This window comes from Spea bombifrons, chromosome 11 (assembly GCF_027358695.1).
Source record: "Spea bombifrons isolate aSpeBom1 chromosome 11, aSpeBom1.2.pri, whole genome shotgun sequence".
Lineage (NCBI taxonomy): Eukaryota > Metazoa > Chordata > Amphibia > Anura > Pelobatidae > Spea > Spea bombifrons.
Genome location: NC_071097.1, coordinates 7,692,625 through 7,764,713, shown reverse-complemented (window position 1 = coordinate 7,764,713; position 72,089 = coordinate 7,692,625). Strand labels below are relative to the sequence as shown.

The following is a 72,089-nucleotide window of genomic DNA, read 5'->3' as shown; positions in this document are numbered from 1 at the left end:
ATGAAAGTATGGATCCATCCTGCCTGGTATCAATGGTTTGGGCCCCTTAGTACCAACTGAGCATCGTTTAAACACGACAGAGTATTGTTGCTGACCATGTCCATCCCTTTATGATAAACAGTGTACCCATCTACTGATGGCTACTTCCAACAGGATAATGTACCATGTCACAAAGCTCACATCATCTCAACCTGGTTTCTTGAACATGACAATGAATTAACTGTACTCCAATGACATCCACAGTCACCAGATCTCAATTCAATAGAACACCTTTGGGATGTGGTGGAATGAGAGATTCGCATCATGGATATGCAGCTAACAAATTTGCAGCAACTTCATGATGCCATCATGTCCATGTGGACCAAAATCTCTGAGGAATGTTTCCCGCACCTTGTAGAAAGTATGCCACAAAGTTCTGAAGGCAAAAGGGGGTCCAACTCAATACTAGCAAGTAGTACCTAATAATGTGGGCAGTGAGTGTATATACATACACATCTATATATATATATATATTTTTTTTTTTAAATATCCCATTATATGTAGCCATATACAAAATTTTACAAATACCCAACCCACGCCCTACAGCACACCCCATTTACCTAAGATAAATCGATTAAAAAATAGAAATATACAAAAAATATATACTTTACTTTTTTAGGTGGGAGGTATGGGGTAGTTTGAATTGGGGCAGCTAAACTTACTTAGGAGATATTACTGAACATAGAATAATATGTTTTCTGAGTTCACTTATTTTCTGGGCAATAAAATAGTGGTATTTTAACACTTCCCATGAACTAGTACCACTGCCAACATTTGTCGTGGTATTATTTTTTTGTATAATTAAGTTATTACCCAAACTTTGACAAAGGCAAGTAGTAGAATTAAGGCATGGAAAGGGTTAAAATACCACTATTTGAAATATCCTGGGGTGTCTACTTTAGTCAGTCCCGGCCCTCTGTCAGCTACTGGGGAGAGAGGACAATATCCTAAGCTCCCTGAATTGGGATCTGCCGCTGGACAGGGTGGAGAGTGATGATGCCTGCAACTCCTTCCTGGTGCTCCGGGTGCCGCATCTCCCTGGTTCCCAGCAGCTGTTGCAGGTGCGGGGAGCTCTACCCTGTTGTCAGCTCTTCAGCTGGGGGTTGGGGATCTGGGCGGACTGCCCAGCATTCTAAGGACCCAGGTGTGGAGACAGCAGTCTCATTCACCTCTCCTGGGTTAACACCGTCAGATAAAAAATCAAATAAATCCACAGAATCCATGGACACAGGGGCATACTGTTGAACACAGTTGAACAGTTGTTTATATGCATTCTCCAGTTCCTACTCCTGTGTAATTAAAAAAGTCTAAATCACCTCTCAGTCCTAGTGCATCTGGGAGGTCCAGCTCCCTAAAATCTCGGATGTCCTCAATCGGCCACCCCGCTGTACTGCCGAAGTCCGGATCCTCCTGAAGACTATCCCATAATAATCCCGGGCCACCAAAGTCATAGCCCTCTGGGGAACATTCTTTTGAAGTCTTCCAATATGCTTGTTCTGCAGGACACTGCAGAGCCCTATAGTGATTTTCCAGCTCTACCTCCTGTTGGACCAGCTTGTCCAATTCCGATACACATTGCTCCTGGGGTTGCTGCACCATGAATGACATCCTTAGTTTCCGCTGGTCTCTAATCTTTTGTTCAGAGCTTGGAGGACACCGACCCCAGCATATAACAGCCTCCTGGAGTGCCACCTGCCATAGTGAACCTCAATCTGTTGCCTGAGTTTCTGGTATTGTTCCGTAGGCAGAGCAGTGGTGTAGCGGGAGAGGATGACCCGCAGTAGCCCCTGGAACTCTGATACCACATCCATGTCCTCAAGGCGACCAAAGTCTGCCTTCCTGTAGATCAATCCCGGTAGAAAGGAAGTGTCCTTCAGACTAGGAAGAAATCCCACCACTGCCACCAATGTCACGGAGCTGGATAGTCCGACCGACTACCTCCACTGACTTGTGCACCCTTAGCCTGGGACAACACACTCTTTCTCCGGTTTCCCAGGCACTACCAAGACTGTAGTGTAGAGTATAACCAAAACTGCTTTGTGTGCCCACTTTGTAGGAGGTGAGCGTAGGTTCTCACCCTATTGAGAGTGTGCCTTGACGTGGCGGGTGAGCTTAATTATGCTTTGGCCAATTCATATAACCAAAACCTCTCATTTATATTATGTTTATATATTTGTTGCCAACTTTATTAGGGTAAGAAGCGCAGACAGTTTTTGTTTTTTGTATACATTGTACAGCCAATACACTGTTTTTGCAGCATGCTTACACCTGTTTGGTAGACCTCGTATTATACATTTGTATTATTTGAGCCTGTGACTAGCTTAGCGCACCGACATTTTTTCTTTTCCCTGTTTGCACATATTTGAGGTTGTTGGCTCCTCATCAGTCTGGTTGCAGCTTGCTGTCCAGGGGTTAATGGGGAGGAGGTTTAATTGCACCTCCCCCAACACATTAATAAGGTTTTGGTAGCAGTATAAACTGCTTTGTGTGTCCACTACGTAGGAGGTGAGCGTAGGTTCTCACCCTATTGAGAGTGTGCCTTGACGTGGCGGGTGAGCTTAATTATGCTTTGGCCAATTCATATAACCAAAACCTCTCATTTATATTATGTTTATATATTTGTTGCCAACTTTATTAGGGTAAGAAGCGCAGACAGTTTTTGTTTTTTGTATAACCAAAACGAAGACTGATTTATTTTTCACACACACAGGGCTGGATATAGCCAGCAAAGCACACAGTTAGTTACATCCTGCAGGTAGATAATCAGTCAACATCCTGAGATACAATAGTTCAGACCAACATAATGGGATCACAAGAGATCACATCAACATAATGGCAGCAAGACAATCAGTTTTAAAAATACATATACAAATTAACCCTTGTATGCCCACGAGGCACATGCTGCTATCATCACACTTCTCCCCCAATTATAGAGGATAGATTGTGATGGTCTCTTCAGAGACCTCACAATGTGTGACCAGCAATATATAAGAGGGGACCCAAATTTAGTTAAACATCCTCTTGGAGGGACAACATGCGGCCCGCAGGCCAAACGCGGCCCACCGGACTTTGAGGTGTGGTCTGCGTGAGCGGGGCTGGACTGGCCCCCGGGAGATTTGCCTAGTGGCAAAGTCTGTCTTGGTGTGTGTGTTTAGGTGTCTGTATGGCAGAGCATGTCCTGGTGTGTGTGTGTGTATGGGTGTGACAGAGCCTGTCCTGGTGTGTGTGTTTGGGTGTCGGCGTGGCAGAGCCTGTCCTGGTGTGTGTGTGTGTTTGGGTGTCAGTGTGGCAGAGCCTGTCCTGATGTGTGTGTGTGTGTGTGTGTTTGGTGTTTCAGTGTGGCAGAGCCTGTCCTGATGTGTGTATGTGGGAAAATAAAGCAATTCATGGTCTCTCTTTAGTTGAAACCCAATTTAAACTGGTCACCACTGCCGACTTGTGCTCCCTTAGCCTAGAACAACACACTCTTTCCCCGGTTTCCCAGTCAATAGCCGAGACTCAGTGTAGGGTATAACCGAAACTGAGACTGATTTATTTTTCACACACAGGGCTGGATATAGCCAGCAAAGCACACATTAACATAAAACCGGCCCCTTAAGCTGCCTTCCAGAGACAACAGGCTCAGTAAAGGGATGAACAATACAATAGGGGTCCCAACCTCCACTATCTATTACCGGCCAAAATCAGTTCCAAGGTTTGGCCAGGGTAAATGTCTGTAGTGGTGGAACTGGGGGGAAGGGGGGGCAACATAGTGCACCATGAGGTGTGGGGGGGGGTCTGATATTAAAGTAAAACAATGGCGGTCACTACCTGGTTGCAGATCCTGGCTGTGTGCCAGGGATAATCCCCTCAGCAAGTGATTAGATGATATCCTGCTGGGGGTAACCACAGAAGTCTTTACAAAGTCAGGGCCCATAGTCAATAGGGAGGAGGCTAGCTGTTAGGCCTCTCTGGTGGCCCCAGTGATGGAGGGTTCCATCACAGGGCTGATTCCCTGTCCCTCTTCCTCGGTTACATATTCCTGCTTTACATGGGGATACTGAGCCACCGCTATACGGGAGTTGGGGTACATAGCATTAGCAGTGCATCCACCTGACTGGGCATCCTGGGACCTTCCATTCAGGTGGAGGACCTCACCAGAAGATATGCCATTTTGGCAGACATTCACACAAGAATATCTTAGAGCAAAATGGCGGAGCTTCCAATAATGTCCTCTCCACCAATCCTCCAATCAGGATGAGAGAATGTGACCTCAAGCTCCATGGTATAGGGCTAAAGTTTATATAGTTTACACTAATTTCCCATGAAAATTCAGAGTGTTTTTGCTATGTTTTTGTCAATGTGGGGGGGTGGCCTTGTTTTTGGAGAGTCATATGAATTGATAATCTTTTTATTAAGTTTGCAGTTTGTACGAATCCAAATGCAGAAGCCTTATAGAAATGATTCTTCTGAATTAATCCAGTCATTAGAATGCATACAAACTTTACCTTAACATGACACTCAGCTATCATGTGCATGGGCTTTTAGTAAAAATAGTTTGCCTCAAAGATAACAGCAAAAATACAATGTTTCTTCTGCAAAAGCCCACAGCCATCTGTTGAGCATATCCTGGTTTCCATGTGTTTTGAAGCGAAAGTAGGTTGACTCAAGATTCTGTTTGAGGCTGGTAGTGCCAATTTATACCGATGATGTTTCTGCTGGCTCAAGTGGTCTTTCAAGCATGCATGTTCATCGAAGAGGAGGTGAGCGCACAAGCAGAAATACACATAACAGAGGAGGAGTTGGTATCCGAATGCAGAGAGCAAGCAAATGTGGATTCCCCAGGTGTTTTTGAAGATCTTCCTGAATTGGAATATATCATACCAGAAGACATGTCGGAGTCTGTTATTAGTGATCCATCAGGAGTACCTTTTAGTCTGTCCTGCATGTTGCATAGCATAACTAAGCATGAGTCTTCAAAAAGCCATAGTGATGCCGTTAGTGCTTATTATTCTATGAAAAAAGAATAGAAGCATTGGCACATTAATAAATCAGACTCATGCCTCCAAAAGAAAGAAGGAGAATCATATATTTAATATTGTGAAACTGCTTGGAAAACAGGGTTTGCCATTTCATGCCCATGGCGCTAATGAATCACTGTACAATTTAAATGACCGTGAAATGAACTATGGCAACTTTCTGGAAAATGTCCTACTTCTTTCGCAGTATGATGTTCCTCTTAAAAACCATCTGCAAAAATGTGTTAAGGATGGTGAAAAAAGAAAACAGCGATTGAAAGATAGAAAAACATCAGGAAAACAGACAACAGGGCGTGGATCTCTTGTTACATTTTTGTCCAATAATACAATAAGAAAAGTATTTACAGCAATAGTTTGATGCATGGAGAGAAATGATTCCGTATTCAGGTTGACTCCACACAAGATGTTGGAATTTTATATCAAGCAACAGTGGTTGTAAGATATGTAAAAGATCAAGCCATTAAAGAATGGTTCTTGGTGATTCTCAGAGTGCTGTCAAATATTGGAGGCCACAATGTTTTTGGTCTCTTAAATCGCTTGGCAACTTTTATTGGATACTTCCACAAGATAATGAATATCTGGAAAGATCAACTGGATAAAAGACATGGACAGGAAAAACTTCTGATGTTTCAAAAACTTGGAGAAACAAGATGGTGGACAAAAAGGCCCTCAACTGGGTTTTTGGTGAAAACTTTCTCTTGAAAGTTTTATGTGTAATTTCCCAGAGCAACTGAGGCCTTTTTGAAAATCTTTGTCAGTTTAGGACTATCTTAACAGCAAACATATTTTTGCAGGTTTTTGATGTTGTAGGCCCAGTGGCCTTGACTTCATAGTATCATGGAGAGTGGTTGAAAGTTAAAAAAATTATTTCAGCAGTGTAAAACAAAAGGCTGAACACTTTGCAACAAAAACAAATGAGTTGAGGAAAGTGATGTTCTCAGCTCCTTGGAAGTCGGGACTATCCTTCCAGCTTGAAAAGTGGCACGAAAAAAGTGCTTGGCTGGAGAATCTTCACATGATGAGAAGTGCAATGCTTTCGATCTACTGTGTTCAGAACAATTCTAGACCAAATCATACAAAACGTGACAGAGAGATTTTCAGAAAATAAGCAATTGATCATGGATTCCCACTTCTTGGATCCTCACACTTTTGAGAAAATTAGGAGAGATACCAAAGTGCTAGATGGAGGGACACCGGAGAGAATTTCTCAGTTGGCAAACGTAAATAAATGCTCTCTCAAAACCGAATTAATACGTTTTGCCAACTTATTTCCAAATCTTACAGAATGTCTTTCTGAAGATGAGGCAAAGAAAGTGGAAATAATTCTTGATGATGATGATGAGGAGGACTGTATTTCACCTACTGACAAACTGATTGATGTGCAACAGGAATCAAAGTGCAGTTCTTGTAAGCAGTGCTTTCTTTGTTGTCACAGGTTGTTGGTATAATACAATCTTTATTCCGCAGCATATGAAAATCTTTCTACTGCCTATGAGTGCCTGTTGACCCTTTCAACAATGTGTCATGTGAGAGAGCATTCAGAAAGCTTAAACTCGTCAAAACCATTGGGACAAGAACTGCTTGATGCCGTAATGCTCATGTCAGTGGAGAGAGATCTTCTGGAACAGGTCCAGTTTCAGGATGTACTGGAAATTGTCCGTGAAAGTTTTCCCTTGATGAAGTCTTTGCTGACCGTTTGATCAGATATTTTAAGAGTTTTATACAGGAGTTAAATTGGAACCAATATTCTTTATCCATATCTCTAAATGTAAACAAATAGAATGTTTCACATTTCGTTTAAATGCATGTTGTACATACATTTGTTAAAGCCATAGGTTTTGCTTTTATTTTAACCATACTTTGTTGCTATTAAATTAATTATGTTAAACCACATTTGAATCATATTTGTCTTGCTTTATTACATCAATATGCATTAGAAAAGATGTGCATGTATGGTGGGCTGATTCTATGGTGCAATCGGCCACTTGACTTGCCCCCCAGGCCTTAGGCTGCCAGACATGGCCCCTGATGCCGATCCCCATGTTGCTAAATGACCTGACATCAAGGCATTACAGCAAGACTGTTTAAATGAAGAAAGTGACTGTAGACCACTTTCTAAGCTTGTTTAATATCATGACATGCCAGGCACGTCATTGGTCATTCACTGACCATTTTTGCGTGACGTGTGTGGCCCATCATAAGTTGTTAAGGGGTTAAATGTAGAGATGAAATGTGTTATCTTTGCAGATGACCTGGTTCTGTTTCTTAGGGATCCACAAAACTCCCCACCACCTCTACTTGATGTCTTACAGCGATATCAAGTAATCTCATAAGATAAACTTATTACTATAAAAGTCAGAAGTGTTGCTGTTGAATGCCTCTTTGGCATTTGGGGAATGTCTCCATTTTGTCAGCCATGATAATTACACACTTGGGTATCAAAAGACCTATCAATACTTTTTACCCTTAATTATATACCCAGAGAATTCAAATAGTTAAACATCATTTTCAAATTTGGACTCATCTCACTCTATCCTACATAGGGGGGATAAATGTAATTAAAATGATCGCCTTCCCGCAGCTCCTCTATAAGATCCAAATGCTGCCACTTCTGATCCCTCCCACCATTATTAATTCATTTACTAAAGAGATGTCCAGGTTCATATGGAAGGGAGGAAAACCTAGAATAAGTTTAATCAGATTCATGCTTCTGAAGTATAAGGGATGTGTCAAGTTGCCTAATGTGAAATGGTACAGCATAGCAAGCTTGGTAAGGGTGTTGGGAGACCCAAACCTCAATATACACAGATTGGGTAAGGGACCAGCAATGTGTGTCCTAACTTTACTTTCCTTTTACATGCCACAAAGAAGGAAATACTAGACCATTGACAAAATCCACCGATATGCAGTACTGTTTAATCTTGGCAGAAGCCGACGGCATATCACAAATTTCAAAAGCACACATTGCCTTTTTAGGAACAACCCCCATTTCTAGCAGGGAGAGGTAGATCCTAGATTTAATTTGTGGGAGGAATTAGGAGTACGCTTGGTGGGTCACTTGGTACATCCGATTACCGATGGTGTGAAATCCTTCCAAACATTACAGGAGTTCTATCACCTTCCTAATTTGGCCTTTGGCTACATTTGGCCTTACTTTCACACACAAAATTGCCTAAAGTACTTTCAGTAGGCGATGGCAAACTGTCCCTTTTGCCTATTTCCACGATATTTTGTATACACTTCTCCACAGATGCTATATTACCCCATAATTAGGTTATGGGGTGGCTGTTGTTCATTTGGAGTGTTATTGAGAATTAAGACACTCAGTGTCATAAGGATTATTGGAGAGAGGGAAGTGATTTCACAATTCAGATCCCATCATACTGATATGAACTGCTTTTCCTATGTTATAGAAATTAATAAAATGTGTTCCAAAAAAATAAAATGATTATTGTAAAAAAAGTTTAAAAAATCTGGATAATCCTTCTCTCGTCTATGGCTGTTATAGATCGATCAGGAGTGTCTTATTGGCATTGCGGCATTTTGAATTGCTTCAGAGTCCTAGAAGTACCTTTGGCTTCCAAGTCCGAGCCATTGAAGATTTTTTTAATAATTTTATTTTAAATTATTTTTTTCCTACTCGTTCATTGCTGGTGCTTGATGGGAGCACAATATTGATTCATACTTGTCCCTACAAGCATCTGAGGACACAATCACGTCAGCTTAAATGCAAAATATTTCGCTTTTAATAAACATTTTAACATTTGCCTGAAATTCAGAGTAAAGAAGCATATGCTGCTATGGAGTTAGAAAAATTTCTGATCCAATTAGTGAATATATTAATTAGAATGTATTTTTTGCAGAACTGGATTGGAAAATTGTTATATTTACACAAGATTAGCACTTGTTATTTTTAAATATGTTTTTGTTTTAATAGAGAATGAGAACATCCTATAAATATTTACTGCCAGCATGATGAAGAAACACACCAAAGCACTTTAGTCACACAGAACAAAAACATTCTATAATGTAGGCTTGCATTTTAAAATATTTTTAAGACTATGAAACTTTCACAATGACAAAGACAGGGAAGCTAGTTAAGTTGACAAATTGTAGGTGACATGCTGGTGGCCTGTGGGTACAAAGGATGGTTAAAAGTCAGCCCGTATTTGCTTTTTGCTTATGACAGGAAAAACAGTTTGCATGCCTTCCTTCACATGACACTTTCAATAAAATGTCATCCGACTGATGGTCATTTTTTAGTTACCGTCTGCTTCAGTCATGGAGCCTCAGCCAAGGACCTGATGAACTGCACCTAAAACCTTTGATAATACAATATTGTATGTGACGGAACCCTCCATCACTGGGGCCACTGGAGAGGCCTGACTGCCAGCCTCCTCCTGATTGACTAAGGGCCCTGACTTTGTAAAGGCTTCTGTGTCACCCCCAGCAGTATATCATCCCACCACTGGTTGAGGGGATTATCTCTAGCAGACAGCCAGGATCTGCAACCAGGGAGTGACCGGCATTGTTTTAGTTTAATGTTGTATAAGTCACCCTGACCCAACGTGCCCCCCGCCCCGTGCCACTACTACGGACATTTACCCAGGCCATCCCTGGAACTGATTTTGGCCAGTGATAGATAGTGGAGGTTGGGACCCCTATTGTATTGTTAATCCCGTTATTGACTCTGTTGTCTCTGGGATGCAGATTAAGGGGGTGGTTTGTGTTCCAATATCTTGTTTTACGTTAATATGTGTTTTGCTGGCTACTATATCCAGCCCTGTGTGTCTAAAATAAATCAGTCTTTGTTTTGGCTATACCCTACACTGAGTCTTGGCTAGAAACCGGGAAAACTGTGTTGTTTCAGTCTAAAGGAGCACAAGTCAGTGGAGGTAGTCGGTCGGACTTTCCAGCTCTGTGACAAGTGGTGGGATTGCTTCCTAGTCTGAGGGGCACTTCCTTTCCACCCGGATCTAGCTCCAGGAAAGAGAATGGAAGGAAGCTACGCAGAGCTGATCCAGAGGAATTGTACCCGCCTGAAGCTCTGGAGGGACTGTAAACGTGTTTGTGAGTATCAGGTGTATAATTGTGGAAAGGCAAAAATGGCACAAGCAGGGTGTTAGAGCCATGGGGACCAAGATGGCACAGGCAGGGTGTTTATGGGACAAAGATGGCACAGGCCGGGCTGTTTGGGGACAAAGTTGACTCGTGCTGGGCTGTTTGAGGCAAATCCTATGTGTATAATTTGGGTTGGCTTTGGGGTGTGCAGCCTGTGATCTATGCCTGTAATTTAGGGGTTTTATCTATACCTTTTAATGCCCAGTTTTTATGTGAATTCCAATTTATCTATATCTGCAAAGCTAGGTTTTTGTGTTATTCTGTCAGGGTCTAATATTTATATATATATATATATATATATATACATATCTATATCGGCGGCAGGGGCTAATATTAATATATATGGGCAGCAGGGTCTAATCATATTTCAATTTTAAGAGATAAATACTTATTATGTAGTTAAAAATGCATGTCTAATGATTATATGTGATGGGGCCATCACATAAATCAATAATAAAGGGAGGGGCTTGCTGGGGACATTAATACAAATAGTGCTGGCTGGAGGCGATCATACAAGGGTCTGGGGGCACCACATTAATCTATACTAAAAAGGTGCTGGCTGCGGCATCAATATACAAGGGACAAAAACACTAAGGGGGCTATCAACAACAATGCAGTGTGGAAAACCTATACTGGTGTAGATGTCTGTGTCGTAGATTGTGTCCTGCTGTTTGTGTGTTTTTGGTTATCAGTATAGCAGAGCCTGTCCTGGTGTGTGTGTATGGGTGTCGGTATGGCAGAGCCCGTCCTGGTGTGTGTGTCTGGGTGTCAGTGTGGCAGAGCATGTCCTGGTGTGTGTATGGGTGTCAGTGTGGCAGAGCCTGTCCTGGTGTGTGTGTCTGGGTGTTGGTGTGGCAGAGCCTGTCCTGGTGTGTGTGTCTGGGTGTCGGTGTTGTAGAGCCTGTCCTGGTGTGTGTGTGTGTGTGTCTGGGTGTCAGTGTGGCAGAGCATGTCCTGGTGTGTGTGTATGGGTGCTGGTGTGACAGAGCCTGTCCTGGTGTGTGTGTTTGGGTGTCGGTGTGGCAGAGCCTGTCCTGGTGTGTGTGTGTCTGGGTGTCGGTGTTGCAGAGCCTGTCCTGGTGTGTGTGTCTGGGTGGCAGTGTGGCAGAGCATGTCCTGGTGTGTATATGGGTGCTGGTGTGACAGAGCCTGTCCTGGTGTGTTTGTTTGGGTGTCGGTGTGGCAGAGCCTGTCCTGGTGTGTGTGTATGGGTGTCGGTATGGCAGAGCCTGTCCTGGTGTGTGTGTCTGGGTGTAAGTGTGGCAGAGCATGTCCTGGTGTGTGTGGGTGTGACAGGGCCTGTCTTGGTGTGTGTGTGTCTGGGTGTCAGTGGTGCATAGCCTGTCCTGGTGTGTGTCTGGGTGTCAGTGTGGCAGAGCCTGTCCTAGTGTGTGTTTGTGGGTGTCGGTGTGGCAGAGTCTGTCCTGGGGTGTGTGTTTGAGTGTCGGTTTGGCAGAGTCTGCCCTGGGGTGTGTGTTTAAGTGACGGTGTGGCAGAGCCTGTCCTGGGGTGTGTGTGTGTGTGTGGGTGTCGGTGTCGCAGAGCCTGTCCTGGTGTGTGTGTCTGGGTGTCAGTGTGGCAAAGCCTGTCCTTGTGTGTGTGTCTGGGTGTCGGTGTGGAAAAACCTGTCCTGGTGTGTGTGTTTGGTTATCTGTTTCCTGGCACTTAATTTTACAGTAGGAACTATTTCATTTTTACTTATACAGAGATAAAACGCCCTCCTGAATTTGTAGTGACTTCAGGAGACAAAACATTCAAGGCCCTGAAATCATTTAGTGGAAAAGATAAGGTATTGTGATAATTACTCTATAATATTTATTTCAAGGATTAGTCGCACTTAATTGTGGCTTCAGGCTTCCCATGTTGAATGACCAAGTATTATGTATATGTATATATGTTTTTTCAGTAATATGATTAAATGGTGGAAATTAGAATTGCTCCCCCAGTTTTGCCTGTGGTATCTTATGTGCCCCCCCATTATATTGTTTCTAGAGTCGCCACTGGCGGTAAGACTTCCAGGAGCGAAGGAGATCCCAAACGTGCCTGAGCTGTGGGCTGACCTGGATTATTTGGTCACACAAGAATGGGAACTGGAACAGGCATATCAAGAGTTGTTCGACCATGTTCAACAGTATGCCCCAGTAACCATGGAGTTCATGGATTTTATGGAGTGGTTATCTGAGGATGTTGACCCAGGGACTGCGGTCTCCGGAAAGCTGGCCAGTTGACCTAGATCCCCAATCCCCAGCAGAAGCGCTGGCATCAGGGCAGAGTACTTGTCAGGTTCCACCCTACTCAGTCTGGAGTATTCACTACTTATTGACGCTCATGTTGTTTTACAACCACTAGTGGCCACCCTTCTCACTCTGGTGCACCCTGGCCTTATTTATCGTATTCAGCTGAATCTTGTTACCTGGATTGAGCCCTGGCTATATAAGCCTGCTCTGCCCTTCAGTCAGGGACTTTGCATTGAAGTTTTAGGACTGTTTTGCTCTTGCCCTGTACCTGATCCTGACTTGTTCCTGGCTCCCAAGTCGAGTGCCATGCCAGTGGGCTTCCTGCTGTGTGTCCAGTTCCCTGCCAAGAGACTTACCACCTGTACTTGTTTTTCCTGCCAACTTCTTCAATACAGACCATATCATAGTATTCTGCCTGTGGTTTGTTTCTTTGCACCTGTCTGTAACATCCCTCTTGTCATAATGCATCGTGGGGTACAGACAGAACCCCTTGTATCCCCCTGCATCTGGGCTCCTACCCGACCTGTTTACCCGGTTTGTGACAGTGCTGCTGGTCTCTGCCCACCCCTTGTTCCTGAGTCTGACCATGACGCTCCCACAGTGCCCACTCAGACCACCCCAGCTGAAATACTGGCAACAGGAGAGAGGCAGGATGGCCCCTCTCCACCAGCACTGGGGGGCCCTGCAAACCCCATAAAAGAGCTTTCCCCAGGTCAGAGCGCAACTGGCCTCTGGTGGAGGGACGATACAAAATCAGCAATGGGGGACATGTATCCCATACAGGTGAATGTGACTGTGGTCGCCACCTGTGGTCCCCAGAAATACTGGGCAGCTGGCTCAGATCCCCAACCCTGGATTGAAGGGGCCCCCGCCACCCTCCAGAGAGAAGGTGCAGTTGGCAATTCTCCAAGGAAATCCTTGTATAAGCTGACTAAGCTTTAAGATTGGTGAGGGCCATAAAAATGCATAATACAGATGAGCTGTTGGACTGCACACCATTTCAAGTGCCAGGTGTGTAACCCTTTGAAAGGCAGCACATTTGAAACAAAAGAAAACGTTTAATTATGTCAAGTATCAAAATAATTTCATAATTCCAAATAGGGGAGTAGACTGAGGGAACAGTCTGGAAGGTGGCCTGTAAAAAAAATAAACCTTATAAAATATATATAAAAAAATGTTAAAGCTAATAGGATATTCTTAGTGAATTTTGTATCAATCTTCAGTCTTTAAACACAAACACCCTGGTCTGAAAATATATATACAGAGCCTGAATAATCTGAGCTTTCATGAGCAACGGTCATTAACACAGCTTTACATAATGCCAATACATTTGAAAATGTTCTAATTATTATTAAAAAAAAAATTACACCAAATGTTTACAAGTAGCCATCAAAAGAGACAGAGTTCTAACTTGGTACAAAATCTGTTTATTTCTAAATATCAGAAAAAAACAATGTAAAATATTTACGTCATATAAGGGCTGCTTAACAGCCTAATTACAAATCAGGAAGGTGTTAACTGTTAGTTTAACCTTGTGCAGTAAACTGCGCTAACATGCGGTATAAATGTTGACACCAAAATCTGAGGTTTCGTGTTAAGTATAATAACTAAAGATGCTGATCTAGAAAAAAAAGCATTTTTACAAGCAAAAAAATAACATAAGGCTGTATAACATGATGGGGGCTGCATCCTCAACTAAATTTCAGGTGCCCAAAGCAGGATACCTTTCTGGGGGTATGGTTTGATAAGGGTGGGGGTTAAGGACAATCCAAATACCACCTTGTAATGCATTGAAGCAGACCGTTGGATATGATCTCATATTGTGGCACTCAGCTTCCATGCGTCACAAGGTGGCACATGGGAGCTACATTTGTGGTTTGTGCTGCATGGTGGACTGGTTGGGTGACAAACACTGATCTTCGCAAATTGCCTGTGATTCCTACTGCTTGTGAAATTAGAACAATGGGGCAGGACGGTACCTTAAAATCAGGACTGTCCCACATAAACGGGATGGTTAAGGTATTGGGCTGGGGTGATCCAGTATAATTATATATATATATATATATATATATATATATATATATACCAATTACATAAGTTGTGGTGGGTAAAGGTGATGGAAAACCCTTCCACTTAAAATTAAGAGGGTAGAAGCATTATTAAAACACCCGTCTACAGACACCAGACATACCAGAAGGCTTGTTTTTCCCTCAGGAATATATATATATATATATATATATATATATATTCTCTTACAATGTTACTAATGTACAAGGTACTAAATATAGTCACTTACAATATATCTTCTTTTAACATAAACGTGTATTTTCGTTAACTTTTTTAATGGTAGCCGCCCCCAGTTTATGTCATAGCTACTATGCTGGGGCATTTTGTTATTCTTATCTCACACACTCATAGGCACACCTACTACTGGCACTTTTCTACCTCCTAATGCTTGTTAGACCTACTTGTATCACGCCCATTTTTACAGATGCCTTACTATTTGTGAAAGCCCACCTGTTTATTCCCTATGCCATTTCGGCCCCATATATGTTTTCATGTGTTACACCCCATTCTTGTGTTTTTCCCAAGGATTAAGGCTCACGGACCCTGTATACCTCTAATGTTGGTCAGATTCCACTTTCCCCCTGCTTGGCGCCTGACCGGGACCTAGTCGCGGATTCATGGAACTGTACGGCGGGTAGGAACCACGTCGATGACCGCTGACAATTGGATCTGCGTTGCTACGGATACCTGATCGCCCACCGCATCGCTTTTCTGAGGTTACATTAAGCTCGTGGTGGGCAATACTCAGTGGTAGTTACAAGGAGGGAGCTCACTGACGAACCCTGATTATATTACCAATCTTTAGGACTGGGGTTTACCCAGCCACAGCTATGGAACTACTGCACAGACTCTTCCCGGGAACGTTTCCGACACTCTCGCTCAAGGTCCCGATGTCGGATCATGACGTTTTTGGACCTTATCATCCTCGGACCCTGACCTCACCATTGGTACCCCAGGATTGACGCTGCTCCCTCAGGATCACCCCGAAATACTGACTCTGTCAGGTAGGCATTGCTGACCAAATTTTAATTTTATGAAGGTGCTGGGCTGTCTGGTGTCTGAGATTATACTCCTAATCCTATAATGTCTTGTGTATACATATTTGTGCTGTCTTCAATAAATGGGGTTCTGTTTGTACCCTTTACTAAGTCTCTGCAAGTGCTTGAGAAATTGACTTTTCAGAGGCAAGCAAGATCTCTACAGTCTGCATTTTTAGTCGAGCAATTCAGTTCTTGTTAAATATGTATTTATGGTTTATGTTATGTGGCAACAATTTTTAGTTTTCTATAAAATAATTTGTAAGGAATTGGGAATGTCTTTGAAAGTGTGAATTTGTCACTGATTCTGAGTTTTCTGTTGTGCATTAGATTAGACATGTTTTATGATCTGGAACAGCAATTTTGCTATTCTGAGCACCCTATTGAATTATAGTATAGAATCCACAATCACAGCTTAAGGTTTAGTCATGGAGCTGCATTGCAAACCATACATTTTAAACCACTGTTAATACAATTTAGACAGTTTAGACAGTTCATAGAATAGGGCCCTTTTTCTTGGCTTTAAAGAGTACCTAGTAATAAAAACATTTCATGCTTCGCTGGTAACATTACTCTTAGTATAGCATTTTCCCATATAGAGGTTTCATGTTATTGAAGTGTGAAATTCAGCACATATTATATATTAAACTTACTGCCCAGCAGTACCACATGCAACTTTTTATACTTTGTACAGAGCTTGAGCTGTTTCACGTACATAATGCTGCCTTGTCTGCAAAACTATACTGCAGGCGTTGCCATCCAAAAGCACCAATAATAAACCATAAGCACCAAACAATAGTACCCTGTGGGCAAACTACCAGAGGTTAATGATTTTTCCCCCTGAGAATACAGAGGACAATAGGTTCAAATAGTAAAACAGTATATTGGTGAGTGACATGCATTGAAGACAGGTTGCAACCTGAGCACAAATGGGGTAGATTTTGCTGTCCAGCAACAAATTCTATTTGTTTAAAATACCAAAACCATAACAGAATAAATAGACAGGGCTAATTTAACCCCTTCAATGCCAGAACTGCTTGTATTATTCAGCAAAATATATAGAATAACCCATGCAGGACTCTCTGGTAGGGAGAAAACGCATTAATGGCACCTGCATAGTCACAGTTAACAGCTGGGCTGGCTGCATAGCACATTTACTGCAGTTGTCTGGGTTGTCAAGTCCTAGATTTTATTGCTATTTTCATTATTTTTGTATATGTCATAAAGCGTTATCCTATGTGGAAAAGTTGGCTCTTGGCAAAGTGCAAAAGCAAATATTCCAAACTCTGATGGATAAGTACTACATAAACGTATGTATTAGGTGCAATGCAAGTTTCTCTTTTGGAGGTTATGCTGTGAGAACCCACATTCAGTCAGCATTTTTTACTCATTCATCATCCCAAAGACACTTGTGATCAGTGGCCAAACAGCTGCTCTAGCGGGCCACTGTTAGTATTGTATATTGAATCCCCTAGGTTGGACTCAATTAATGGGCTGGGGTGGAGGGCGAGAGGGTGGAGGCCCTGGTGGGACCCGTGCAGGTGGAGGGCCTGGTGGAGGTTGCCGCTGCATGGGCTTCTTTGGAATGTTCTTAACTGGAATGCTCGTTGCTGGTGGAGTGTAGATGGTTGAGGTACCGTCTGCCTTAAGCCGTGTGAAGTTAATGCATCGTCCCTGTAAAACAACATAAGATTAGTGAAATCTCCCCTTTAGTACATATAATTGTTGGAGTTGTGTTACTAAGTTTCTGTTACTAAGAAATAAGTAGATCTAATAAATATGTAAATATCAGCATCCTATTAACAAATTGCATGATCGCAAAATCAGGTACATTTACAACATAGTGTTATACAGTGAATATGTACTTGTATAGGTAAAAGACGAGATGGCTCTTAAGACGTGTGTAAAGTGAATCTCAGAATAGAACCCAGAGTTTGTCCAATAAAATATACATTGGTTTTCTATTTTAAGTAACTACAAGGGACGTTCGAAAAGTTTCAGCACTTTTTTTTCACTTTATTTCAAAACAAATTATGATGCAGTTTTCCCAACGTCATACCACCTTTTTCACAGAAGACGGTCAACATCAACTTTCCTGCTGACGGTTGGGTCTTGAATTTCATTGTTACAGGACATGATGGATGCTTTCACTGCATTCTGTCGCTTGCTTTCGCGCTTGTAATGGTGAACCAAAAAGATTTACCCAACCACCCGTGTTTGGCAGCAAAGTGAACAATCAAGCCGTGAACACTACTGCCATTTTTCTACATTTTATAATTTTTCTTTAAAATAAAAGAACAATTACTATATAAACACTATTAAGCTAGTTGTCTGTGTCCAGGGTGTCCACCGTCACTTGTAAAATAAACTACCCTGTACGCTGTCACTAAGGCCTTCCCCCACGGTCCCACAGACGCTACAGTCGTATAGGGCGTCTGACACTACGGACCTGTTCGCTATACCAACTAGAATAATGAAAAGCTTTGAGAAGTAAAGATTTTGTGTGAGAGTCTAGTTGATTTACATAGGGGAGCCATGCTGTAAAGCACTTTTAAGTCTTAGGCTCCTAATTTAACCCCTTCAGTCCCCTATAGAAATACCGGTACGTGCATAAAACGCATCTAAAGAAACGCATATGGACGCACCGGTATGTCTATAGGGGACTGAAGGGGTCAGCATGGCTTCCCTATGTAAATCAACTAGACTGTCAGCAGAAGTCAGCATCTGCTGCCCGATCTCATGTAACAGCTTCCGGCGCAAACGGCAGAAAACTGTTACATTTTTAAATGCCCGATCGTCACTGCTGACGTCACCCAGAAGGCCATCGGAGTACAGGATATCCTCTGCGGGGTCTGTCCAGACCCTGCTGGAATATCCGATCGCTCCAATGAGGCACAGATCACAGGCATTGTGATCTCTATGCAAGTCTGTGGGGACTTGCATAGAGATCACAGTGTGATATGTGCAGGGGGATCACAGGGAGGAGAGTGAGAAGCCATGTTTCTCAGTCTCCTCACATGCTGAAAGACAAATCAGCAAAAAAAAATGTTAGTGATTTTAAAAATAAAAAAAAATCACTAAAATAATACAATAAATAATAAAAAAAACAATAACGTGAGCTAAGTGATGTCATTGTGACCTCATTGAGGACCTCTAACCAAACTGCACTGCATTTAAAAAAAAATACAAAAAAAAAAATAAAAAAAAAATATAAAAAAGATAATAATAATAAAAAAAAACCCCTGATCATCCCTTTGTCCTAACACAACATCTAAAAAGTATAACCCTCCTGCCCCCTTCACAACCCCTAAACCCGTTAAGCTATAGGTATAAAAAATACTACACTATGGGGTACTATTTGTAAGGCATGGGATATGGCATATCTCCGTAATCAGGAGATGCAGCTAAACAATTTTGGCTGGGTTTTCTGCAGTAACACATACCCTGTTTAAAATCATCTAAGCAACACATAAGTGTTGGCGAAAAAAAGTGCAGGAAATAATTTCTGCGGCCACCTTTGACAGTGATTGGTGGCCAAATAGCTGCATGAAGAGTGCCCATTTACCCCTGATACAATAGTCTGGGTTGTCTGGTTTACAGAAATATATACTTTTGTGGGTATTTTTGGTTTATTTGCAATCTCATCATACCTAATGTAAAAATTCTACCAATAATGTACACCTTATAGTATGTTCCCTATATGTGCTGGAAAAGTATGGAAATTCTATATAAATTAGGTATTTCTGAAATCAGGACACCTGAATCGATAAACTTGGAGGGGATTTTCCATCACTTTACCTAATTTTGTGAGCATTCAGAGGGAAAATATATAAAAAACCCCCCACAAAGAACAGGTTAGTGTAAAGTAAGGTAATTGATGGGGGTGTATCCACTGGCGTGGAATGGTCTGTCGGCAACCGCCAATAGGATCTGCCATAACTTTGAATACCCATTTTAATTGTCGTGCCTCTCTCCTGTTGCCAAAACTTCGGCTGGGGTGGTCTTAGCGGGCACTGCAGGACTGTCACAGTCAGACTCGGGAACAAAGGCGAGGGGTGGTCAGAGAACAGCGGCACTCTGCCCTGATGCCAGCACTTCTGCCGGGGATGTAATGTGGCACTGTGCTAGTGGAGACTGCAGTCCCATCAATTACCACTGTGTGGCCACAGAGAGAAGTGGGCAGAGACCAGCGACACTCTGCCCTGATGCCAGCGCTTCTGCTGGTGCTGTAATATCCTCTGGCTCTGGGGCAGTCCGCCAAATACGGTCTAGCAGCTGTCGGTATGCCCTTTCCAGCTGCCACTCTTTCATGACCAGATAGTCCAGATCAGGTCCCAGCTCTGGGACTTTTTCCAGACCAAGCATAGCCTCTCTGTATTTCCTCCAGATCAGAGTCCCCTTCGCTGCCGAATTCAACGAAATCGGTGAGGTTCTCCCACAATTCAGGGCCATCAAAATCATAGCCCTCTGGAGAACATTCTGTCACAGTCCCCAAATATGCTTGCTCTGCGTGCTACTGCAGAGCCCGATATCGGTTGTCCAGCTCTACCTCCTGTTGTACCAGCTTGTCCAATTCGTATACCCATTGCTCCTGGGGTTGCTGTCCCAGGAATGACATCCGTAGTTCCCGCTGGTCTCTAATCCATTGTCTGAGGCTTGGAAGACACTGACCCCGGCATATAACAGCCTCCTGGAGGGCCACCTCCCATAGTGACCCTGAAATCTGTTGCCTCAGTTCCTGATATTGTTCTGTAGGCAGAGCAGTGGTGTAGCAGGAGAAGATGACCCCCAGCAGCCCCTGGAATTCTGATATCACATCCATGTCCCCATCTAGGTGACTGAAGTCTGCCGTCTTGTCAGTCAATCCCGGTAGAAAGGAAGCGTCCCAGCACTTGCCAACAATGTGACCCGTACTCAGACTGAGTATCTCCGCCGAAAAGATCTTCCTTGCCTCTGAAAGCCCAATTGCTCAAGGGATTAACCTTTTGAATGAACACAGTTGAATGAATTTGCGGCTAGGTCCCGGTAAGGCGCCAAGCAGGGGGGTGAAGGTGGAATCCGACCAACATTAGGGGTATACTGGGTCCGTGAACCTTTAATCCTTGTGAGAACCCACAGGGGTGGGGTGTAACACAGGAAAACAGGTATGGAGCCGAAATAACGGCATAAACAGATGGGCTGTCACAAAGGGCATTGGGCCTCATCTTTTTGGAAATGGGGATTACTCAACCTGGAATGAAAAAGGGTCCACTGCCAATCTCATTTTCCATGCTTGTATCGTGGGGCCTAGCAAGGGGTTATCAGCTATGTGCTCAAGGAGATTAGCAAATGCTATGTAAAAGCAGTTCGTTGTCAATAAAAAAAGGAGTAGGGAGCAGCCAGTCGATGGTGTGTCTCATCAAAGCCACTATGCTATAAGTGGGACTGACCGGTTTAGCCTCATCTTCATGCAAGACTTTTGCATCAGCCTTTTGTCATCTATGGGTGGAATCTACAGCGGGTATAACAATGTAGGAAACTCACAGACTTAATCAAAGAAACCCTGCCGAAGTACATTAAGGTTAGTTTTTCCCCTGGATGCCATTCTGAGTGTATCTTACTTAATGTGGGAGATATGTTCTTGAGGGTTTTGACACCTAAGTACAGTAATAGGCTCAAAAGCCCAACAGATTTTGTAAACAGCAAGGGCATGGGAGTGCACCAGATACTTCCCAAGTCCTTAAGTTCCACACATAAGTCAAGGACTCGAACATGGGAGGCCGTCGATACTCAAAGCAGCTGTAATTCTTATGTAACTATGTTTTCCTTTCAAACAAGAGCACAGCAAATCCCTGGCTCTTGCCAACACTTCTGTTGAATAGTCCTGAAAGATCAGTTTTTCAAAGTCCTCGTGGAGTTTAAGAACTGTATCCTCTAAGACTCTGTGGCGCTAATCCAGTTTAGTTATTTTGTTAGCATTGGTGGTTTAATGTTGGAGAGTGTTGTCCACTGATGAATTCAGCTCATTAAATTTAGCCTCAAACACTATTACTGAAAGTGGTTACATGAAGATATGATGTCAATTGTGATTACTCGCAGTTCAGCAGTCAGACCTCCCTCCTCGTATGCCACTGCACCAGAAGTTGTCAAGTGATATTAAAGCATTCGTAGAGCTATTGGAGCAAACACAAAAAAACAACTTACTCACAGTGGCATTCCTCCACAGGCTCCACTAGGATGGCTGCCGCTCGTAGCTCTGCTGTAGGCCCAATCACCTCTGGATGGGATTTAGGGACGCAGTCCCACCTGTTCTCAGCTCTGTGGTGTTGTGTGGGGAGCCGTGCACTCCACCCTGGTATCTAGGGTCTCCACGAAGTTCTGCAGTCCGCAACAAATTTTCACCAAAGTACACCCGGAGGGTGGCTCCTTTGGGCCAGACTTCAAGTAATCTGCTAGAGTGCTGGCATTGATAGAGCAGACACCTTGTCCAACACCTTATACCCCACTGTAGCAGCTCAGGTAAGGGTATTGTCCTCTTGATTGCTATGCAGATGGCCGTGGATTATGGGTGTCATGGAGGAGCACATATGAGTAAAACTTAAAAAAAAAACAAAAAAAAAAACAGAAATCCCCACCTTTTTTTATGATCTATTCATTACCATGAAGTGTTGCTTGTACAAAGCTCCCTCGAGTCCTCAGTGGCGTCGCTACAGGGGGGCAAGGGGGGGCAATTGCCCCCCCTAGGATATTCCATGCCCCCCCTGTTGCCCCCCCGCCGAATTTGGAGCCACCAAGGACAGTCCTCTTGACTGCTAACAACGGCATGGTGCCGTCGCTAGCAGTCCCAGTCGGGTGCTAACGACGGCACCATGCCGTCACTAGCACTATCTTACCTTGATGGAGGTCTGTGGACCTCCATCACCCCCTACCCCGGTGATCTGCCCCTCACACTGAAGGGCATCACCGGGGCCACCCGATCTGCCCGGTGACGTCTCGCGCAATGACGCGATGACGTCACCGCGCAACTTTATTAACAACTGACAATTGTCAGTTAAAGAGGAATGGGGGCATGCTGCTTAGATGCCTGTATCTCAGGCATCTAAGCAGCTACAGACCTCCAACATATACCGTTGGAAAGGTAATTATCTCACCTTTCCAACGGTATATAGCTTGTAAAAGAATTTTAAAAAATTACGTTAAAAAAAATGTAAAAAAAAATGATTTAAACATAAAGTAGTTAAACTTAATAAAAAATAAAAAAGTTTAAGTATTCTAGCTAAATGATCACTGTGGTAGCCAATGTTACCACAGCGATCATGTAGCTATAAAAAGTCACATTCCCTTTTTAAAAATGGCCGATACTAATTTTTAATCCCATGATCCCTTTGATCATGGGGTTAAATTAAGCCAACGGTAGAGGGAGGCAATTTTTGAAATCCTGATGAACTGCAAATATTATTAAAATCAGCCATTTAGCCTGTGCAGTACGTGAGTAACCATATCATCCCTGGAGCACCCTGCATTTTTACTGCAAAACTTATTTTTGCTGTAAAAGTGATTTTTGTTTCTCCCTTTACCATCATTTCTTTGGGATTGTAAGGGGAAAGTATGGTGTGTGCTTCTGTGAGTGAATGTATGGAAAGTATGGTGTGTGCTTCTGCGAGTGAATGGAGATATGAAAGGCATGTGAATGATCAGTAATTAGGGTTGAAGCCTTGACGTGGCATTACTGCTCATGTAGGAAGTTAAATTATGGCACAAAAAAGTACACATTTGCAAGAACTACACCCCTTGGCGCATCAAATGAGGGGCTGTATGTGTTTCTAGTACAAACCTGGAGTGCGCTAGACACAAATGAACATGTCGCCATGGTTAGAAAAAACAAATTTTCTAGCCAAAGCGACATATTCCATCATTATTTGTGCACTCAACTTTTGTCCTAGAAATACATGTAGTCCCTCATTTGAAGCTCCAAGGGACGTAGTTTCTTAAAATGGATGATTTGTCTGAATGAGGGAGAGCATGAGTTAATGTGTTTGTGTGTATCATAGATGTATAATTGTGGAAGGGCAAAGATGGCACTAGCAGGATGTTTGAGCCTTGGGGACTGAGATGGCACAGGCCGGGTGTATATGGGACAAAGATGGCAAATCGTATGTGTGTTATCTGGGTGCTGGCCAGGTTCTATGTGGGCAGTGTGGACGCCAGGGCTGGCTTTGGGGTGTGCAACCTGTGATCTATGCCTGTAATTTAGGGGGTTTTAAATATACCTTTAATCCCGTGTTTTTATGTGAATTCCAATTGATCTGTACCTGCAAAGCTGGGTTTGTGTGTTATTCTGTAGAAGCTGTGTGTCCATACATTATTTATGTATACCTGCAAATACAGGGTTTGTATGTCTTGTTCAGTTGATTAATACCTGCAATGCTGTTTCCATGTATTTGTTTGATCTATACCTGCGATGCTACGTTTCATATATTATTATTGTATACCTGCAAATACAGGATTTGTATGTCTGATTCTGTTTATTTGATATATACCTTCAGTGCTGAGATCACAAGTGAATTTAAATTGATCTATACATTCAAAGCTGGGTTTGTGTGTTGATCTATACCTGCTATCGGCAGCAGGGTCTAATATTTATATATATATATATATTTATATATATATCATCAGCAGGGACTAATATTAATATATATCGGCAACTGGGGCTAATATTAATATATATGGGCAGCAGGGGCTAATATTTATATATCAGCAGCAGGATCTAATATTAGGCCCTGAAATCATTTAGTGCAAAAGTTAAGATATTGTGTTGTTTAAAGGATTTCAAGGATTAGTCATACTAAATTGTGGCTTCAGGCTTCCCATGTTAAATGATCAAGTATTGTATTGTCCAATAACAAAAGTATCATTCCATAGCACATTACTTTTGGCAAAAAAAAAATAAAAAATGATTTAATGGTGGAAATTATTAATGCCCCCCCAGTTTGACTGTGGTATCTTGTGTGCCCCCCCTGTATATTGTTTCTAGAGTCGCCACTGCGAGTCCTAGATATGTACTCACAATTACATGTGGTCTGATATGTTTAATACATTGTGCATTCTGTTTTTGGAGTATCCTCTTACCTTATCTCCTGCCTGAGGTCTCATCAGCGACACCTGGTCATACCCTCTTCGCAGAAGAGCCCACAGTGCATCAAGCTTGCCCTATAATAAGGCAGAATATGAAGGATATGGTTGTACCAATTAAACAAAATCTGGGGAAAACAAGAAAGGAGAATTGTTATTACCTTTATTGGACTATACCACTTTCTCTCTTGTGGTTTCCGATGAGATGGGCATTTCTTGGATTTTGGCTCCCATGGCTCGTATTCCTGGTCTGGTAGCTTTATTATGGCATTTTTAGGTTTTTCCAGCTTTGCACCTTCTTCAGTAGAGCCCTTATCACCCCATCTTACCTAAGAAAAAGTTAGGCATTATTAAGCTCCTACAGATAAAAAGGATCCTGATATACAGTATATCCACGCTAAAACCAATCTGTATAGAACAACATGTGGACCAAGCTGATTTAATTAATCAAAGTCACAGCTCTTATACAAAGCAAGTTAACGGAAGAATAAATATCTATTCCTTCAGTATAGAGTTTTATACAGTGGGGCAAAAAAGTATTTAGTCAGCCACCAATTGCGCAAGTTCTCCCACTTAAAAAGATGAGAGAGGCCTGTAATTTTCACCATAGGTACACTTCAACTATGAGAGATAGAATGGGGGGAAAGAATACAGGAAATCACATTGTAGGGTTTCTAATGAGTTCATTAGTAAATTCCTCGGTAAAAGGAACCTGTTTGAACTTGTTATCAGTATAAAAGACACCTGTCCACAACCTCAAACAGTCACACTCCAAACCCCACTATGGCCAAGACCAAAGAGCTGTCAAAGGACACCAGAAACAAAATTGTAGACCTGCACCAGGCTGGGAAGACTGAATCTGCAATAGGCAAGCAGCTTGGTGGGAAGAAATCAACTGTGGGAGCAATCATTCGAAAATGGAAGACATACAGGACCACTGATAATCTCCCTCGATCTGGGGCTCCACGCATGATCTCACCCCGTGGTGTCAAAATGATCGGTGAGCAAAAATCCCAGAACCACACAGGGGGATCTAGTGAATGACCCGCAGAGAGCTGGGAGTCGCTTTTTAAAACATAACATCCTCAGACCTTTGGCTCTCAATTGGTACCCCAGGATTGATGCCACTCCCTCTGGATCACCCCTGAATAGTGACTTTTTGTCAGGTGGGCATTGCTGGCCATGGTACTGTATAGAGACTCCTGAATAAATTATGGAGTGTGTATAAATATATGTACTGTTTCCAATAAAGTCAGTTCCTGTTTTAAAGTGTTCTGTCTTGGTACTGAGGCAAGTCTCAGTGCTGTCCTTGTCAGGACAGCAAAGAACTGTATTGCTATGCTACAGTGCCACCAAGGTTCCTGAGGATTGAAGTAATGTATTCCTGGTGGCTATGGCAAGAAGTAGGGTTTGGCAGGTGTTCCTGGAGCTACCCGACCTTCTATACCAACAAATAAACTACTATTACTCCCAGGCAGCCACCTAGTGGCCCTGAATATTTTGGATGCCATGGGTGAGGCCATCTTCAGAGCCAATGTCCCCACAGCAATCTCTGCAACCATCACACCCACCAACTCCCAGTACTCCAGCAAAGGATTATGGTGTATTATTACCCTACAGGAGGCTCATACTTGAGCTAGCACTGTGCAGTTAACCACTCTGGAAAGTACAGTTTTTGACTGTGGGTATTATCACAAGATTTCCCTGACACAGGCGCAAAGCGGGGACCATCAGCTCTACCACTATCAGACCGTTTACCTGAATGGCCAGCCGGCGAAGAGGCTCTTTGACTCTGGGGCCACAAACCCTGGTACAACCCTGATGCTTATTCCCTAACCAGACCGGTGGTCACTCTTCATGTGGCAGGTGAAAAGATCTACCAACTACCTATGGCCGATGAGACCTGAGAGTCCCACTGAATATCACCCAGCCCTCTTGCCCACAAAAAAAACGTAACCCCTCTTTCTACTGATTCCAAATGTTCCCGTATATGAAGTATTTCTGATGTACCCATGACATTTGTCAGCAGGTTGGAAAACATGAGGACATGGCCTGTAACCCTCTTCAAGCACTACCCATTGTCATGAAACCTTTTCAGCTGGTTACAGTTGATATTGTAGGACCCTTGGCCAGATGGAGCAGGTCTGGTAAAAGGTACATTATCTCTGCCCCGTATTATCTTCAGACTAACGGGCAAATTCAACAGAACCCTCAAACAGATGTTCTAAGATTTACAAACTCCCACAAAGACTGTGAGAAAGTTTCCTGATTTCTTTTTTTTTTTTTGCATAATGGGAAGTGCCCCATCAGTCGAATGGCTATACACCCTTCAAGCTTTTAAGTGGAGGGTCCATGGTCCCCTGGATAACCTTTACGAATATTGGGAAGGTAAATGTGATCCAGAAGTGTGACAGAACCTTCCGTCACTGGGGCTTTTGGAGGGGACTGATGGCTAGCCTCCTGTCTGCTGACAATGGCCCCTGACATTAGGAAATGGTCCTGTTCTTGGGGAAGTAGGTACAGGGACCCACTTTCTACTGATTTCCCCTATTATATGTTTTACCACATTTCCCACTCAAAGACTCAGAACTGTAAATGCCAGCTGGACATCCTGCAGAAGGCTGATTATCTGGGTTGTGAAGAAATGTATATCAATGTGTTAGGTGCTAGGTGTTAGTACTGCCATTCATTGTCTTTTGTGTACCCTCTACTGCTGTTTATAAAATAACTAAATACACAGCCAGTAGCTGTTAATCCTGTTAGCCCCTGTTCTATGTCCTAGCCATTGTTTATTTCAATTCAATTATATGTCTGTCATCATTCTATGTCTGCCTCCCCAATTAATGTAATTATTTATGTCTCATGTAATTCTGTCCTTCCCCGGATATTGTGTTGCAGGATGTGATCTAATTACTTCCTTCCTGAAATGGTAATTAGATCCTGTGACATTTGTCTTGCCCCTTTCTTACTTCTATATATAGTTCATGTTTTTGGTTCAAATAATGTCAGTTCCCGTTTTACCTCAATACGAGTCCTGTCCTGTTATTGGGGTAAGCCTCTGTGCTGCCCTTGTCAGGGCGGTAAAACACTGTATTGCTATGCTTCTGTATACTACAGTGCCGCAGAGGTTCCCAAAGAGCTATGTTTCCTGCTGTCTTCGATGCTAGTCCTGCCTGACAGTTGAAGTTTCATGTTCGAGGTGGTCATGGGGAGAAGGAAGGATCGTCTGACGGGGGTACCCAGTTGGGGTACAGGTCGTTCCCGTCACAAAAAGTAACCCCTGCTGCTCCTTATGTAGTGGAGCAGAGGAAAGCTAGTGTCACAGACACAGGGCTGCAGATAACTTTAATCCCCATTTAGATTCATTTGTTCCCCGTTTTAGCTTTTATCATTGGTGCCAATATGGTTGCTGCGATCAGAGTCACATATTACCACACTGGGGTCCCTCGTCAGGCATAGGTCAGGGACCTCAGTATGTTGATAGCTTGCATTAAATATTATCCTTTCTGTGAGCTAATCATTTGATGCTCCAGCCATCAAAGGTATTGACAGATTGAAGTAGCCAAAACACTTATGGCATGAAGCAGAGGGGCAGCCACACTGATTATGACTGTAATGGATGGTCCCAACAGTCTGTGTGTTTTTTCTTTACAGAAACAGATGAGCGGTAGACATGTCAGACAGTCAGTGAGACTCGGCTGAGACTGAGGCTCATCTCCCATAAATAGTGTAAGTGTTCTACTAGTGCAGAAAATTGACTGGGTGGGGTGGATTTAGAAGCCATTTCTTGAAATATTGTTCTAACGTTGTGTTTCAGCAATACACTTACAATACCACCTACATTTGTGTATTGCTGCTGTTGTTGGTGGTCCTGCAACAAATAATCTAATCTTGATTTCTTCTTTAGCAATGCAGCTGCTGTAAGTGAAAAGTCAGTTCAGAAGGTGACCCCTTAAAATCATTGCTCTAAATTTAATTTCTTAATTAAAAAAACCCTCTAAATCTCATCCAAAACCAGAGGCCGGAAAATGAAATCTGTTGTTTGAAAACAAACACTGTAAAAGGAAAATGAAAAATGGATCCGAATTGTTTGCCATGCACAAATCTAGTAGTGATTATTGGATTGGATCTGTATAGCTGGAGTTAAACATTTATAATGCTGATGCTTCCTTCAGTAAAATCGTATTTTGGATTCTTCCAACTCCTATTCACCAATACCATAGCATTTGCCTTCATGCTTTAATGCTACATGTATGGTACCATCACAGTATTTATCACCTCCATCCTTTTGATCCCTCCAACTCCTCTTCCCCCGTAATATGAGGCATCCACTGTGGGCCATTTTTTCTTGGGCAGACCATCTTCATCATCTGATTCCTACAAATAAAAAAACAACAAACTCATAAATGAATAGACACGCAATTGTTGTGTTATTAAAATGATATATCCTCACTTAAAGTTTTTATTGGTACAGATAGACATTTATAGGAACTTATCAGGTTAGGCTAGTGAAAGCCCACTCTCATCTGGGGGAAATGGCTCTGTTTGTTATACAAGGAGCATGCCTAGATGCTGATAAGGACAAGCCTAAGCTCAGATGACAGGAAACTGTATTGTAATGGCAAGGAATTGGGCAGAGAGCACGCATGGCTAAATGTTGCTCCTCATGCCCTGGAGAGGATGAAATCCAGAAAGTTCCCAGGTATGCAGATATACCTCTTCATCCTTATAAACAATAATCAAATAGCCCAATCTATGAATGCCATTCCTAGGATAGTGACCCCAGGAGCAATGGATATCTGAATTGGAAATGCTGGTCCAACAAAAGGTAAAGCTGGAGAAATGATATTGGGCTCTGCAGTGGCATGCAGAGCAAGCATACTTTGGGGCTGCAACAGAATGTTCTCCAGAGGGCTTTCACTTTGGCAGCCTCGGATTATTATGGGACAGTCTCCAGTAGGATCCAGACTTCAGCAGTACCATCTTCATCGCTGGCCTCTGTCCTCATCATCCAGGAGACCGGACAACCCATCTCCCCAGCAGCAGTCGGAGCTCCAGGGAGGGGATGCAGGCAGCATCACTCCCCAGCGGCTGAGTGAGTGCCTGGGAGATGGCCCAGCTGGCCCATCTCCCCAGCAGCAGCCGTAGAACCAGGGAGGAGATACAGGGAGGAGATACAGGCAGCATCACTCCCCAGCGGCGGTGTGAGTGCCTGGGAGATGGTGCAGCTGGCTAATCTCCCCAGCAGGAGCACCAGAGAGGGGATTCAGGCGGCTTCACTCCCCAGTGGCTGAGTGAACTCCAGGGTAAAGGGTCAGTCGGCACTTCTCTCCAGGGGAGGGTATGTTCATCGGAAGACTCCAATTGTCGGCAAGCATCGCCATACAGTTCCATGAATTTGTGGCTAGGTACCAGTCAGGTGCATGGAGTGTTTTTGGCCATGCAGAGCCCCCATAGCCAGCTAGTTCATGGGAGTCTGGTTAGGGCAGACCAGATTGGGTTTTCCAAATTCCCTGCTTAAAGGAATACCCCACTTACACAGTTTTTTTTATGTTTAAAGGGCAATAATTCTCCTTTACATTGTACTCTATTTTCTTAATAGAGTTCATCCATGACCCTTGTGATATATTTATTATGATAAACAGATGTTCTGCCCTTCGCTATGTTGTCTGTTGGAAGTCTGGACACCATTGGACCTTTAGAAAGTTGGGCCAATATTTTTTATCAAGTTAGATTTAGGTGTTAATCTTAAAATTAACCACAGACGAAGGTTTCTGCCCAATAGCTATGCTCAGGGCGGAGTGGTATTTTGTGTGCTTAATTGAATAGTAATAGCAGTGGCATTGTAGCATGGTGAGAAAACACGTTATATAAGATGCCATACAGTAACAGGATATGTTCAATAGATTAGAAATATTAGGAAAATAATACTAAGTGACAATACCAAGAGTCAGGAATGCAAAACAGATGTACTATTCAAATGATAATTCTTAGTAATATGTTCCAGATCTTCATCAGTATAATGCATATATTCTTTAGCGTCAGTGACAACTAATTAATCACTCAAACCAGGCAAACGTTTCATTTTCTCCTTTTTTATTCAGCTTTCTTCAGAGTTATGTTCCGGTCTTCCAGCTGAGCATCTTTGATAAAGACTCCCCTTCATACTCCATGGGAAAAATGATGAATGACACCAATTCATGAGGTTTAAGGGAATGTCTGGACACTGAATGAACTAGCTCCAGCTTTATAAATAATATCTGTTGCCGAGACACACAGCATTAACTGCTTCTCCAGTGGATTAAAGCGCAGACTGCTTTGCTTGACTTTTACCATAGGTCTGCATTCAGCTCTTTGGAAAATCTCAAAATAAGGTGTGGCAGGAGTGAAATTTGCTACTGTTACAACTTCGAAAATGTTTCCCTGGGCCCTCATTTCCCCAGTCATCAAGGGTTAAATAAGTCTTTTCTATTAACAGAAACAATTTATATCACTGATTTCTCCAGGGACCAGTGAGGAAGGCATATAGCTTTCCGAGCTTTCAGATATGAAATTAACTGACTGAAACACACATGTAGTTTAATGCATCTCTTTAAAATTTTATGTAGCAAGTATAATGTGTTCCCATTTATAATAGTCATGATTAATTTACGACTTAACCCCTTGAAAAAAGGAGAACCTTTAAGATGTCTTTTTTGATTGTCTGGATATATATTTTTATAAGGGCTTGTGTAGAACTCTTTTTATGCAAGGTATACAAAGTTTATAGGAGTTTCCCTGTTTTGTAGGATGAGATCCTTATATACACCACAATATTTGTAATATCACGCTATTTGTGGAAGGTGTTGTAGGATTCTTTTGTGTTATAATTATCTCACTGGCCTGCATAATAGGGAAGTATAGAAAAAATGCATACATTAAATGCTTATTGTAAAAAAAGAGTATTACTGCACCAGATGTAGAAGATACAGTAAACAGTTTCCAAAATGTATACCACAGCTTTTAGCAGTTCTCAAACAAAAAATTCAAGTAAGGTATTGTCACGGTTACCCCTGAGGCTGAGGACACATGGGGTAGATTTGAGTTTGGGAGGGGGACACTGATTGATTCCTGAGGAGACTCACTGCCTGCATGCCCAGTCCCTCTTATGCCTAAGTCACCCTGTAGTCATTGGGGGGGGGGCACAGGGTGACTGGAAAACCCCATTAGGCCTGCCCTAACCAGACTCCCATGAACCAGCCAGCTATGGGGGCTCTACATGGCCGGAAACGCTCCATACGCCTGACAGGGACCTAGCCACGAATCCATGGAAATGGAATCCATGGAAATGCGTTGCTACACCTGTTGTCCCACTTTTGGGGTTACACTATGCTGGTGGTGGGCAACACTTGGTGGTCGTTGCGGAGAGGAAGTTAATTTGGGGACCCTGTTTTTTTTGTTTTTTTTTTTACTGATCTTAAGGACCGGGGGTTTACCCAGCCACGGCTATGGAACTCTGGCCCGGCTACTGTGGGGAAGTTTCCGACGCTATTGCTCAGTATCACGTCACTTTTTGGACCATAGCATCCTCGTACCCTGAGCTCTCCATTGGTAACCGAGGATTGAAGCCGCTCCCTCTGGATCACCCAGAAAATAGTGATTTTTTTTGTCGGGTGGGCATTGCTGGCCATAGAACTGTATAGAGGCGCTGGACTGTCTGGTAGTTGATGGGATTATGCTCCTGATCCAATTATGTTGTGTGTTAATATCTGTGCCCTCCACAATAAATTCAGTTCCTGTTTTACCTCAGTATGAGTTCTGTCTTGTTATTGGGGTAAAGCACTGTATTGCTATGCTACAGTGTCACCGAGGTTCCCGAGAGGCTGTGTTTGCTGCTGTGTTTGATGCTATTTTCCCCTTATGATCCAAGTCTTCTATTCCTGGTGACCATGGGCAGAAGGAAGTAACGTCTGGCGGGTGTCCCCAGTAGGGATACAGGTAGTTCCCGTCACGGGTATATCATTTACTGTATATATTGTGACAGAAAGGTCGGTGCAGTAGTGGATGGGCGGTATATACGCCCTACTTGGGCTAATTTTGTGTGCCCTTACCTGTAAAATTAAAGCCCCAGGGAAAGAGAAGCACAATAAAAAAAAACACTATAGGAATGTGATTTGTAAATTGTGTAATGGGTCCCTGGGGTGGAGTATCCAGAAGAACAGGGTGGGCTGGTGCTCCAATAGTTTTAAAATCCAGACCAGGATTTACAGGTGACCAATTACAGCTCACCTGGTCTAATCAGGAGGGTTTAAAAAGCCCAGCTTGGTGCTATTCAGTCTCTCTTCTTATTTCCAGCTAAGAGAGATGCTGGACAAAAAGCCTTGCTGGATTTATTTTGTTTGTTTGTTTGGAGTGTTTTGTTGGAAGGCGGGGAAGCCACCCCAACCTAGAGAGGAAACACAATCCTATGTTTAGTTAGTGCTCAGATGAGCAAGGGTTTATTTTTGTTTATATTGTATTTTTGTTTAAGCTGCTGGTTGGAAGAAAATAAACATTTTCGATTTTATCTGGATCTGGAACTGGCATTCATATTACCCTAGAAGACAAGTGATTCTGAAAGATCTCTGACTGATTCCTTGTGCTTTAAAGGACGTTCAGTTACAATATATATATCCTGTGGAATAAATTTTGGAAGAATATTTGCTGTATCTTCTACACTCCTTTAAGAATTGGGAGAAAAGAAGACCAACATATTTGATCTTGAGGAGCGTTCTCATTTCCACAGACATATGTGAGTTCATTACTAAACAATACTAGTATTTGCTGTTTGCAATAACACTCTGTATACCCTTTATCTCTTTCTATGGGCATTCCATGGCTGGGAGGCTAACTACAACATAAATCATCATTTGCGCACTACCAAACATAATCAAAATTTTGACTTTTGGCAATATTACACTATATATTTTCTATTTTTCTTTCCTTATGCACAGACTTAAAATTTGGAATTGTGACTAAATAAAACTGTAAGGTCAACATATTATTTTACATATTTTGAATTTGTGGGTTTTACTGAGTGCACAAATCAGTATTTCATGGTTGTATAAAACCTTTTGCCATGAAAGAGTTAAATGCTTTTACAGTATTAGCATGAAGTACAATGAAGTGATCTGTCTGATTACTTGTCTTTCTATTTGAGTTTTTTTTTTTTTTTTTTTATCTGATTTATAAACATAAATAAGTACACAATACTTACAGACTCTGGAGGAGGAGGAGGTGGGTGCTCCTTGATAACCTGTAGAAATACAATAGTAAACAGTTTACAAATATCAAAACATAGTCGGTGGAGGGATCTCTTTGGAGCCCTTCTTTATTTGAATTTGATTTAAAGAGAGCTTAGTATCTGGAAGTATGTAATTCCGGCACTGAAAGGTAGAATCTGGATTAATGTCGGATATTTTTTGGGTTGGAAAATATCGAATGAGTAGCAGGCAGTAAAATCATGAAAACTGTAGTAAATCACTTACCACAGTGCAGCACAGCGGCCAAAACCACCAGAGCAGAGCCAGGAGGAGAAGCAGGAATAGAACCAGGAGAGAGATGAACAGGATGATACCAGTGCGCTGTGTAATAGAAAAAAAATGTTTATTATTACCCACAGGGGCGTAACAAGAAACCACGGGGCCCTGGTGCGAAAAAAGCCCCTGGGCCTAGGGTGACCACATTTTATTTCTGCCATTCAGGGACACGCTATGAAGCGGATGAGATTACACACACAGGCATATACATCACATACCCACTGATTCACATATACACACCATCACGAACACATAAATAAATTTTATATTATATATATCTCAGATACATAATAATTCACATATACTATTATATATTAATGATTAGGAAGCCTTGGAAACCATGTGGATTTCAGATTTAATAATATACTTATAATATACATTCAATCATTACAGATCTGAGTAGATTCAGAGTCTTAACCCTTCTATTACCAGGCATGAGCAGATTCAGAGAATTAACTCCTCTATTACGAGACATTACATACACAGTCACACAGACAAATGCATATACATACACACAGTCAAACACACATACCTGGTGCTGCCTGCAACTTACATTGAGCTTGGTGTGAAGGAGGGACTCAGCCAATCAAGAGAGTAGAGAAGTCTCTCCTGATTGGCTGAGACCTCCTTCACTTAGACTTCTCATTCCAGGACAATGCGTTGTCCCGGATTAAGGCTGCCCGGGACATGCGGTCACCCTACCCGGGCCCCCAACTTCAACAGCTAGTCTGTGTCATCATTGCCCCCTATATGGCACTCTGCCTCCAGAAATGCCTTATAACCCTATATGCCACTCTGGCATATAGGGGGTTAAAATATGCCTTATAACCCTTATATGCTACTCTGCCTCCAGAAATACTTTATACTCCTATATGCCACTCATGGGACAGAGTGGCATATAGGGGGGGTATAAGGCATTTCTGGAGGCAGAGTGGCATATAGGGGGTTAAAAGGCATTTCTGCACGCAGAGTGGCATAAAGAGGGTATTTGCCTCCAGAAAAGCCTTATACCCTCCATATAACACTAACCCCCGCCCCTCTGACTTACCACTGCTTCCTGATGTCTGGTGGGGGCAGCGGGTGGAGGCCGTTCATGAAATTAAAGGGGCTGGTAAGCACAAACCGCGCCGCCCAATGGCCGTGCCTCAGCACTTCGTCCCACGTCTTAAAAGGGGTGGGACGAAGAGCTGAGGCATGGCCATTGGGCGGCTCGGTGCGTGTACACCGGCCCCTTTAATTTCATTAGACACCGGCGGCCGGAAAAAGCTTTCAACCGCAGCCGCTCAGCGGCTGTTTTGAATGTTGGTTTGCCAGTCAACATTCAAAACAGCCACTGAGCGACTGCGAACGGGATTGAAAGCCTCTTCCGGCCGCCGGTAGCCCGGTGGGCCAGCCCGGCCCTGACCTCACCCTTCCTCTGCCCCTGCAAAGCGGGACGGCGGGACAGAGACCCAAAATCGGGATTGTCCCACCTAAATCAGAACAGTTGGGGGCATGGGGGTGTAAGGCATATCAGGAGAGCAAAGTGGCATATCTGGGGGCACAGCGGCATATCTGGGGGGTAGAGTGGCATATCTATAAGTAAGGTGCATTACGAAGTAAGAGGGAGTGACCTTAAAATGGCTATTGGTTTTCCAAATTTCTGTTTGTATATAATATATTCTGATAGATACCAATAGATACCAAAAAATGTTAAACTACATGTATTCTTGTTCATTAGCTAAAATACTGTTTTACCATTTCACTTGTGTATTTTTTCTTTAAAAATAAAATTTTCTTTAAAATAGCACCAAACTTTAAGGCTGCGGCCTATAAACGAGCCAATACGGTGTGTATATATACCGTATATGCTCGATTATAAGACAAGTTTTTTTCAGAGCCTTATAATCAGACCTCAAATAGGTCTGACTATGAGACGACTAAGATCCAGATCCCCCGCAGCTGCAGGGGACCTGGATCCTCCTGTCCCCCCCCCCCCCCCTGCCGCCCCACTTACCGGTACTTCTGAGTCCCCGGTGTGTAGCTGGGGCAGCGTGTAGATGTCTACGCGATTCGCGTAGACAACTTCCGCTGCAGCAGGAAGGAGGTGGCGCTAGCAGCGGGGGTTGTCTGCATCCATTGCGCAGACCTTCCCCGGCTGTCAGAGATCAGAGTTCCCCGCGCTGTGGCCGGTGACGCATCGGTGCGGGGAACTCCGATCTCTGACAGCCGGGGAAGGTCTGCGCGATGCACGCAGACAACCTCCGCTGCTAGCCACGCCTCCTTCCGGCTGCAGCGTAGTGCGTGGGATCTACACGCTGCCCCGGCTACATGACAGGGAAGTCAGAAGCACCGGTAAGTTTGGGGGGGGGGCGGGGAGTGTTAAATGGGGGGGCATAAGGCATTTCTGGAGGTAGAGTGCTCTGTGAAATGCCCTTTAACCCCCTTAATGTCACTCTGCCTCCAGAAATGCCTTTTTAACCCTCTATACGCCACTCTGCCTCCTGAATGCCTTAAACCTCCCTATATGCCACTCTTCCCCATAATATGCCTTTTAACCCTCTAAATGCCAGAGTGGCATATAGGGGTATAAGGCATTTCTGGAGGCAGAGTGGCACATAGGGGGTCAAAAGGCATAACGTGGGGCACAGTGGCATATAGGGTTAAAAGGCATATCATGGGGCACAGTGGCATTTAGAGGGTTAAAAGTCATATCATGGCGCACAGTGGCATATAGGGGGTATAAGGCATTTCTGGGGCAGATGTGCATAACTGGGGGGCAGGTTGGAAAATAGAAGGAAATAAAACCAAAATATTTTTCTCAATCATAGCTTTTATTAAAAAAAAAATAGTTTAGATGAATTAACATTTACTGGTAAATGGAATACTGGTATATATATATATATATTCATATTCTAATACTCACACAATGGGTACTGGTAATTCCCACAGAGCTGGATATAAATGTGAGACCCATGTTCATGCTGACTTGCAGGTACACCATCCTAGTGAACAGAAAAATAACACTAAGTGTATGTTATCAGTGAACAATACACACTTATACCCCTTTACCTTGATTTGGTGCATAATCAGTTAAACTTCTCTGAAAGTTATCTTTAACTTATTTATTAATGATCTTGAAATAGATATTGGAAGTCGCTTGTCTGTGTTTGCTGATGACACAAAATTAGGTAAGGTTATAAAGTCTGATCAGGATGTAGCGTCTCTTCAGAATGATTTGGATAAACTAGGGGACTGGTCAAATAAGTGGCAGATGAGATTCAATATAGATAAGTGTAAGGTATTGCACTTTGGTACCAAAATAAGTATGCAACTTACACTCTTAATGGCATTGCATTGGGAAAAGCAGAAAATGAGAAGGACTTGGGTATAATTGTAGACCATAGACTTAGCAACAAAGTGCAGTGCTAGTCAGCGGTTGCAAAAACCAGTAAGGTATTGGCTTGCATAAAGAGGACTATTAAATCACAAGATGAAAATAAAATTTTACCTCTTTATAAAGGTGAGGCCTCACCTTGAATATGCAGTGCAATTTGGGCACCAGTTTTAAAGAAGGATGCTATAGAGCTGGAGAAAGTGCAAAGGTGGGCTACAAAGTTAATTAGAGGAATGGAGAATTGCAGTTATTAAGAAAGACTAGAAAAACAAAACTTGTTTTCACTTGAAAAGAGACGTCTAAGAGGGGATCTGATCACATTGTACAAATACATACAAGGTCAGTATTAACAGCTTTCTAGTGATCTATTCACCAAGAGGTCTCTACAAAACACATGGGGTCATCAGGTGAGACTTGAGGAAAGGAGATTTCAGTATCAGCATATGAAAGGTTTCTTCACAGTAAGAACAATAAAATATGGAACTCTCTGTCTAAGGATGTTGTATTATCTAACTCTGTGGATATTTTTAAGAAAGGTCTGGATGCTTTTCTGGTTAAGCATAACATAAAGGGCTACAGCTGCTAAAAGGACAGTCATATTAGAAAGTTGATCCAGGGAGTAATCTGATTGCTACTATGGAATCAAGAAGGAATTATTTTCCCTGTTGTGGCATAATTGGTAATTGTCCCAAGTAGGGTTTTTTTGCCTTCTTTTGAATCAACTTTAGAACTAGTTACGTGTGAAAGGTTGAACTTGATGGACTTAAGTCTTTTTTTCAACCTACTATACTATACTATACTAATGTTACTTAAATCTCTGTATTTACTTAAAAAGACCTGATTGTCCAGATCTGAACCCCACTATACATTGACTTTATAATTATTATATGTGTCATTACTCTTTTCAATAAACAGAGAATTGATTTAGAATGCTGGTTTGGACACCTAAGGAAAAGGACATTTTTCAACACGTACAATGAGCAAACAGTAAGACATGAAATCAGTTTGTTAAACAGCTCAGGATGTTGGTTATAAAGGCCTTTTAGTAAAACTCCTTAGATAAGGATTTCAGCTTAGAACCAGCACTGTTATTTCATTTACACTTACTGTCCAACTTCCTCTATGACAGGAGCAGGGCACAATAGATATGTGTCTTGTATGTCTGAAGGTTTTTCATCTATAAAATATATAAAAACAATTGTCATTCATTTATAGGAGGAATGCAAAAAAATCTGATTCTGTAGCCTTCAAAGACAAAGGCATGTTTACACCAAGAGCATTTTCAAACTGTAATTCTTGTCTGTTATTTATTAATAATGGTCTCCACAGTGTTCTGATCTCAAAATTATCGACTTTTGTACCTAGTGCACCTAGAAGATGCTGTTTTGAAGGCAAAACAGTGGTCACAAGAAATATTGATTTGATTTAGATTTTTTTTCACTCACTTTGCATTTTGTTAAATGACAAAACTATTAACTACCTTAAAGGCATAAATGAGCTTAGAAAGCGACCAGCGATTGCTTCCTTCACTCAGCCAGTATTGCCGACATGCCTTTTCGTATTCTTCTTCGTGTTCGTCTTTGTGTGGAAGAAAATTTTCGGATTCCACAAGTATTTGCCTATTCCTGTGTTCGGATCAGGTGAATATTTTTCGTATTTGTTTTTTCCTTTTGTTTTTTTTCCCCTGAGGGGTTTAATACGGGGTTAACACTGTACACAGCAGCTTTGGCGCCAGGATTTTATAGGTCTCTATTGCTCGCCGGCAGGGGCCTCCTCTACCATTGACCAATGAAGTGCAGCTGCTCGTACGGACCTTTAACTCCTGACGGCAGAACTAGGCCTGGGGAGACCATTGGTCTCCCCAGGTTAAAGGTCCGTTAAAGAGTTAAAGGTCCGTACCGGCGACTATTGGCAGAGAAGCTCCCTGCCGGCAACCAACAGATTCGCCTGTATGGACCTTTAACTCCTGACTGTGAAACTCCGCCTGGGAAGACCTCTGGCAAAGGAGGCCCCTGCAGGCAACCAATAGAGTTGCTCGTACTGACCTTTAACTCCTGTTCCCTCCACAGGCCAAGTTTCAGCACACGGAGTTAATGGTTGGTGCAAGCGACTCTATTGGTCTCCAGCATGGAACTCCTCTGGCATCAATCAGTGAAGGAGTTCCCTGCCGGCAATCAATAGAGTCGCTTGTACAGACCTTTAACTCCTGACAGCGGAACTTGGCCTAGGGAGGTCTCCCTGCTCCAACAGTTAAAGGTCCATAAGAGCGATTCTATTGGTCGCTGGCATGGGCCTCCTCTAGCATCAACCAATTGGAGGCCCCTGCAGGCGGCCCCTGCAGAGGAGGCCCCTGCAGGTGACCAACAGGGTCGCTTGCACGGCCTGTAACTCCTTGCGTGATCCTACGGATTCCTGCTCCCGTTACCCCTGTGATGCTGCGTAGACAAGGTAGGTTAGAAGGGGAAGGGACCAGGGAAATTAGTTAGGAGATATTAACAAAGGCGAACATGAAGTTTCTAAGTGTTGTGTGTCTTCATCTTTGTGTACGTTTTGCCGCTGCCGCCATATTTGTTTCTTCGGTATTTTAACCCTTTCCATGCATGAAATTCTACCACCGGCCTTTGCCAAACTTTGCGGCAGTAATTTATTTTGTGATTTTTATTACAAAAATTGCACATCATTAATTGATTTTACAGCTCCTGGTATATGTTACTGTATATAACACCCTAATATGTGTTCAGCAACATCTCCCGAGTACAATTTGTTGGGTTATTTGAGAGGTAAAATGACACATTTGGTCCTACTGCCCCCATGTCCTAATTGGGTCATCTTTGAGGCCGGCCAATGCAATTTACCCCATCAAATCATATATTTTTGAAAACTAAACACCCCAAAGTATTTCAAATGCCAGTAGTTCGACCCTTTACCACCAGCCTTTGCCAAAGTTTGTGGTAGTAATTTTTGTTGTATTTTTTTCACATAAATTGTACTTCAGGTGTGAATTTATAGCTCAATCTACCCCATGAAACCATATATTTTTGAAAACTAGACACCCCAGGGTAATTCAAATGGCGATATTTTAATGCTTTTCATGTACCAATTTTACCACCAGCCTTTGCCAAAGTTTGTGGTAGTATTTTTTTTTTATCACAAATTGTACTTCAGGTGTGAATTTACAGCTCCTGGTATAAGTCACTGTCAAACACCCCAAAATGTGTTCAGCAACATCTTTTGATTATAGTAATACCACCCATGCATGGGTTTGTCTGGTGTTTGGGGGGGCTAAAAAACCACATTTGGGAAGTGTGCTTTTTTGCCTCCATTTTGGTCAGTCTGTGCCTATGCCTTATCTTTGAACCTGGCCACTCCAATTTACCCCATATAACCATTACATTTTTAAAGGATTAGATGTAGACACTCCTTGGGTATTTGAAATGCTTTTATTTCAAATTATTATTTATTTTATTATAATAATAAACTTTATTTTTTAATTTTTTATTTTTGGACTTTTTTTTTACATTTTGCTGGAACATCACAGCATAATTATTTTTTTAGCTATTTTCATTTTTTCCATATTTTTTTTTAATATTTTACTAATCACATCCTGATTAGAAAGCTGGGATCCATTGACTTGCATGGTTGAATGCAGTACCCTCTTGGAAACTTTCGCAACTTGGTTATTTTTTAAAGGGCGCGCCGCCATCTTGCGAGTGGCAAAATCACTCGCAGTTGCGGTTGTGACCGCTCTCACAGCACGTCCTGGGCCGGGTGTTCGGTGTTGCTGAATGCCTCGCTATCAAGGCATTTTAACAACACAAACTGAATTCTTTTAAAATGGGCGTTGCCCGGGGAGAGGCCAGACATAGCCCTTGATGCCAATCTCGGTGTTGCTGAATGCCTTGACATCGAGTCATTAGAGTAACACCGTTTAAGCGAAGAAAGTGATTGTTGGTTAATGATCGTTTGTGTGACATGTCTGGCCTGTCATTGGACACTAAAGGGTTAAAGAGAATGGGTCCAAGTAAAGATCCCTGAGGTACCTCACTGGTAACAAGACCTTGCTCCGAATATATGCCATTGACTACAACCCTTTGTTTTCAGTCACACAGCCACTGCCTAATCCATTTAGCAATATTGGGATCTAAACTCAGAGACTGCAGTTTATTGATAAGTCTTCTATGTAGGACAGTGTCAAAAGCCTTACTGAAATACATGAAGAGTGAGAGTCATTGCCTCTGCCTTTTCCTACTCGTATCTCCCTACCTGTTATTTCACTGTCAGTGAAGCAGCCAGTGTTTTAGGAGACCTGTTGTTGCATACTCCAAAAGAGCTAGATGGGCCAAGTAGAACAAGTAGATCTGTGGTGCACAAATGTGTGATATATAACAAACTTAAATATTAAGTTATTTAAATGGAGAAAACTAAACCTTTTTACGTTACTTGTTTTACTTTGTTTAAAACTTTGTAGTTTTATTAAGTGACAAATTCACTTTTAACATCAAATACTATAATTACTTTCAAATTGAGCATGTGTCACAGTGAGTGAGTTTGTTAGCATTACGTGTGTGCCTGTGATAGTTACAGTGAATGTTGGGGGACACATAGATTTAAATGTTGCCCAGGCTAGAAGATGACCACTCTCCCCTGATAAAATTTAGTGGTATGCCCCATAAATCCTCACACAAGAAGGCATCATGAAACATCTGCAGACAAGGTATAGGAAGTGTATATTTAACTATAGTAGGATAGCAAACAATGTAATAATGCACATTATCAGGTTGAAACTTACTTATTGTAATGCTATCATTGACCTTAAAACTGCAAAGCACCTGGTCGATATTCCGTGCATGATAAAATCCATTTCCACGAACCACAACTTGAAATGACTCTGAAATAGGGAAAATGGTGAGAGTTAATTGACTACCAAATACTACCAAAGATTGAGGGCAACAGAATATTGCTGCTATACCTAAAGCTCCCAGCCTTAGCAGCACTCGGACCAAGAGAGGGAGCAGGAACAAGAGTACTGTGAGTAATGTACATCTTCCTTTCTACTGTTTGTTCATGCAAACTGTTGTTAACAAACAACATCATAATCAGAGGATAGTCTGTTGTGGATGACTTCATATTGGAGGCATATACCTCTCTCTCCATTATTGCTGTGTGAGTCATATAAATGGATTATGTACCATTTTTCTCATTAGTCATTATGCCTATTAGAATAATGAAAAGAAACTGTCCTGTGGTTTATTATTGTAATCTTATTTATACCTGCAAGGGATCAGTAACCGGACAGATATAAAAGGTAAAATATAATCACAACTTTAATAAGGCAAATGCAAAGTACAGAATCATAGTCCAAAATGTAATCGGTTGCCAGGACGGGTAGTCAGAGGAGCTGGGTTCAGGAATACGCAAGATCAGCGAAGTCCGTATGCAATAGCCAGGGATCAGGAGCCAGGAGAGAAGTCATACACAGAAATATAGGATACAAAATAATGCATTTGGAAGCCGGAACAGACACAAGGTCAAAAAGGAAGTGGAACTGGCTGCTTAACCTCTTAAGGACCAGGCTGGTTTTATTTTTTTTTTTTACCCTTTGGGACCAAGGCTGTTTTAACACTTTTGCGGTGCTCGTGTTTAGCTGTAATTTAGTGTACCCACACAAGTTATATACAGTTTTTTTTTTCAGGACAAGAAAGGCTTTCTTCACATTTGTCTGACCATATCATCTAATTTGCTATATTAACAAAAAATATGATGAAAATTAAAAAAAAAAACACATTTACTCACTTTTATGCTAAAAATCTTTTACTCCAAAAAAAGAATGAAAAAACTTGCTAAATCGATTCTACTATTTGTCCTGAGTTTAGAAATACCCACAGTTTTTATGTTTTTTTTGTTTTTTTCTGCAAGGTATTGGGCAATAAGTACAAGTAGCGTTTTGCTGTTTTAAAACCATTTTTTTTCCAAATCTGGTCATTCTGCCCCATGTGCTATTTTGGGTATCTTTAAACCCGGCCAATGCAATTTACCCCATCAAATCATATATTTTGAAAAACAGTTCACCCCCTGTCTTATAGGGTAACTTTATCCCAATAAGAACCACAACAATATATTAACAACTATAACATACATAAATAACACATTATGGGTGGTCGAGAGGGTGCATTTTCATAAGTTCTTCCATGGTGCCTTCAGCTCACCTGCCTCGCTGCTGCACACCAAAGGTCAGCGCAGATAACTTAGCGGTTCACTTTAATAGGGAGAGGCAGCCTCATTACTCTCACATTTGTACTCTAAACCCATGTCAATAGCGCAGCGCAAGTCAGCCAAAACGTGGTAAAGTGCAAGCGGAACCAGAACTTTCTTAAGGTACATAACCTCTTTTTTCTTACATAACTTTTGAAAGAAGAAAAGGAAAAAATAATAATAATGGGGAGCAGAAAGAAAAGTGAAGTGAAATAAGAAAGAAGAGAGAAATTGAAAAGGAACGGAATACTAATATATATTGTAATGTATTTATGTGAAAAAGTCCATAAAGACTAGAACTATTTTTCTGTTTGTTCCAGGTGCCACCAAGTGACTTGAATTGGTGCATGTTTAAAATTCTTTAAGGTGCAGAAAATAAGGGCGGAAGTAGGCAAAATGTGTTTTAGGCCACTGTATTACATTTGCTTTATTATCATTAAATACCCTGTGCATTATAACTAACACTTGTTATGCCATGGCACTCATGTGTGGAAACCATTTACTCACCTCCTGCACATACACTGGAAGGCTCGGCAGCTAGGATTTCAATGCAGGATTTCTTCAGGATCTGAAAGAAAAAACACTTCTCTGTTAGTGTGTAAACTTCACCTGAAGATAGGATGTGCTAGTCAGGCAACCACAGATTTTCCCAGTGCATAACATTAAATACATTAACCTGCCTGCTCGAACAAAGCTAACTGTTCGGGACCAGGAACCGGATGGACACAAAACGTAAAATGCAAAACACCTTTATTGGCAAACAAAGCCAAATCGTGATCCAAGAGCGTATACCAACAGACAAGCCGGGCTCAGGAATACGGAGATCAGCGAAGTCAAGAACAAGCCATGGAAAACCAGACAGGCTGTAATTAGCTTTCGCAGTGTAGCCCCGGCATGAGCAGGAAAGCAGCCAGACCGTAATAGTACCCCCTCCCCTCCGGGCAGGTCCAGGTTTGAGGGGAAAACGTGAGTCAAAGGAACAAAGGAGAGCGGGAGATCTGGGGCATTTCAAATACCCAAGGGGTGTCTCATTATTTAAAAAGTGAATGGTTTAATGGGATAAATTCGAGTGGCCGGGTTCAAAGATAGGGCATAGGCACAAAACTGACTAAAATGGGGGGGAGGGGGGAAGCACACTTCCCAAATGTGGCCTTTTAACCCCCAAACACCAGACACAGTATCACTGTACTCGGGAGATGTTGGTAAACACATATTGGGGTGTTGTTTGTTAGTGATACCTGGTGCTATTTTATACCTGAAGTACAATTTATGTGAAAAAAAAATACAAAAAAATGACTACCACAAACTTTGGCAAAGGCTGGTTGTAGAATATCATGCATGGAAATGGTTAAAATACTAGCATTTGAAATACCTTTGGGTGTCTAGTTTAAAATAAATATATGGTTTGATGGGGTAAATTGCATTGGCCGGCTTTAAAGATACCCGAAATAGCACATAGGACAGAATGACCAGATTTGGAAAAAATGGTTTTGAAAAAGCAAAACGCTACTTGTACTTATTGCCCAATAAGCATACCTGGGAACTGTCAAGACCCGAATCCTCCAGGTCGCGGGAGCGGGGTCTTGACACGCCCCACCCCTCGCCCATTTTTTCCTTTAAATGGGGGTGTTTCCTGCTGCCATCAGCAAGAGCTCCCCCGAAGTCAGCGGGAACTCTCCCGGGTAGGCGGAGCCCAGAAGTTCCCAGGTATGCCAATAAGTTAAAGAAAAAAAGCAAAAAAACCAGTGGGTATTTCTAAACTCAGGACAAATAGTAGAATCTATTAAGCAGGTTTTTTTCATTACCTTTTTTGGATGAGTAAAATATTTTTCGCATAAAATCAATAATTTTTCATTATATATTTTTTTTTTTATAGGAAATTAGATTATATGATAAAAAAAATGGTATCTGAAGAAAGCCCTTCCTAGGAAAAAAACAATATATAACTTGTGTGGGTACACTAAATGGTTGAGGAGAAAATTTACATCTAAACACGAGCACCGCAAAAGTGTTAAAACAGCCTTGGTCCCAAAGGATACAAAAAGGATTTAAAGAAACATTCCCCCCCCCACACTACAAATGTCCTTTAAAAATCAAACTCTATGTTAACCATATTTCTAATATCTATTGTTTAACATACACTTCCATTCATTTTCAAATTAAATGGATATTGAATCATTACCTCTCAGAAGCCCCAGGTACACTTACTGCTGGCTGAGAGAAGTATGTTGTAAGGCATAATTTCAATTGGTCTTGCACAAGAAGGGTTGCACATACACATTTGTAAAAAATCATTTTATTGCTCCTATAAACTTCCAACTAAATTACGATTGCCAATGCATAACCACAAATAAAGTTGCAGACACACTCCCGTTAAAAAAAAAAAAAAAGTACCATCTCATCTCCATATTGTCTTTTGAAAGACTCACCGAGTCAATGACACCCTGCAAGGCCTGAAATCCACCCATCACTGGGAACACATGGTCAATGCTGTCAGCAATTGTGGAGAGCTGTAGAAATCAAATACAATTTAACATGGTTGTCAGTTTAAAAGTGCTTTTCTATAACATAGTGTTTCAATATCATGATATTTTAACTGTAATGTGTATGTGCATATATAGTTATGTAGAAATGCAACAAAACTTTTCTGGATTTTTTTGTATTTCCTCTGATCTCGCAACATTGATATGGTCATGCTTATTTTGTTTGAAAGTTTTCCTGTTTCCATTTTGTCCCACTGGAGTTCTACAGAGCCCAATTTTCTAGTCACCTTGTCTTCCTTTTATTTATGTGTATAGTATTAATTCCTAGACTCTCAAGTATGCTAAACTAACAGCGTCTTTAATGATATACAAATTATACTATAATTTACTGTCATTTAAAACACATGCATTGTACATTTACCTGTGTCTCATTAAAATCCTTCACTCCTACACAGTAAACAACGGCACCAAAATGTCGCGCTCTCTCAGCCTATGGTGAAAAGATAAATTTAAGGATGCAAATATATATATATATATATATATATATATATAATTTTTTTTAAATCTATACAGTTTCATTCCTGGGTTCAAGTTAGGGCTAGAGAAATGCATAAAAGATCACTCTCTTTGCAAATTTATTTTTAATTACATAAAATAAATTATAGCAGTGCCTATAATGCTCTATTATCTCTGTCATGAAGGGACATGGCAGTCATTGTATGAATTTTAATGCATATAATAACTTTACCTGTTCAATAAAAACCCCCTTAGTCAGATAAGCTTACCGCCTACCCTCTCACTTAACATGCATATAAGAAATACGTGTTTTCTTTGTTCTAAATACGTACTCACATTAGGCATAAGTGAAACATTTTTATTCTCAATGTATGATAACATTGGTAAAAATATATTTATCGTATTCCAAGACAGTTTATAATTATAATACAGTGAGCGGACAGACCTCCTGTTCTGCATAGTAAAACTGAGTTTGCTGAAGTTCTCCATCAGTCAGTGCAATGATAACACTGGCTGCACGAGCACCTGAAAAGGGGACAATTAAGACAAATAAAAACACAGCATACGTAAGCTACATAAAGATGGTTTGCTGTTTTGATCCGTATGGAATATGCAAATGCCTTTCTCTACATATAATATATCGTTTAAGCTTATCAAAGTAATGCTACCAGTAACAGTAATTAAACAAATGTAAACAAAAGAAGGAAAAAAAGATGGAAACAGAAACAATGACATACCTCCACTATTCTCTTGAGAGATCTGCTCAGTTGCCTGCATTAAAGAGGTAAAATACATACTTGGTTAAAAAAAAAAACAAACACTTTAAGGCAATACCACTAGCAGAGAAGCATGATAAATAGCCATGTTGTCGATATCAGGCACTGATAGGCGGTTATGTGTCCAAAATGGGAGCGCAATAACATAAAGGAAAAAAGGAAAAATCAAAATAGTGTGATATTGTCAGATGTGTGACTATACGTGTAAAATGTTACACTCACACTTTGAATAGAAATATCAGGCCCATCTGGTGATTCTTTAAAAAGGTTCTTTTATTCTTCACAGAAATCTAAAATGGTGAAACAGACCGCAATGGTGAAAGTACCTCTGCAATAGGAGACACAATAAAGAAATGCACTTACAATTTGGGTTAAGCGCAAAGGCAATAACCCTGTAGAACAGTTCCAAAATGTCTTTTGGTCCTCACAGAGTCCACTGCTGGTCCGGTACAAAAAGATTAAAACGGTTGAATAAACTTATTCTCTACGCGTTTCGCCAATTGGCTTCCTCAGGAGAAAAAGTCTGTGCCTTTGCGCTTAACCCAAATTGTAAGTGCATTTCTTTGCGGCCTGTTTCACCATTTTAGATTTCTGTGAAGAATAAAAGAACCTTTTTAAAGAATCACCAGATGGGCCTGATATTTCTATTCAAAGTGTGAGTGTAACTTACACATTTTACACGTATAGTCACACATCTGACGATATCACGCTATTTTGATTTTTCCTTTTTTCCTTTATGTTATTGCGCTCCCATTTTGGACACATTTACACTATTGCACTCTGAGGAAGAGTGAAATTCGGGAAGCAGCAGACTGTGGGAAGTACTATTATTATATTTTGCACTTTTATATACGAGTCGGTGGGGATCACACCTTTTCTACACTGATAGGCGGTTTACATAGATACAAAAACATTTCAGTTTGTTTTTTTTATGTAGTTAAAGCTTCAAATGAAAGTATAAAATTACAAGTCTACTAAGGTTTATTTACTGAACATACAAGAGTCTAATCAATGTTTGGTATAAATGGAATAGTAGTAAACAGGAAAACACATTTCTTTTATTTCTTATGGGATTCATATTCAACTGTATAACAGAATGGCACAATCATAAAACAAAACATGGCAAAAAAGAAAAAAAAATGAACCCTGTTCAAATATCTGCATACGCTTGGTATTTAATACTGTGTAATGTCCCCTTTAGCATCAATAACAGGATGCAGTCTTTTGTAATGAGGCCCCAAATTCTTGCAGGTGGTATTGCTGCCCATTCATCATGGAAAAATGACTCCAGGTCATCTTGCATAAACCACACGTGTGAGATCTCCCCAGAGCGGCTCGTGATATTAAGGTTAGGAGGCCGTGATGGCCACTCCAGAGCCTTTACCTTTTTCTACTTGGCCTTGTGCTTAGGGTTGTCCTGCTGGAAAGTCCAAGAGCGTCCCATGCGCAGCTTTCTTGCAGATGAATGCAAATTGTCCTCCAGTATTTTCTGATAACATGCTGGATTCATCTTGCCAACAATGTTCCCTGTGCTTTTAGAGCTCACGCATCCCCAAAATAATCAGTGAGCCACCACCGTTTTTCACAGTGGGGATGTGACGGGAACAACCTATACCCCGGCTGGGTACACCCGCCAGACGATCCTTCCTTCTCCCGATGGCCACCGGGAACACGAAACTTCAACCGTTAGGCAGGACTAGCATCGAAGACAGCAGGAAACATAGCTCTTCGGGAACCTCTGCGGCACTGTAGTATACAGAAGCATAGCAATACAGTGCTTTACCGCCCTGACAAGGGCAGCACCGAGGCTTACTCCAATAACAAGACGGAACTCTATTGAAATCCTTTATTTAAACCAAATACAGAACTGTATATATACAAGTAAGAAAAGGGGCAAGACAAATATCACAGGATCTAATTACCATGTCAGAAATCCTGCAACACAATATCCAGGGAAGGACAGAATGACATGAGACATAAATAATTACCGTACATTAATTGGGGAAGTCTTTACAAGGCCTGGGCCCATAGTCGGCCTTGTTGACCCATCTCCAAACCCAGTGCTTATGTGTCAAGGTTTCCACCTCTCCTATTAGCTGCTTACCCGTGTCAGGGCTTTGGCCTACCTGCATGGTTTTACCATTTGCTAGGCTGCGCTTGCTTCCTCTTAATGCCTCTGAACTCTGTCTGGGGTATAAGGTATATCTGGGGGGGGCAGTGGCATATAGGGGGTATAAGGAATAGCAGAGGACACTGTGGCATATAGGGGGTATAAGGCATATCTGGGGGCACAGGGACATATCTGGGGATATAAGGCATATCAGGGGGGTGTAAAGCTTATAGGGGATATACAGCATATTTGGGGGGGCAGAGTGGCATATCTCTGGGCAGGGATGTGCATAACTGGTGGGGGCAGGTTGGAAAATAAAAACAATAAAAAGGTTTGTTTTTAACATCCATTTATTTTAAATAAACGAAAAATTTATTTTTTTATCCAATTAATCGATTAACCTAAAAATAATTGGCCAACTAATCGATTATAAAAACAATCGTTAGTTGCACCCCTAATAAACACCTTGCATCTTACCAAGGGAAACCTACATCTATACAACCAAACACAGTACACTCTGTGTATGGTTTTACATATCAGGACATAACAATGTAGGTTCTTAGCTGGGATGTGCTGGAGACCGGCAGGGTGCTTGGGCAAAAAGTGTTCAGGCAAAAGTGTAGTCTAAGGCAATCCAGAAGGTCGGGTCAGGCAGCAGAGGAGCAATACCTAGATTGTAAGTTACTGCGGGAACAGGCCCCTTCATTCCTCTTGTATCTGTATGTCAATTGCTGTATTTGTACAGCACTGCGGAATCTGTCACCGCTTTTTTAAATAAGGTATAATAATAATAATAATAATAATAAGAGAAATCAAGTTAAGGTCATGTCAGGAGAGAGTAGGAGAATCCAGTAGACAAGCCGAGTTCAAAAACCAGGAGAGCATGTAATACTGAAAAACGGACACGAGATTTATACACTAAGGAATGGGAAATCCTTAGCAGCTATATACAGATCCCGGACCCGCCCCTCTGCATCATCTGGCTCCTCCCCCACTATAGATTGCTATGGCACTAGCTAGGCTAGTGCTATGCTAGGGCACCAACTCCCCAGCACCCGCCAATGAAGACACCGCAGCAGATGCCCGGACACACACCCTGCCAGCTGTACCGCAAGGCACTCGAGGCCGGGGATGCGGCCTAGGACGTGGTGGGGCCGACCCCTGTCGGGTCCCTGAGGAAGGGGGGACAGCTCCAGGAGGTAAGGACTCCCTGCGTGGCGTGCTTGTGGGGCCGTGAGCCTGACAAACAATCATCTGTTTCTTAGCAGGTCTAAACTATGTAAATACAACCTCATATGAACAACAACACATAACATTTTACACTGTCTCATGATTTATTCAATAAAAATAAAGCTAAAATGACGAAGTCATGTGTGAAAAACTAATTAGAACCAATTTTAGCAGCACTAGTTGTCCCACTCTTCTTTACAACGTTGCTTCAGTTCATAGAGATTTGCGGACATTTGTTTATGCACAGCTCTCTTAAGGTCACGCCATAGCATTTCAATTGGGTTGAGGTCTGGACTTTGACTGGGCCATTGCAGCCTTGATTCTTTCATTTTTCATGTATTCTATTGTAGATTTGATGGTGTGCTTGGGATTATTGTTATCTGTTGCATGACCCAATTTCAGCCAAGCTGTCGGACAGATGGCCTCACACTTGACTTATACTTTGGTATACAGAGGAGTTCACGGTCAACTCAATGACTGCAAGGTTCCCAGGTCCTGTGGCTGCAAAACAAGCCCAAATTATCACCCATCCACCACCGTGCTTGACAGTTGGTATGAGGTGTTTGTGCTGATATGCTGTGTTTGGTTTCGCAAAACGAGGCAGTGTGCTTTATGGCTAAACATCTCCACTTTGGTCTTGTCTATCCAAAGGACATTGTTCCAGAAGCCTTGTGTTTGTTCAGATGCAACTTTGCAAACCTAAGCCATGTTCTTTTTAGAGAGAAGAGGCTTTCTCTTAGCAACCCTTCGAAACAAACCAGACTTATTCAATTTTTTCTAATTTTACTGTCATGAATTTAACATTCAACATGCTAACTGTGGCCTGTAGAGTTTGAGATGTAACTCTTAGCTTTTTTGCTATGCATTGCACAGTCTGACCTTGAGGTGGATTTACTGGTATGTCCACTACTATGAAGATTGGCAACTGTCTTGAATGTTTTACACTTTTGAATATTTTTTTCTGTAGAATGATGGACTTTAAATTGTTTGGGAAAGGCCTTATAACCCTTCCCAGATTGATGCGCAGCAACAATTGCATTTCTTAGATGATTGCTGATGTCTTTCCTCTTTGGCATAGTGTTGACACACACTTGATGTCAGGATTCAGCCCCAGCCCTGCAAACTGCCAGGTGTGGCCGCCCCTTTAAGAGGTCTGCCTGGAGTTGAACTCCTCTCCACAGCTTGCTGTCTTGTTTATTTGTGTCTGTATTTTATGTACCTTTGCCCTCTTTCCCTTATACATCTGAGCATCTCAGCTCCGCACACCATCCCCTGTGTTCCTTGCCTTGTTGCCTGTCCTTTGTGGCATCCTGTACCATATATGCATGTCTGGCTATGTATATAATCCATGTTCTGGTATTTATGTTCAGCTGTGTTTGGTTATGCTGTATCTATGCCTTCCTCACCTGAAGCCTATGCTATTGCCACACCTGACCTGGCCAGCAGGCTTTATTACCCTGCCTCCCTCACCTGAAGCCTAGACCATTCACCCCTGACCTAATGAACAGGTTTTATATTCCTGCCTCCTAGTAACAGCGTTGTGAATTTATTAAGTTATTTGGAGCCACAGTTCATGCCAGACTCTGGATCTATCTTATGGATTTACCGGCCCACCTGTTACCTTTTTGACCCGGACTACCTTTTGGATTTACCCTTTAGCCAGCCTGTTAGCTGTTTGACCTGGTCTGCCTACTGGATTTCCCCTTTTTGCTTGCTACCTGTCCCAGACCCTTTTGGATACTTACCTGGACTTTTCTACCTTCATATTCCCCAGCAGTCTGTATGCATGATATGACTCCTACTCTGCTGCTTATGGTGAGATGTCTGCCTTGCTTTGTTTAATATACCTATAACCAAACATTCTGCTTGTCTCATTTTGAAGTGTGTTTCTATCGCTGTGTGCGTTCTTACACTCCTGCGCTCTGGACTCCAACATCCAGTAAGGGCTGAGATGATGAGCCTGACACTTGAATACTCCAGCTTAGCGCACCGACATTTCTTCTTTTCCCTGTTTGCACATATTTGAGGTTGTTGGGTCCTCATCAGTCTGGTTGCAGCTTGCTGTCCAGGGGTTAAATGGGAGGAGGTTTAATTGCACCTCCCCCAACACATTAATAAGGTTTTGGTAGCAGTATAAACTGCTTTGTGTGCCCACTATGTAGGAGGTGAGAGTAGGTTCTCACCCTATTGAGAGTGTGCCTTGACGTGGCGGGTGAGCTTAATTATGCTTTGGCCAATTCATATAACCAAAACCTCTCATTTATATTATGTTTATATATTTGTTGCCAACTTTATTAGGGTAAGAAGTGCAGACAGTTTTTGTTTTTTGTATACTTGAATACTCCAGACCAGCAAACTACTATAAACTCGGCTTTTAAGGAGGAAGTCACACTTGCTGGTGATCAATTAATCAAGGGCATTAGCTTAGCAGCACGTGTCTGCTACTTAACATTTTATTTCCTATGGAAGCAGTAAGGGTGTACTTAGTTTTTCGCACATTTCCATTTTGGCTTTATTTTTGTTGAATAAATCATGACACAATGTAATATGTCATGTGTTGTTTATCTGAGGTTGTATCATCATAATAATAATAATCATGATATGTAAAACTATATAATTCAAAGAGGGTGTGCTTTCTGTTTCACACGACTATATTTTAAGGACAAGTTAAGCTAGTAATAAATTGCTACGTTAAGACAAATAACAAAACATGATATAATGGTACAAATCCATATATATAATAATAAATCCATGATTAAAGTGAAGAGCACCTAGTGATAAATTACACATTACCCCAAGTATATATTGGAAGCAATATATACTTCCATTGGGTGAAGCAGCTGAACACAAGCTATAAGCGTGATGCCAAGCGTCAAGTGAAGTGGTTGTAAAGCACACTGTCGCTGGACTCTGGAGCAGTGAAACATGTTCTCTGGACTGATTTAATTATTCTTCACTTGGAAGTCTGATGGACAAATCTGAGTCAAATCAGGACAATACTACCTAGGAGAATGCATAATGCCTACTGTAAAGTTTAGTGTGGGATGGAAAATAGTCCAAGGCTGCTTTTCAGGGATTTGGAAAAGTACACTTAGTTCCAATGAAGGAAAACGCTAATGCTAGAGTATAGAAATACAATTTAGACCATTGTATGCATCCAACTTTGCAACATAAGTTTAATATTAAATTTAAAGGAACATGCATATATTGTTACCTTAGAAATTATAACATAAAGACACATTCTATATACAAACCTTTTTAAACCCTTCATGCATAAATGTATCACCTCCAGGAACCTCTGAACTCAGGATCTGAAGGCCACGACGGATTTTCTCTCTGATGAAACGGCAAATGGACTAAATGTTTAAACCAACAAATACAATCAAAAGTTTGTCATCATCTATGTAACAGTGAAACAATGTCTTAGCATGCTGTGAAGAGATGTTATATTGCTAACGGCATTATGAGAAGCTAAGTAACTCAAATAACGATTACAACAAAATTCACATATAAGCTACTATATCAAGCAGCAAAGTTTGGAGTGGATGTAACTAATATCTACAGCAGCCGTCCCCAACCTTTTTGGCACCAGGGACCGGTTTTGTGGAAGACAATTTTTCCACAGACCGCGGGCAGGGTGTCTTGGGTTTGATTCAAGTGCATTACATTTATTGTGCATTTTACGTCTATCATTATTAAATTTAAAATATAATGAAATATATTTGCAACTTCCCTGGTTTCCCTGTCCATCCATAAAAAGCACATAAAATTGTGCCACCCTGCCGCACCAGATATGCCACTCTGCTCCCCTGGTATGCTTTGTGCCCACCCAGATATGACACTCTGCTCCCCTAGATATGCCACTCTGCCCCTGGTATGCTTTTTGCCCCCCCCCGCAAAAAGACATATCATACCATTAAGACCTTATGTAATACTATTAATAAAAATATTAAAAGTACAGGTCCCTGTCAAGGTTAACCCTTTAAGGCCGAGGACCCATGGGGGCATGTTTGAGTTGGGGAGGGGGGGGGACTGGTGGATTCCTGGGGAGACTCCTTACCCGCCTGCCCAGTCCCTTCTTATGTCTAAGTAACCCTGTGGACCCCAATGCCCACCGAGAAACCCTGTCTGGTCTGCCGGAACCAGACTCCCATGGACTAGCCAGCTATGGGGATCTACAAACCAGGAAACGCTCAATGTGGCTGACCAGGACCTAGCTGCAAATTCATGGAACTATGTGGCGGCTAGGAACCGCGTCGATGCCCTGCGACAATTGGAAGTGTCTTTACGGACGCCCTTTGGCCCACCATGTAGCTCTTTTTTACCCCTGCTGAATTTGTTTGTTTGCCCACTACCAAAGACATGATCAGTCTATAATTTAAATTTTTTTTTGTAACAAAAAATCCAGAATAAAGCATTTCAAATAAGTTATAAGTTGAATTCCGTTTTACTCAGTGAAATAAGTATTTCACCCCTTTGCGAAACATTTGAATTAGTATTTACTAGTAAAAAAAAAAAAAAAAATCTCATAGGGTAGTCTTATATTCAGGCTTTTTCTTTTTTTCCTAAATTAATATTAAAACGAGTGAGAATGAGTGAGAAAATGAAATATTGTGTGAATGTGTGGGGGTATGAATGACTGTGTGGATGAATTGTCTAAATGAGTGAGAGTATGAATTAATGAATTTGTAAAAAATGCATTTATGAAAATGTGTGAATGAGTGAGAGAATAAATTATTGTGTAAATGAATTACGTGAATGAAAGTGTGAATTAGTGAGTGATAAAAACGTTTTTGTGTATCATAGATGTATAATTGATTTGTGGAAAGGCAAAGATGGAACAAGCAGGGTTTTTGAGCCTTGGGCACCAAGATGGCACAGGCAGGGTGTTTATGGGACAAAGATGGCACAGGCTGGGCTGTTTGGGGACAAAGTTCACTTATGCTGGGCTGTTTGGGGACAAAGATGGCAAGTCCTATGCGTGTAATTTGAGTGCTGGTCGGGATCTATGTGGGCGATGGGGACGCCAGGGCATTGCGAGGGATCTGCATCTTAACACTGTTGCTTCCTCACAGCCGGGTTAAATGAAAAAGAAAAACTGCATATCCTGGGCGTCGGGCGGTTCTAATTGTGCATCCCTGTGCTAAACCCCGATTATAAGCCACACCCCCACTTTAAAGACTCAAAGTGGGGGGGAAGTGCGGCCTATATTAGAGCAAACATGTGTTTTTTTGTTTTTTTTTTTTTTAGAACAAATGCTTCTACCTGAGGAGAGTTCCCCGCAGCGGTGTGGGGAATTCTACTCTCTGGCAGCCGGGGAAGGTCTACGTGATGCGTGTAGACAACCCCCGCTGCTACCGGCACTTTCACCGTACTCGGTGATAGACGCCCAGTGTAAGTGCCGGCAGCAGCTGAGGTTACCAGACGGGAGACAGGAGGATCCAGGTCCCCTGGATCTTAGTCTCATAGTCAGACCTCATTTGAGGTCTGATTAGAAGACGACCCCGATTATAAGAAGAGGGGTATTTTTCAGAGCATTTTCTCTGAAAAAAAACCTTGTCTTATAATCGAGCAAATACTGTATTCATATTGCTTTTACATATTTACACTTATAGGAGGTGTTGTATTTGTTCACATCATTTGTGTCACATTTTAATTATATTTATTATTTGTTTAAATGCAGAAAACAGACTGCCTTTGGTTTTAATTGCCTCCATACAAACATTAATAACTACTCTGCATTACTTTTTGATGAATGGATAGAATGACAATGCATGCATTGTGATAATGTGTGATGTTGCTGTTACCTGTCTTCAGTCAACTTCATGATGGTTGTTGCACGAGATGAGAAGACAATGAAAGACATCCTCAGCATGGGACTGTACAAAGCCCAAAAAGAGATAGAGCAGCCCAGAAGAGAACAGAGAACAAAATACAAAAATGATTGATAATACAGATAATTACATGTATAAAACATTTTACACTATAGCAGTGAAAGGAGGCAGATTGATTCAGATAGATTCAGTGATATGATTTCTGACTCTGCATAGAGCGTTTTTCGATACAAAGAACAATGGATCATTTGTATCAGCACTAGAAATACATGCGCTGTTATGCTCAATGATGACCTTAAATTAAAGGATATGTTCCACAAATATTACATTATCTTTCTTCTCAACAGGCAGGTAGGACCAGGCATCACTGGGGCTGCGCAGACGTCTATCCGGCCCGTCAGCCGCCTAACGTGGGCCCGCAGCTTACCAGTGTGGAGCTCGCACACTGTGCAAGGAAGCTCTTACCTCACACAGCGTGCGGACACCCCCTGATGAACGACACCGTGGGCGGACTGCCCCCTTGCGCCCCTTTATGTACGTTACTGTATAAATAGCTACAAAGTCCATCAAGTTAAACGTTAAAAGTACAAACATTTGTTGATCCAGAAGAAAAACACTGTCAGCTTACAAAAACTTTGAACTTGGTGGCAGATATGAACCATTCAGACCACCTAGCCTGCCCTTTACTTCTGCTGTAAAGACTCAAACCTTAAAGTGGTTCTTGGCCTTTTCTTCAAGATAGACATACGTATGTCCCATGCATTTTTCAACTCCCTCACTCTACAAATCTCTACCACTTCTCCTGGGAGGTTGTTCAACTTATTCACAATGCCCTTACTAATTTAAAACCTCCTTACCTTATATCTAACCTCTGATCCTCTAGTTTTAGATTGTAACCTTTTATTCTACGTGGGGGGGGGGATTCTTCTTGTGACTCCAAAGGCTTTTCCCCCCTTGACTATTGCCCTGACAGTCAAAAAAAACCCAAAACAAAGCAACTATAATTTGCTTGACTAAACAGGTCAACTGTGCTACGCGTTATTCTTTGCAACCTGTGAAGATGTACATAGAAGAGGCCCTGTCTCTCTTCAGATATAGTAAAAGCAGTTAAGTTGTAAAAATTTTGACAGATTTGATTCATACCTTCAAATGAATGGATACTGTTTAAACGAAAGCTGGCATATCTGGATGCAAACTGGTAAGTACCGTAATTTTTTTGCGATAAATTTGAAATTGTGTTTGTTTTGGGTGTTTCTGTTCTGAAGTAACTATTCTTGGTTGAATCTGATGACTTTCATCTTGATAATTCAGTGCAACTATCTATGTTCAAATCTTTCAAGGAAGATATAAAGAAAGACAAGTACAAGAGAACTAGACACAGACTTAATTTCTGCTAGGAATGAAAATACTGTAGACTTTTGGTGCCTGACAAATATTTTTAGGAACCATTTTATTTTTACAGTGCAGGGAATTGATTTTTCTATATGTGATTCTACATTTTACTCTAACAAGTTGCAGTCTTCTTGCCACTTACATTCTCCGTGTATCAAACATTATACAATATTACACTGCAGCATTGTTAAAGATACAGTTGAGGATTCGGGTCTTGACCCGGAGAACCGGAGAAGCAGTGCTCACCCGGCAATCTCCTCGTCAAACCCAGAGAATTCCCAGGTATGCTCATAAAACTGAATCAACACCCACTATAAAATTTGAGTTTCACAATGGTATTTATTTTGAAATAATTTCTTTTTTATTTGTAACCACAAAAAACAATTTGCAAGCAATACATACCTTATGAATTTTTCTGCAAGACTTTCCACAAATGTGTAGATTTCAATCCAATGGTTTTTAACACTACCAGACCTGTAAAGGTATAAAAGTGTTAGATGCCATCACCCACCGATCCAGGTCTGGATAAACCAAATGTTTACCTGACACAGACTTAATTGCAAAGCCCCATTGTATCGTGTATCATGACCACAGCGTTTAACATAATGAAATCAAAAAGTGCTATGATTTCGGAATTACTATTTAACCCCTTAATGACAAGACTGTTTCTTACTCGTAGTACATTTTGGGACAATGGCTCTTCTAAAATTTTTCAGTGTTGCACCCACACACATTATATATTGTTTTTTTCAGGACAAACAGGGCTTTTTTTTTTTAGATACCATTATTTTTATCATATCATCTAATTTACTATCCAAAAAAAATTTTTGTAAAAAAATTACTTTTTCTCACTTTTTTATAAAAAATCTTTTACTCATCTGCAAAAGCTAATGTAAAAACCTGCTAAATATATTCTACTATTTGTCCTGAGTTTAGAAATACCCAATATTTTAATGCTTTTCTCTGTACTTTATGGGGCAATAAGTACCAGTAGCGTTTTGCTATTTCAAAACCATTTTTTCCCCAGAGCTGGTCATTCCGCCCATGTGCAATTTCAGGTATCTTTGAAGCCGGCCAATACAATTTATCCCATCACACCATATATTTTTGAAAACTAGACACCCCGAGGTATTTCAAATGCTGGTATTTTAACCTTTTCCATATACTAATTTTACCACCAGTCAAACTTTATGGTAGTACTTTTTTTCTCACACGCGTTATAATTCAGGTATGAATTTACCGGTCCTGGTATTGTGTGTGTGTGTGTGTGTGTGTGTATGGACGTGTAATTGTGTGTGTGTGTGTGCATGTAAGCATGGATGTGTATTGGTGTGTGAGAGCATGAATGTGTAATTGTGTGTGTGTGTGTGTGTGTGTGAGAGCATGGATGCTTAAATGTGTGTGTGGGTGACCTTAGATGTGTAATTGTGTGTGTGTGTGTGTGTGTGAGCATAGATGTGTAATTTTATGTGTGTGTGAGCATGGATGTGTAATTGTATGTGCGTGTGATCATGGATGCATAATTGTGTGTGTGTGTGTCTCACCTTAGATGTGTAATTGTGTGTGAGCATGGATGTGTAATTGTGTGTGAGTGTGATCATGGATGCTTAATTGTGTGTGGGTGAGCATGGATGTGCAATGTGTGTGTATATGAGCATGGATGTTTAATTGTGTAATGGTGTGTGTGTGAGCATGGATGTCAGGGCCCGGGTAATCATGTTGGGTAGGAGCCTCATTGCAGGGGATACTTGGGGTTCTGTCTGCACACGGCGATTCATGTTAACCGAAGGATAAGACAGACAGGCACAAAGGAATACAACACAGGCAGAATTCCAGGTAATGCTATGTATTGTATATTATGGCAGGACAAGCAAATTCAGGTTAAACAGTCTCTTGGCAAGAAAACGGATGTTTGGCAGGAAGCCCACTGGACAGGGCACAAGGCAGGATCAGGTAATTCAGGAAGCCAAATAGCAAGTCAGGAATCAGGTACACAGGGCCAGAGCAAAACGGTCCACCAACTTCAATGCAAAGGCACCTAACAAACAGGGGAGTGTCCAGATATAGGCCTGGTCATTAGGTCAGGTGTGGTAATGGCATAGGCTTCAGGTGGAGGAGACAGAGCATAACCAAACACAGATGAACATAAATAACTATCCTGCAGTCAGGACAGAATCCCGACGCAGCCCCCCATTTAAGGAGCGGCCACTGGACGTGAGAAGCCTGACAATTAAATTTGTATGCAAGTAATAAACAAACCGACTGAGAACCGAGCAGAAACACAAAATGAACGTGCCTTTTTCTTCTTCTTCGCTCTTTTTTGTAAGGCTTGTTCGTAGATTTCCAGGTCTTCCTTTCTTATAATGTTGCCATTGGAGGTAATGACACAATCAAAGGAAAGGTCATCTGCAGTGCAATTGTGGGTCAAATTAGAACTGGATGCTGGAAAAATAGACGAGATGGTATGATTCGGTGCTTTCTCTTTCCATGTACCAGGGGTCACGTAGCTACCCTGTACCCAAGGCACCACTGAGGGCAGTTCAGTATGGGAAGCATTGATGGAAGGCCCCTTCTTACCCAGAGATAGAATAGGGTCATTAATCTTTGTTACCAGTCCAGAGGAGATATTAGGGGCTATGGTAGTCTCTGGTGTATCAGGCTTTGCTGAGATAGGAGTGATAGGGGTTGAACATGTTTGAACAGAAAGCTTCAGGACGTTCATCCATATGGGAGTAGTTTACATTATTACAGACTGAAGAATCATAGGAGTTGTAGTCCATCACAGAAGATTCATCAGGCTCCAGCTGGACATCCACCAGAGTTTGAGAAGCATTAGGAATCACAGGGGTTGGTAGATACTCCATGGGTTCACTATCCTGTAGAATAAAGCTACTTCCCCTTTTAGGAGAGCTCTGTGCTTGTGACATAGATTGTTCCATCGGTTCAGACGGTACAGAGGGTTTAGGAGGTTTCAGAGCACATTGGGTGATCCAGTACCCTTTTTACCACAGTAAAAGTAAGACTCTTCATTACATCTTTGTTGCAATTCAGTTGTGGTAAGGGGTTCACGTTTCCTGGATTTACTAGGAGATTCCTTTTTAGTACTGGTAACAGGCTTGTTGGATTTCTTAGTTGATGTAACAGGTTTAGGAGATTTGTCTTCATGAGAGTGATTGGAGTTGGAGTCCCACATTTGCATTAATGCTTTGCAAAGTTCAAGTACACATTCTCCTATTAGTTTGATAACTGAAAGCAACCGCGAGGACTCCTTGTAAAGGCCTTTGCATTCTGTCAGGGCCGGGGTAATCAGGTTGGGTAGGAGCCTCATTGCAGGGGATACTTGGGGTTCTGTCTGCACACGGCGATGCATGTTAACCGAAGGATAAGACAGACAGGCACAAAGGAATACACCACAGGCAGAATTCCAGGTAATGCTATGTATTGTATATTATGGCAGGACAAGCAAATACAGGTTAAACAGTTTCTTAGCAAAAAAACGGACATATGGCAGGAAGCCCAGTGGACAGGGCACAAGGCAGGAACAAGTCAGCAATCAGGTACCCAGGGCCAGAGCAAAGCGGTCCACCAACTTCAATGCAAAGGCACCTAACAAACAGGGGAGTGTCCAGATATAGGCCTGGTCATTAGGTCAGGTGTGGTAATGCCATAGGCTTCAGGTGGGGGAGAAAGATAGGGCATAACCAAACACAGCTGAACATAAATAAATACATAGTGAACGAAGGGTTAAACTTTAACTATCCTTCAGTCAGGATAGAATCCCGACAATGGATGCGTAATTGTGTGTGTGTGAGCATGAATGTGTAAGCGGGGTGAGATGAAGTATGTGTTAGAATGAATGTGTATGTGTGTGTGTTAGTGAGTTTGAGTATGTGTGTGTCATTTGTGTAATTGTTTACATATGTGTGCCAGAGTGTATGTTAAAAAGGGAGACAAGGGGAAAATAAGGCACAGACAAGTTGTTTGGGACAGTGGTGGCACAGACCAGCTGTTGAATGTGGAGGGGCCCCAGGGCAATTTTCGCACCAGGGCCCTGTGATTTCTAGTTATGTTCCTGTACTGTGTGCAGACTGATTATGCATGCATGAAATGGCTGTGATGTAATATCCTGCCCGCTGGATCAGTCATACACACTCTGCTAGCTGTGGGTATAACCTGCACCTAGTGGCTTTAAATGGGTTAACAGGTGGTCGAGGGGGGCCATGATTATTATGGCCCTGGCTGGAGTAAACCAATCAATAAATCTATTAGTGCTGCGAGTAGACAATAAATAGCTGTGCTTGCTGTTAGTTTAAACCAATTCTTTTAAGGCACACCAATACCAATAAAAATGCTTTTGTTTGTACATTTTAGCAACAAAGTATGGCGTAAAATAAGTGAAACATCTACATTATGGTGACTGATCTTGGAAAAACTGGTCGATACAATACTAGCAGAAAGGTGTCTAAGGGCCATAAATAATGTTTGAACATTATTATTATTATTATTATTATCATCAAATTCCAAAGCCCTGTACAACATAAGCAATGTTTGGAAAAAAAATCCATCATCTTGTAAAGTCCAGGGAAATAAGCAGTTATGCTTCATGATTTGGCCCTGGAAATGGAACAAAAGTGTTCAATTTGTGGTATTGTGAGTGTACTTACATGGGAAATACTTTTGTTTTTTACTAGCATGGCAAAGCAAGTAAACCATCTATGAAGAAGATATTAGAACAGTCAGTTTTCAAAAATGGCATTTAATAGTAATAGATTGAAGCAGCCAAATATATATATATATATATATATATTTGGAAAGCCAGGAGATATTTATGTAAACCAAAAGCAACATTTTTAATAGTTCTCAGATCACTTGGGTTTGTCAAACTCCAATTAACGTGTTTTAAAAACCTTCGCTTGTGATTAAGGTAAATGCAAATAACATGAAAATAACCTGAGATGCATTAAAAACTGTGCGACTGAAGAGTAAATAGAAATGAAAATGTTTATAAATGTGATATTAAGATCGGAGAGCTTGTATAGGTAATGCTGGACACGGCCAAAGACTTGCCTGGGGAGTTAAACTCTGAATGTGTAAAGGAAGAAACACGTAAAAAATGTACGTTTCTTCACATGAAATGACTTGCAGTGTGTTTACAAGAATGAAGAGAACTGTTAATCTGGAAAGTCCTTACACATGAATAAGAAACGTGTGAGTTCTCTGTCCAAATAAACGACTTGTGAAGTTTTGACATGTGAGGTTTGTAAAGATTTGTTAACAGTTAAAAGACAATTGTGACGTTCGTAATATCTGTATGTATTGTTTATGCTGTGGAAAGTTTAACCCCTTAAGGACAAAGGGCGGTCCTTAAACCCATTGAAAACAATGCATTTTGAGCCCGTACATGTACGAGCTTTGTCATTAAGGGGTTAACATATGTAAAGGTGCCTTGTGGAGTTAGTTGTGTCATTGGCAAGATGTAGATGAACGGAACAGCCTTCCAGGAGAAGTGGTAGACGTTCATACAGTGCGGGAATGAAAACATGGATGAGGCAGGCAGGCAGGCACAAGACCATCATGGATATAAGAAAGCACCAAGGATCACGAGGTTTCTGTTTTTTACAGCAGGACAGATGTGCAAATTTGATTGGCTAAATTTTTTTTTGTTTGTTTTTATGTCATGTTCAACCTTTGTAAGGGACCCTCAAAAACGTATTCAGATTTTGGGGGGGGCTACTCTGCTATTCCATAGGATGCAGAAAATCGACATTGTAATGAGGATCTAAGCAAACATAATGAGTTAAAGAAAGGGAACACGGAAAGGCACAGCAGAAGAGAATTTCCTTGCATCACCTTCCCAAATTAGCCACATTCCGGGACAAACATAACAATCTCCTACAAAAACTAGGCACAGAGGCTCTGCAATATTTCAGTAATCGGCATTAGAGCAGTCTAACCTTTTATGAATACAAAGTTGTGTGTGTTGTGTGTGTTGTGTGTTGTGTGTTGTGTGTGTGTGTGTGTGTGTGGGTGGTGTTGAGTTGCTGCTTTCCTGTTTGTTGTAAGTTCGGGGTTTTGGAGTCGCATGTAAAGTACACACATCCACCGCACAGCTGCTGACGCAGCATCATGTAACCAACCCAGGAATCTAACAAAGAAAGTTTTATTCATCCCGTCACTGACAGGGAGAAACGAATCCAGTAGGGCCCGTTGACTCAGTGAGAAGGAATTAGAATACCCATTTAAAAAAGTAACCCCGCAAGGAATACAGTATAACTGAGCCTGATTTAAACCAGTGAGAGGGTTATGACTGCAAGGGTGAGTTGTTATTTGCATACTACCAGGGTCACAACAGGATAAATCACACACGAGTATTTTTCCTGATCGTGTCTCAGTCAGCCGTGTCTGCCAAGGCATTTCTTTTTAAATCAAAATAGCTTTTCACTTGAATATTTTTTTTTGTCCTATTCTGTAGCAATCAACAATCCTTTGTTCGCCACCCGCTTCTTAGTACAATAATCGCTGGTTTACTCAATATTTCTGATTTCACCGTGCATTTTCCCTGCCTCCTTTATCTCACTGAAAAGTTGTCCCATCTGGCTTATTACATTCTCCCGCAATTTCTACCCGATATCCGAGTCCCTCACCATCACGCCGTCTCTCACATTCCCCATATCATTCAGACATTTGCACATTATAGGCACACTGTAGCCCTTTGGCATACTGTCCAGTTGCATTTCGCACCCCTTTTTCTGGCACTCACTTGTCCAGGATGAAGTATAGGTCAAATGCCCCATGGCAGGAGCGCTGCTCCTCTGTTTCCTGGGCCTGGCACTGCAGGGTCAAGAAGGCCACCAGGACTAGCAGGCTGATCTCCTTCATGGCCCGGTGTCTCCTCTTGTTTCCTCCTCAGCCAGGACTGAGGAAAGGACGAGGAGGAGAAGAAACTGCAGCCAGGGGTGGGAGAAAACGATCCAAGAGGAAGGGGATGTGAGGGAGGAGGGGATGGAATGATCCGACTGCCCAAACCCCATGGGGTTTAGGAAGAGGAAAGAGGAGATATTTAACCATTTCACTTCCAAAGCTGGCAATGCGGTCACATTGCCTAAGTATACTGCTGACTTTTTTCAGAGAACTCGAACGGGGTTTTAGAAGGGCTTAAACCTAATTACATTTTCCTTTGAAAAAGTAAAACTAGCACGTCACTAAGACTACTATGGGTTTGGAAATATAACAAAATACTTAACATTGTCATGTCTACAAAGCAAAAAAAAAAAAAAAACACACTTCCATGTGCCCATCAATAGCATTTCAGTATTAGAATACCGGAAAAGATTGTATTTATTGCTTGCTGCTGGTAACACGTGTAAATGGATCAAAATGTAATTCTCTGTGTTCCTCTGGGCTAAAGAGAGAAAGGCAAACTTGGTTTTGTTACCAAGAAAATCTAAGAACAGACATATATAGATTGTATATATATACCATGATGCTAAATAAAGAAAATCCTACATTCGAAACGATATATATATATATAAATATATATCTATATCGTATTGGCTAAATACACATTAGTGGAATGGTAAAACAGTATTTTATCTAATACACAGACATACATGTATTTTAACATTTCTGGTATCTATTATACAGTTTGTCAGCATATGTTAAATACAGACAGAAAACCAATAGCTATTTTAAGGTTCCCCCTTAATTCATAATGCACCTTACCTATAGATATGCCCCTCTGCCCCCCCGATATGCTTTATAACCCCCTGATATGCTTTACGCCCCCTAGATATGCCCACCTGCCCCCCAGATATGCTTTATGCCCCCCAGAAGTGCCACTCTGCCCCCCTGAAATGCCACTCTGCTTCCTAGAAGTCCCCCCCCCCCGGCTTACCAATGCATCCCCAGACTCCCTGGTGTCTAGCGGTCAGTGAACATCTGCACGATCCGTGCAAACAACCTCCGCTGCCAGGACTATCGCCGGGGCTTCTATGACAGAGAAGCACCGCTGGAGGTGCCAGCAGCAGAGGTTGTATACGTGCATCGCCGCGGCTGGTGAACGTCTGCGCGATATGCGTAGACAACCTCCACTGCCGACACTTCCGCTGGGGCTTCTATGGTGGAGCGCCAGAAAGGTTATGTCAAGCGGGTGCTCCACCATAGAAGCCCCAGGAAGCGGAGGTTGTCTAAGTGCATTGCGCAGACGCCACGGCTGCCGGAGAGGAAACACCGGCCCAGCGGCTGGAACAGCATGTCCCGGCCTTGGGGCGACACGAACTGCGCATCCCTGTGCTAAACCCCGGATATAGGTCACACCCCCACTTTAAAGACCTAAAGTGGGGGAAAAGTGTGGCCTATATTTGGGCCAATACGGTATATATAGTATATATGTATATACATTTTCCATATTATTTGCTCTGACTGTTTATGCTGGAAAAATGTAATCTCATTTCCATTATTGCTTGTACTCCCCTACCCACCTGCTAAAAATATTGTTTTGTATCAATGTTCCTTGAAATATTTTTAAGAACTGCAATTAAATAGAATTATTAAAGGATCAGCTGTTGCCAATGACTTGCTGCTCTGCAAATCTGACCAACAAACCAGTCTATCTAAGGTATTTTCCCTCTTAACAAGATAGGATGCAGTGACTGGATTCTATATACATTTTACCAAACAAGAGCTGTTTCCTTAGGACCCTCCTCAACCTTGCTTACTAATATTAACCAAGATATAACATGGGAACACCAATCTCTAACGGACTTAGAGGTCCGACCCCCCAGAGACTTATTGCAACTTTATTCCTTAAACATCCCACCAGTTTTAGTTAAAATCAAAACAGAATTAGCCAGCTGGGAAAACTTTTATCTCACATTCTCGGGCAAAGTGTCATTGATTAAAATGGTTAGCTTCCCCGGACTCTTCTACTTTTCCAAACGTTGCCAATTCTCTTGACCTTGTCTGATGCTAAACTTCTAGATAAAACCTTTGCTAAATTCATATGGAACGGGAGAAAAGGTGACCTTTTAGTTTGTCGATTACAAAACACAAAATACTATACAGGCCTCAATCTACCCTGCCCTAAGGATTACAATGCACAGTAGCAGCTCTTATTCATTATGCAATCCACTGGGTTAAAAATGGAAATGTTTATACAGATGCCTTACTGGAGCAAGCCATACACCCTGATCTTTTGTTGTTATCAATGCTACACATCCCCATTAGCAAATTATCAGACTCTATTCTGGCCAATTCTTTGTTGTCGACCACGATAAAAGCTTGGAAACTGGTGAGAATCCGCCTTCAATTAAACTTGGCCCTTTTCAACCTTGGCTAAACAATCCTGATTTTCAAAATGGCAGCTGCCCATCATTTGTTGATGCCAGAGGAGCTCAGTGCTGGTGGCAAATAGAGTAGCTTATACGGACCTTTAACTCCTGACGCCGAAACTTGGCCTGGGGAGGTTCCAGGAGTTAAAGGTCCATACGAGTGACTCTATTGGTCGCCGACAGGGGCCTCCTCTGGCATTAGCCAATTAAAGGGCTGCTGTCCCTTCATTAGTTAATGCAAGAGGAGCTCAGTGTCGGCGACCAATAAAGTCGCTCATACAGACTTTTAACTACTGACGCCAAAACTGAGTAGGTTTCAGGTGTTGATCCCCAGGCCAAGTTTCGGCATCAGGAGTTAAAGGTCCAATACAAACAACTCTATTAGTCATTGGCATGGGCCTCCTCTGGTATCGACCATCATAGCTCTCTGGAGAACATTCTGTCGCAGTCCCCAAATATGCTTGCTCTGCATGCCACTGCAGAGCCTGATACCAATTGTTGAGCTCTACCTCCTGTTGGACCAGCTCCCCTATTGGGATATCCATTGCTCCTGGGGTTTCTGTCCCAGGAATGACATCCGTAGTTCCTACTGGTCTATAATCCGGGGCATGCTGGGGGAGGCTATGAGGGGAGAGTAATGCTGGGTATAGAAATGGAGGGGGATGATTTTAGTTCAATATGGATTGATAATGATAGAAATCATGATGGGGTGTAATATTATGATTATGGTGTTGGCAGCATCATGCTGTGGGGTGTTTTTCATCGGCAGGGACTGGGAAACTGGTCAGGAATGGAGGAATGATGGATGGCACTAAAAACAGGGAGATTCTCGAGGGAAACCTATTTCAGTCTTTCAGAGACTTTCTTTTGAGACTGTGACAGAGGTTAACATTCCACCAGGAAAATGACGCTAAGCATACTGCTAAAGCAACACTCGAGTGGTCTAATTGTCTTAGAATGGTCAAGTCAAAGCCCAGACCTCAATCCAACTGAGAATCTGTGGTCTGACCTAAAGATTGCTGTACATCAGCGGAACCAATCCAACTTTAAGGAGCTGGCACAGTTGTGCCTTGAACAATAGGCAAAGATGCCAGTGGCTAGATGTGCCAAGCTTATAGAGATGTACCCCAAGAGACTTGCAGCTGTAATTGCTGCAAAAGGTGGCTCTACAAAGTATTGACTTGGGGGGGTGAATAGTTATGCATGCTCATCTTCAAAGTGGTAGGCATGTTGTGTAAATCAAGTGATATAAATCCCCAAGAAATCCATTTTAATTCAAGGTTGTAATGCACCAAAATAGGAGGCACTGTACATACATACATACTGTGACAAACCCTGTAGCATGAGGGCCATACATGTCACTTTTAGGGGTCCTAAGTACAGTCCTCTAGGGCAATCAGAGTCAGGAACAGCAGCTTTGAACAAAACAGCACTTTATTCTTAATTGCTGAAACCCCAAAAACCAAAATCATAAAAATAAAACCTAGCTCCCAATTGGAGCCCTCTCTAACTAAACTATGCTGGTCCAGACTGACCAGCCTAATCACCCACTATCTCAACCTCCCAGCCAGACCCAGCTACACCAGGCTCTGGAAAACCTCCCCCAGACAGCACACAAAATGTCCAGGCAGGTATTGCCTCACTTGGCTCAGTGATTGTCTTCTTCAGGGCTTCTCCTTGCCCTGGGAGCACAGGGAACTTCCTCTTCCCCCAACAGTCTCCCTGAGTATTAGGCTCCAGGGGTTTTTAATGTCCAGCACCTGTGCCTGATGCCGGCCTCATAGAAATCCCGGACCGGATCCTGCAGATTTCTTGCCTCCTGGAAAACCCGGCATGGAGTTTCCACAGAATGGGGGAATGGAGCATTGGCCCACCCTGCTCTCCAATTGCTCCACCCCAGGGACCCATATGTATAATCTGCATAGCAGCTGTACTCAGATGCCATGCTAATCATCTCCCTGGGGTTCACACTGTCACAATACATACACACAAACACAGCCACTCCAGCATCATACAGTTCCACATAATTGCATGCACATGACCTCTGATATACGTCACTGCCAAACACCCAATAAGTGTTCAGCAACATTAACTGAGTTAAGTGATAACATCCATGCATAAAAAGCCACATGTGGGATTTGTTTATTTTCCATTCATGTTACACATAACACAGCCCTTGATGATCAATACATGCCAAGATCACAAACCTCCCTTGATCAATCTGTATAATAACAAGATATATATATATATTTTGGTGCTGTGGATGCATGCATGGAGTACGCCATTTTTTTTAGTATTTAAGATTAAAATACAATCAAATATCATACAGCCAAAAAAAGTATAAAACATTAAACAATGTAACATAACTCTTACCAGAACTAATAAAGGTTGTGCTCTCTTATCTAAATTAAAAAAATAAGTGAATAAGTGAAGCACAAATCAAATATAAATGTGAGTGAAGTGCAGCTAATAATCAGAAATACAAATTTCTATAATTGTTAGCAATAAACGAAATACACAAAAGTGATTGCGCACATAAAACCAAAAGAAAAAAAAGGAATACTCCCCGAATGCTTTACTTTAAACTGCACCTAAAACCGAATCCGAGGATACAATCAGAACTGGGTTTATTGAGGACAGCACAGATATTTATACACAAAATTTAATAGGATTAGGGGTATAATCTCATCAACCACCAGAGAGCCCAGCACCTCTAAATAGTTCTATGGCCAGTAATGCCCACTGGATCACTCATTGTCATTTTCAGGACAAGGACAACGTAGTATTCGGCTACGCCTCGGCGGGCTATGGTGCTATTACATCAAGGAGACCGAACCAGTTCCCGCTCCCCTTCCTCGCCAGTGTCGTCTAGCGCTGGGAGCAGTTAACCCTTGCGGTTCCGGGAGGAAGCCACAAAGAACTGATGGGTGTACCCATCCGGGGTACCCGAGGCCGTCACAGCCATAAACCTTTCCTGCCACTTCTTTAGCTTCCTAGACATGTAGGAAATGATATGTCATCTGATTACTACTTTGGCCATTTCTCAAAAGAGGAGATGTCATCTCCATGCATCAAGTTATTGTCTAAGTAGTTCCCCCTTGTAGTCTGGGGTTCTTGTTTAGATAGGTGTCCTAAACCCATCTTTTTGTTCTACTCTCAGAGGCATGTAATTTTAGGGTCATTTCCACCAGGTCATGGTCTGAGAGATATACTGCATATTGTGTATTTTAACCTTGATCATGTGTGGCGGACGCTGGGGAGTGGCCAAAATTTTTTTATCCTCATTAAGGTGTTATGTAAGCTGGACATAAATATAAAGTCCTTGGCTGTATGGTTCAGGAAGCACTGTAGATAAACTAATTGTAAATTGTCTGTGAGGCGTGCAATGCTTTCATCCTGTGGTAACAGTTTGGGTCTGCAGTCCACGTCTATCTAGCACTCGATCTTGCAATGCATTGAAGTCTCCTCCCATGACGATCCTGCGGACTGAATATTCAGAGATACATTCTAGTAAACCACAATAGAAGGAATCATTTGGTGAGTAAGGACCATATAAATAATTAACAAATTGTTACGGAAGGCTCTGCCTTGGGCTCCTCAGACCCAGATTTTGGGCACCTGCATTTTGGGAGTGGGTTTATGTGTTGTGTTTTACTCTCCATTGAGTCAGGAGCAGTGGCATCTCCAGCTTTCATATTTAGGGGGGGCACTTGGGGGGACAGGGGGCACTTATAAAATGCTACATATACACTATATATATATATATATATATATATATATATATATCAATTGGAATTCACATAAAAACTCAGCATTAAAACCCCCTAAATTACAGGCATAGATCACAGGTTGCAAACCCCAAAGCCAGCCCTGGTGTCCACATTTCCCACATAGAACCTGACTAGCACCGAAATTACACACACGTAGGACATGCCATCTTTGTCCCCAAACAGCCCAGCATGTGTCAACATTGTCCCCAAACAGCCGAGCGTACGCCATCTTTGTCCCATAAACACGTTACCTGTGCCATCTTTGTCCCATAAACACCCTGCCTGTCCCGGGGCTTTGCTGGACTCTAGGACGTCCCTAGTTTCATGGATTGTGCCCCTCAGTTAATGTTATCCAGTGACAGGAAAAGCTTTATTGCGTTATTACTAAAAAAATTATATTATTGCCTTATTTTGTAAAAGTTTGCACACGGCACACAAGGTCTGAGAGATAATCTAATCAAGATAATGTGTGCTCTTTATCTCTCAGAGATGCCGGTCTCCTGTTGTATTGTTCCTTCCCCCCTTGTGGTGTCCCTTCCTATAAAATGCGACACTTGTCCCCTAATAAACAGTTATTCCTTTTTTGTACCTAAAGACTAGTCTGCCTGGTTATTTAGATACTGGATAGCGATATCTCCTTTACTTTGCTTGGGGATATCACCTACGGATTGCGATAGCTTATCGTCCTGAAGGGAGAAGTCGCTCTAGGTGAAAAGGGACAACCTGAGGTCCCTGGTCGGTCTGTCACAACTTTCATTCACACAATTCATTCACACAACCATTTATTCTTTTAATCTTTCACACAAATTTTTTACACATATTCATTAATGCATC

General features: G+C 41.9%; 1 protein-coding gene across 1 annotated transcript; it reads right to left on the bottom strand.

Moving 5' to 3' along the window:
• Positions 1–15,728: 15,728 nt before the first annotated feature.
• Positions 15,729–65,163, bottom strand: LOC128468736 (anthrax toxin receptor 1-like). The gene is made up of 18 exons (XM_053450517.1): positions 64,917–65,163; positions 58,559–58,630; positions 56,738–56,809; positions 54,185–54,266; positions 47,552–47,585; positions 47,260–47,339; positions 46,720–46,788; positions 46,245–46,325; positions 44,323–44,383; positions 42,353–42,451; positions 38,671–38,740; positions 37,093–37,171; positions 34,137–34,232; positions 33,866–33,904; positions 28,909–29,007; positions 24,792–24,959; positions 24,628–24,708; positions 15,729–17,193 (listed from the first exon to the last, which is right to left on the bottom strand). The coding sequence occupies exons 1-18, from the start codon at positions 65,033–65,035 to the stop codon at positions 17,002–17,004; spliced, it is 1,593 nt and encodes a 530-aa protein (XP_053306492.1). The 5' UTR covers positions 65,036–65,163; the 3' UTR covers positions 15,729–17,001.
• Positions 65,164–72,089: the final 6,926 nt, after the last annotated feature.

What these genes read in the sequence shown, in the direction of transcription:
- LOC128468736 (XM_053450517.1), bottom strand. Translation starts at nt 65,035, where the DNA reads ATGAAGGAGATCAGCCTGCTAGTCCTGGTGGCCTTCTTGACCCTGCAG. An exon ending in GAATTACCAGTACCCATTGT is followed by an intron (nt 34,233 to 37,092) that starts GTGAGTATTAGA and finishes TCTATTACACAG; the next exon opens with CGCACTGGTATCATCCTGTT. An exon ending in GGCCGCTGTGCTGCACTGTG is followed by an intron (nt 33,905 to 34,136) that starts GTAAGTGATTTA and finishes GTATTTCTACAG; the next exon opens with GTTATCAAGGAGCACCCACC.